At 39.1% G+C, this 72089-nt stretch overlaps 1 protein-coding gene across 1 annotated transcript; it reads right to left on the bottom strand.

Annotated features, from left to right (window-relative positions):
* Nucleotides 1-17162: 17162 nt before the first annotated feature.
* Nucleotides 17163-37376, bottom strand: RND3 (Rho family GTPase 3). Its single transcript, XM_033231544.1, has 5 exons — nt 36941-37376; nt 36374-36461; nt 24225-24334; nt 20947-21081; nt 17163-19232 (listed from the first exon to the last, which is right to left on the bottom strand). Exons 1-5 carry the CDS (start codon nt 37088-37090, stop codon nt 18981-18983), a joined length of 735 nt encoding a protein of 244 aa, XP_033087435.1. The 5' UTR covers nt 37091-37376; the 3' UTR covers nt 17163-18980.
* Between the last annotated feature and the right edge of the window lie 34713 nt (nt 37377-72089).

Raw genomic sequence — 72089 nt, 5'->3', positions numbered from 1 at the left:
CTAGTCAAACTATGGCATTGCCAAGATATGGTGCCAAGAGGCTAGACACTGAACTGAGCATGTGCTATGCTATGTCTGTTAACATTTAGTCATGAATGTATTCATATTCATTCATTCAACCAAAATTTACTGAGCACCTATTAGGTTCCAGGTACTGGGCTGGGACACACATTAATCAAAGAATCACAAATAGGCCTGGCGCAGTGGCTCATGCCTGTAATCCCAGCAGTTTGGGAGACCGAGGCAGGAGGATCAGTTGAGGCCAGGAGTTCGAGACCAGCCTGGCCAACATGTCAAAGCCCTGTCTCTACTGAAAATACCAAAATTAGCCGGGCCTGGTGGTGCACGCCTGTAATCCCAGTTACTTGGGAGGCTGAGGCAGGAGAATAACTTGAAACTGGGAGACAGGGGTTACAGTGAGCCAAATTCACACCTGGGCAACAGAGTGAGACCCTGTCAAAAAAAAAAAAGAATCGCAAATATAAATATAAAGTTACAGCTGTGATAAATACTAAGAAGGAAAGGCACAAGGTGCTCTGAGAGTGTCCGATGGGGAAAGTGACGTTGTCAAACAGGTTAAGAAGAGTTTTTCTGCGATGATGCTAGTCATGCTGAGATTAAAAAGAAGTTACTCTTTCATAGCAAATGTATGTGATGTTATCATATCCACCTCTAGAAGAGAGAAATGCATTTCAGGTATATCTAAGCAATGGAGGAGTGGGTGAGCCACAATTTAAATCTGTCCGTGACTTTTACAATCCAGTGTGTATCCATCACATTGTGTAACTGTGCCTCCTTCAATTATCATGTTCTTGCTCCGTTAGAACTTTGTGTACACATCTGTTCTCCCAATTAGACAGAAATGTCCTAAAGGGCAGGAACTGTAGTTTATATAACACAGTTCCAGATACATAAGTGTAATTCTCTAAAAGTTGACTAGATGATAAATAACTAACATATTCAGAGCAAGCTAGTTTATGTTAAAGATCCTTTTCTAGGGCAAGGTGATTTGAACAATGTTTGTATTGTAAAACAAAATACCCACGAAATTTTGAACTGATACTGTTTCTTTTCTTTTCATTGAATTATAGAAGTATTTATTCAAATTCATTCTATTGAAACTAGAGCTGCATTTAAAGTTGTGTTACTCTTTTAAAATGGCCTCTGTGGCCCATGGTAACATGAAAGCTCCTCTCCTTGTTTGATTTACTAAAAAAATCAAGGCAAAATTGTGATTTATTTCAAAGCAATTATAGATCTGTGTGATATAGGCCTTGATTCCATTTATTTTCCTGTCCCCCCTTGTTTTCATTTATGTATTTTATTATCCTGTTTTGTGTATTTCTTACAAGTCGCCTTTAATTCTTCTTGGAATATGGCAAGACATAAATAAATGCATAATATTTTAGAAGGCCTAGCAGACTAATTCAGATTTAGGGAACTAAACTTCCATAAGACTATTCCCATTATTTTTCTTCTATGGTTTATTTTTATTTTAATCTCTTTATCTGGGAAAAACTTAAGGAAAGCCCTTTAAAAGAAAAGAAAATAGAAAAGAGGATCTGAAAGGGATGTCTGAAGACAGAGATATCGCAGCAGTTAAGTCAGTGTCTTGATGATGGTGATGATGGTGGAGGTGATGGTGATAAAGGGGGTTTATGGGATAATTGTGTGGGTACATTCTGTAGGACCTTTGTACCAACAGTAAATGGTTCTGTCACCTAGTTGATTCACTGCCAAGTGCCAAAATAGAATGGATAAATAAAGGTAATAAAAAATGAAGTATACGAGTAGTAAGGCAGGTGAATGAGCAAAGTAAAATGTGAAAAAAGAGACAAAGCTAAAATCCAGACAGGAAGGAGGAAGAGAGGATGGCCCTTGCATGAGGCTGATGTTTTAAGGGACCTTGTTGTCTATGTCATATTTTCCTAAAAGAAGAATACATTCATTAATCTCCTACATAATTAATTTATTTCTAGAGCAGATGCCTGCAGAGCAAGCTTTGTGGCTAGGCTTTCTATAACTTGAAAGTTCACTGGAATCAGAATCATTCCATAAGTAGCAATTTAATAAGAGGCCAGACCTTATTTTCTCTAAAATCTCTGGGCAATTTTAAATCTTAAACTGAGCATCACGGGTTCTCAAAACTGTTAATCCAGTCTCATAGTAGAGATACATAACTAGGTCTTCTAAAACCAAACAGCACCTAGAAAAAAACATGACGTAAGAGAAGGTTAGTTTCTAAGTCAGATGCAAGATTTTGGCAGAACTCAGCCATTACAGGAAGATTTTAAACACAAAACAATTCATTCAGAATCACCAAACAGAGGAGACAGTCCTACTTGTTTAAATGGAGAAAAGAACTTGAGTTTCCCTCTTGACTAATTTCACCATCTAGTTTTATACATAGCTATATAGAAAAAAAAGAAAGGAAAAATCAGGACTTTCTTCAGTGGTATTTCATATTAATATATGAACAAACAATCCTCATGCCATAGAAGATTTGTCTTGATTCTTTAAAAGCCCTTATCGAACCACTTCCTCAAAGTGGAAATGCCAGCTAATGGTTTCCATCAAATCACATTGTTTGTAAAAGCAGAAAGGACAAGGAGGTAGAAGAGAAAAGATGGGTAAATCAACTCAGGGAAATTCTTCTGCATTATTTATTCATCAACCAATAAACCAATATTTAGCGAACATGCATGAAAGATGCTACTGAGGAATATAAAAAAGAATGTGACCCAGTAACTTGAAGTAAGGGCACAGTTCTCACTAGTGGACACTCTCAATCAATGCTCCATGATTTAGTTTTAGTAATGATCTTAATAACGATTGAAACCCCTTGTAAATTGTCTCATAAATTTCTTATATCCTTGGAGAGGTATGATTTTTGCCTTTCTTTGTTACTCTTTGCTTTGGTGACCATGAAAAGGTAGGGCTGGAAAACTTCAGAATTCCTTTCCATCTCTAAAATATTGTACTATGCTATACTGCAATGTAATATAACTCAATTCCTTTTCTCATACAGCATAAGTGCATGCATCCATTTTTTATTTTATTCAAATGTACTTCTTTGATAAAACATACTTTCTACAAAGAAGACCCATGTTTTCAGTGTATAATAATTTTTGTTGCTTACTTAGCTAATACAGATTGAGTAAGCATTACTCAATACACTTGATTCTGTGGTCAGTGCTGGAATATAACACAGATCTTACAATTCATTGTTTTTGTTGTTGTTGTTTTTGTTTTTATTTTATTTTATTTTATTTTTGAGACAGGGTCTCATTCTGTCACCTAGACTGGTGTGAACATGGTTTACTGCAGCCTCGACCACCTGTGCTCAAGTGATCCTTCCACCTCAGCCTCCCCTGTAGCTGGGACCACAGGCACACGTTGCCATGCCTAACTAATTTTTTAAATTATTCATTTATTTATTTATTTTGAGATGGAGTCTCACTCTGTAACCTAGGCTAGAGGACAGTGGCACAATCTTGGCTCACTGCAACCTCTGCCTCCTGAGTTCAAGTGATTTTCTTGTAACAGCCTTGAGTAACTGGGATTACAGGCACATGCCACCACACCCAGCTAATTTTTTGTATTTTTAGTAGGGATGGGGTTTTACCATGTTGGCCAGGCTTATCTTGAACTCCTGACCTCAAGTGATAATCCCACCCTGGTCTCCCAAAGTTCTGGGATTACAGGTGTGAGCCATTATGCGAGGCCATTTGTTTGTTTGTTTGTTTGTTTTGGTAGAGATCAGGGTCTCACTATGTTGCCCAGACTGGTCTCAAACACCTGAGCTCAAGTGATTCTCCCATCTCAGCCTCCCTAGGTGTTGGGATTACAGGTGTGAGCCACTGTGCCCAGTCGTAGTGGTCTTTTTTGCTTGTTTGTGTTGTTTCATTTTTTGAAACAGTCTCTCTATATCATCAAGACTGGAGTGCAGTGGTGTGATCTCAGCTCACTGCAACCTCCATCTCCCAGGCTCAAACGAGTCTCAAGCCTCAGCCTCCCGAGTAGCTGAAATTACAGGCATGGGCCACCATGCCTGGTTAATTTTTGTATTTTTAGTAGAGATGGGGTTTCACCATGTGGGTCAGGCTAGTCTCAAACTGCTGACCTCATGTGTTCCACCCGCTTCAGCCTTCCAAAATGTTGGGATTACAGGCGTGAACCATCGCACCCGACCACATAGTGGCCTTTATTACAGCAATACACGTGACAAATTTTGCGAGGCCTCACAAAGGAACTCAGATTTTGAGAACCACATTCTCAAGAATGTAGTTCTAACCCTCTTTGAGAAACATTGTTAATTTCTTTATTCTGTAAAAACAACAATTAGAAAAACCATGATCTTCATTTAGACTCAACATTACACTAAGGCACTATGAGAATTATATAAAACAGAGAGTCATAAAACTATGGTGGGTTAAACATAGTAAGAGAAGCAGCTACTTTGGGTTAAAAGAACAATGACCATGAGACAGTGAGAAAAAAGCAGGGTGGATGAAAAATTATAGATATGCTAGCCAGAAAAAAGTCACTACTGTGTAATTATCTGTTACTTAAGGATGTGGGCCCTGTGGTTTCGGGTAGGCTTGTTTGAGGCATGTTTGTCTGTAGGGTTGGCTGAAGTCGTAGGCAGGGATGGAAGGACAAAGAAAGATAAATCTCTTTGGGAGCAAACACAGAAGAAACTATTGTGAAGTCTTCCAGCTTCTAAACACTTGCAGTTTTCTGCTGGACTATCTTGTGGGCAGCTGTAGAAGTTACATACATTTCTGAAGAAGCAAGCAAGCAAACAAACCAAAAAAAAAGTCTCGATGGTATAGTCCCATGAAAAAAAAAAAAAGTGGGAGAATTTGCCTAGCAAAGGATACGGCTTCACCCAAGAGCTGCAAGGAACCTTGCTTTGGGAAAACTTCATCAACCTCACCTCCGGACAGGTGGGAGCCTGTTCTTGAACTCTAACACTTTCGTATACATCCTTGCTGCCATTTAATATTTTCATTGGCAAGCTCTGCTTTGCAGAAAATTGCATTTTAATTGCTTTTCTATTAGCCTCAATTATTTATTTCCTAACCATGCTCTCATAGTGGAATAATGACAATATGGCAATAAAGCAGAATTGCATGAGCCACCTTTGCAAGACGAGTCTTGTTACTGCCCTTTCCCATTCTGAAATCACATGGATTACCTGAAAGCCGTAATGAAGATACTTCTCATTTTTTAGATATTTTCATTTGCCTTGAGCTTGTTCTATAATGAGGTTTACTCTGGGTCTTTCTAATCCCTCTTTTGGTTGAGAGGTCTGATTCCAGTGTTACATGTTTCCCTGAAATGTCCCTCTGAAAATTTAGTGTAAGCTGAGGTGTGGCTTTCCTGAAGGGAGACTTTTTTTTCTTACTGTTACCTCACACCCCAAGATTGAATGTATTTTCTTAGACATAATTGCTTATTTTTTAATGTAGTCACTTGGGATCATATTAAAGATACCCTGGTTTCTTATTTTCTCAAATGTAGTTAATTATTCTATTTTTTATAGTTTTTTTATACTCCCCCCAACCTAACCCCAATCCTATGTTCAACTAGCACTGCGTTTCCGTCTCTTGGCTTTAGATGAGCAATGAGCATAGCCATGGCTTATCTCCTCCATTCTGCTTGAGTGGGCTAGAGGGAAAATGACAGGGTTGTATTAGTTTTGCTGTTTATTTTGAAACACATATTTATTAAAGGCCTAGGATGTGCCAGAAACCAGGCCAGATAGTTGGTTATAATGAGGAATATGGCACATATGTTCCTCTTATGCTGCAGTGTACCCTATGGCATGAAAAGTACCATAGATCTAGATAACAGGAACATCTAACTCAATTTGTAGAGTCAGTGGGAAAATATCTGAATTTATGATATCTGAGTTGAACTACGAAGGATCAGAATGATTTTTCCAGGTAGCCATTGCCAGCCATGAGAAGAGAGAAGAGTGTTTCTGGCAGAAGGAACAGCATGTATGAAGGTCAAAAGTGAGAGGACACAGTGGCTGGGCCCTATTTTGTCTTTACTCTATTGATTTTCATGCAAGCTAAGGAATGTAGAACAGTAAACATTAATACTTTACTGTTTTATTTGGGAGGGAAAAATACTTTTACTTTATGTATTGTATTAGTCTGTTCTCACACTGCTGTGAAGAACTGCCCGAGCCTGGGTAATGTATAAAGGAAAGAGTTTTAATTGACTCACAGTTCCTCGGGGATAGGGAGGCCTCAAGAAACTTGTAATCACAGTGGAAGGGGAAGCAAACCGTCTTCTTCACATGGCAGCAGGAACAAAAAGTGCAAAGCAAAATGGGGAAAAGCCCCTTCTAAAACCATCTCATATTGAGATATTTTACTCACTATCACAAGAATAGCATAAGGGCAACCACCTCCATGATTAAATTACCTCTTACGGGGTCCCTCCCATGACACGTGGGGAATATGGGCACTACAATTCAAGGTGAGATTTGGGTGGGTGCAAAGAGCCAAACCATATTATATGTAGTATAAATGATTTCCTTATCAATTACCTATAAGGTTTGAGATCAGATTATGATTCATTTGTAGGTTCCATTTGGTGGGAGTAGTGGTCTATTGACCATCAATGTTATAGATTTAGGAGAATTTAAAGAAACATTTTAAAGGTTGGAGCAAAGACCACAAGGAGATGAAGGGAAAGGATGAATGTGGTAAGAGATGAGGCTTGGCTGGTGAACAAGGAGCAGCTAGGGCTGAACCTTATAAGCCATGTGAATAGGTTTGAACATGATTATAAGAGTAATGGGAAGCCACAATTTTAAGCCAATTTCTGTTGTTTAATCTGGAAAAATAGCAGGGGTTGTTTTCCTTTCATCCCTTCTTCTCTTATCAAGACCTTTTCTCTAACTTAAACTGTAAATAACAGCAATACAAATGAATTGACATGACATTTTCTCCTATCTCAGTTTTCCAGGGAATAGCCCTGTGATGGTTAATACTGAGTGTCAACTTGGTTGGATTGAAGGATACAAAGTATTGATCCTGAGTATGTCTTTGTGGGTGTTGCCAAAAGAGATTAACATTTGAGACAATGGGCTGGGGAAGGCAGATCCACCCTTAATCTGGGGGGCATAATCTAATCAGCTGCCAGCGATTATAAAGCAGGCAGAAAAAGGTGAAAAGGAGAGAGACCGGCCTAGACTCCCAGCCTACATCTTTCTCCTGTGCTGGATGCTTCCTGCCCTTGAACATAGGACTCCAAGTTCTTCAGTTTGGGGACTCGGACTAGCTCTCCTTGCTCCTCAGCTTTGCAGACAGCCTATTGTGTGTGATCATGTAAGTAAATAAACTCCCATATATATACATATATATGTATATGGATATATATGTATACACACACACACACATATATATCCTATTAGTTCTGTCCCTTTAAGAGAACACTGACTAATATAAGCTCCATTGATTATTCTAGGTTGTTTAATTTAAACAAAACTATATTTAAATTATCATCAAAAAAATTATATCAGTATCTAATTGTGGACAGCACTTAAGGGAATAACACATACAAAAACTATAACTATCTAGGGTCTACTATTTAAAAACTCATCATTTATGGCCAGGTGTGATGGCTCACACCTGTAATCCCAATACTTTGGGAGGCCCAGGCAGGAGGATCATGACGTCAAGAGATCAAGACCATTCTGGACAACATGGTGAAACCCCGTCTCTACTAAAAATACAAAAAAATTAGCTGGGTATGGTGGGGGGTGCCTGTAGTCCCAGCTACTCAGGAGGCTGAGGCAGGAGGATCACTTGAACCCTGGAGGTGGAGGTTGCAATGAGCTGAGATCACACCACTGCACTCCAGCCTGGCAACAGAGTGAGACTCCATAAAAAAAAAAAAAAAAAAAAAAAAAAAAACCTGTAATCCCAGCACTTTGGGAGGCCGAGACTGGCAGATCATGAGGTCAGGAGATCGAGACCATCCTGGCTAACACGGTGAAACCCCGTCTCTACTGAAAAATACAAAAAACTAGCCGGGTGAGGTGGTGGGCTCCTGTAGTCCCAGCTACACGGGAGGCTGAGGTAGGAGAATGGCATAAACCCGGGAGGCAGAGCTTGCAGTGAACTGAGATCCAGCCACTTCACTCCAGCCTGGGCAACAGAGCGAGGCTCCGTCTCAAAAAAAAAACAAAAAAACTTATCACTTACTGTTCTGCCTGTATCTTTCCCAGACTCCAAACTGACATAATTCCTCTGCCTTTCCTCAATCTGTTTTGTCTCATTAGGGAACTGGAAATGCAACCCAATTTTTCTCTTGAGTGATGTCAAGAGATGGCAAGGAAGCTGTTGCAACATTCTAGCCAGAAAGCTATTTTCTTCCCACTTTGGAAGGACCTCAGAGAATGACAGAAGTGGCCATGATATGAAAGGAACAACTGACAGGTTTTGATTTTTCTTGGCTGACAGCTTCATTTTAGGACTTTGTTTGCCAACCACATCAAGACCTTTGCAGCTAGAAGACTGACTTCAACAAATCTGAATGTCTCTTTAAGAGTCAAGGCAATTTATTCCTTTTTTTCCCCAAATAACCATTTATCTATAATTAAGTCAGCATTAAGGGGATTTCCCACCAACTTCTATCTAAAGCTGCAGAAAGGACGAATAGCTACTGCCTGAAGTGGGTTTAACAGATCCTTGGGTGAACATTAGGAAAGCCTTCCACAGAAAAACGGCTGGATATGAAATGGGAAGAAAGACGTCATTCACATGGTCCCTCATTACTGAATTGATGATTTCGATTTGAATTTCTGAATCCTGTTCCTTCAGACAGCTCTGTTCCTTAGGATTCTGTCCCTTAGAATAGCACGTGTTACTGCTATTATGCTCTTGAGGTTAACTGGTCCTATCATATACATACATACGTGTGTGTGTGTGTGTGTGTGTGTGTATCTCCTTCCTTCCTCACCAGTACACGTTCACACTACAGGGTTGATGTCTTTATTGAGAAAACACGTTACTCCTTTTATCACTAATTATGAAAAGTAATACCCTCCTGCTTCTGCACATGACATTAGGAGAACACCTGAACCTTCTCCCTTTGAATCCCAGGCAGAATGAGAGTTTGCACTTGGAGGACAAAGAAACACATTTTTTTTCCATCAGCAGAATTGGACTGTTAATTATTCTCCATAGAATTACAGAGGGAAAAAATCAACTGAGTGCAATCTCATCTCATCTTGTTCTTTAATCCTTCTAAGAATCTGTCTTTGACATTTAGGACATGAGCAGAGAACAGCAACAACAATAAATCAGAGGGAGAAGAGGCTGTCTGTTTATACTCCCCCAACATTTCTTATCACTCCAAATTGTGATTTTATTTGTATTTGTCTTTCTCACCCTAGACAGGCATCCATAGAACAAGGACAGGGTCTAATTCATCTCTCTGTATGCCCAGAACAGAACACAGAATCTGGCACATAGAAAGTACTCAGAGAGTATTTGTTGACTAAGTAAATGACTGGGTCTGCAAAAGCAAAAGGCATCACCCAAACAACTATTTCCATTGTATTATTTTCTAGTCTCAGAAAAATTCCGCTGCACTTGCCAGCAGTGCCACATCTGGATTTGGAGGAAACCACACATTCTAATCCCATCAAATGGCAAATACATAGTGACTGGGCCTCCGCAAGCAACAGCCTCCTCGTTGGCCAGGGCCTGGGAGAACAGAGATTGAGAATCTGAAGGCCTGATTTTAGTCTCTGCCATTAGCTTAGCAACCCTGGGCAAGTCCCTGAATGTAACTAAACTTCCAGGTTCTTCTCTGTAAAATAGAGAAGTTTGACACAGAAATATTTGATCTGGGAACTATAGGTTCATGGATGAATATCAAGGGCAGTCTGTGAACTTCCTGAAATTGTGTGTAAAATGTTACGGCTCTCTGAGTCATATGTATTTTTGCATTTTTAAGGAACAAAGGGTTTATAGCTGTCATTAAGTTTTTAAAGGAAACTAACTTTTAAAAACAAGAGGTTAAGAAACTCCTGAATAGTTAATTTTGATATCTTTTTCTATAAAATGTCTATACTTCTAAGAAAACTTCTAAAACTGCTTTAGCCCACAATATATATTTTTCCTCTATTGTCATTCTCCCCATGATCAGTCACCACCTCAGGATACTTTAAACATTTATGCAAGGCCAGGGTAAAGTTCATCTACCTTAGCTGAAGCTGGAGATAGGTCTTTGACTTTTGCAAATTCCATGAAGGAATTACTGTAGTCATGCCCACAGTAAATATTGGATGAAAATTTTCACAGGTTTATTTTATCCCAGAACACTGACTCTTTTCCCTCCAATATTCTATGCCTTTCAGGACCAGGACCGTAGTTATCATCTATCTCAAAGGTCCTCAGGAAGCAGATATTAGAGGGAATATTTACCATGAATGTTCTCATAAAAGGCCAACAGAGTGAGGTGATTGTCCAGGAGCTTTGAGGACATTAAGTGAAAAGAGAGTAATTTCTGATCTGCCCAGGAATGGCAGGGAGGCCATGCGTGAAGGGAGTTCCCAGGGTCTGTGGTAGCAGCTCCATGAGTAAAAACCATTGCCTCATCATCTAAAGAAGCCAAAAGCAAGGGCTGAAGGAAGAAAATAGTTTTGTTAGTGTACCTGTATTTGTTTCCTGTTGTTTCTGTAACTAATTACTACAAATGTAGTGGATTAAAACAATATAAATTAATTATCTTACAGTTCTTGAGGTCAGAAATCTAAACTAGGTCCGCAGGGCTGCAACTCTTCTGGAGGCTCTGGGGGAGAATTCCTTTCCTTGACCACTCCAGCTTCCAGAGGCCAACTGTATCCTTTGACTCATGGCCCCCTTCTTCTGTCTTCAAAGATAGCAGCATAAGTCAGGCATGGTGACTCACACCTGTAATCCCAGCACTATGAGAGGTGGAGGTAAGAGGATCACTTGAGACCAGGAGTTTGAGACCAGCCTGGATAACACAGCAAGAATTCATCTATACAAAAAAAAAACCTTAAAAATTAGCCAGGTGTGGTGACATATACCTGTAGTCTCAGCTATTCAGAAGGCTGAGGCAGGAGGGTCACTTGAGCTCAGGAGTTCAAGACTGCAGTGAGCTATGATCACACTACTGCACTCCAGCCTGAGTGACAGAGAGTGAGACCCTGACAAAAACAAACAAACAAAAAACAAACAAAAAAAGCCAGCAGCATAGCATCTTCAAATCTTTCTCTGTCCTCCTGCCTGACCCACTGTCATCTTTGTCATCACATTGCCACTGTCTGACTCTGACTCCTCCTACATAATTGTTATAAAGGTCTGTGATCACATGGGCCCTATCTGGATAATCCAGAATAATCTTTCCATCACAAGATCTTTAATTTGATCACATCTGCAAAGTACTTTTTGCTATATAAGGCAATATTCATAGTTTCTGGGATTAGGAGGTAGACATACTTGGGGAGCCATAATGCAGCCTACCACAATACCTTATGTTTGCTTGCATCAATTTATTTATATGCCATAGTTATGTAGAAAGAGTCATATTCATGGAGATTATGTTCATGAAATGAGAAAACAGAAAGGGAATTTATGCAGCCAGTATATGAACAAGTGGTAAGAGGGAAAAACTATGTGCCCAGAGCTGAGAGGAACTTAGAGTTGTAAATAAGTTACCAGTTGCCTCTAGGAGACATAAAGAATGAAGGAGCCTCCTCTCACTAGCAATCGATCATCTTCCACTTCTATACTTATGTGAAAGACTGAAAAAAAATAGGAGCATTTTAAAACAATAGTAATAATGTAATACTATCACGTTATAATATTATAATAATATATTAACTATGCATTGTAGCTAAATGTTTCATAACATTCTCATATGGTAATGTGTTAGTTTGTGCTACTGCAATGTAATACCTGAGACTGGGTAATGTATAAGGAATGGAAATTTATCACAGTTCCCGAGGCTGAGAAGCCCAAGATCAAGACACCAGCATCCAGTGAGTGTCTTCTCACTGTGTCCTCACATGGCAGAAGTCAGATGGGCAGGCAGGGGACAAATGCTGTGTCTTCACATGGCAGAAGAGTAGAGAGAGCAAACCCACTTCCACAAGCCCTTTTCATGATGGTGTTAGTCCAATTCATGAAAGCAGAGCCCTCAACACCTAAACACCTCTCAAAAGGCCCCACTTCCCAACACCACCCCACCATCCCACCACAGGGATCAAGTTTCCAAGACATGAATTTTGGGAGACATATTTAGACCACAGCAGCTCATGTTTTTCTGGGGCAGAGATGTGTTCTGTGCAGAGGGTGCAAAATATAGAGTGGCAGAGAGGACGTGCAAGTACATACCAGAGGAGAGTCACATAAACACAAACCTTTCCTGTGCGCTTGTACCTTCCCCTTAGTGCAATTCCAGGCCTAATAAGCTTCCTGGGGGCTGCTGAAATAGTTCTAAAAGCTCTACTTAATCCAAAGTGTTAGTGGTAATTCAAGTCAGGCTTAGCAATCCTAAGAGCATCTTTGCTTCTAATAGTTCAAGCCATTCATTAACTCACTAATTAACTCATTAATTCCTTAATTAACCTATTATCAACTATAGTAGCTTATGAGTATGTATTGGTAAATTAATTATAGTCCTTTTCTTGTGGAGCTAAGAGTTGGGGTGTTTCAAGACACCCTAGAGATTTCACTGTCTAGGAAGGAGGGGACCTACATGTCCATACTCATAAATTGGGGAAAATGAACAAAAACATCCAAATCTTTTAAGACTTTTGGATAACGTTTAAAAGACCATAAAAGTTACATTTATGTGATTGTTTCTGGCCTTCTTTTCACAGAATATGTTTGAAGAAAGATGAACAAATGATTAGAAATGATCACTTGCCTCAGTTGGAAAATGAGGGGATGAAAGGCAGGGGCTAAACGGAGTAGGCACTGGATAAGCAAAAGCAATGAAACAAATTTCTTTTCCAGCTGTGTACAATGGCACTTCAAGAAAACACCATGCAGTCCTGAACACAGGTTGCATGTAGCACCTCTCTCAGCTCTGGTGACAGTTAAATCACCCTGATGACCATCAGTTGAATGAAAACCACCGCATTGTTTCAACTGAGTCAAGTTTTCCATGTGCTTCCCTGTTCTCTGGGACTGTGTCAGTCCTCTGCAAGGGAAAGTAACTCTTAGCTACTGTATTAGTCTGTTTTCACACTGCTATAAAGAACTTCCCTGAGATTCAGTAATTCACAAAAGAAAGAGGTTTAATTGACTCACAGTTCCCTCTGGTTGGGGAGGCCTCAGAAAACTTAACAACCATGGCAGAAGCACCTTTTTCACAAGGCGGCAGGAGAGAGACGAGCCGGGGAAACCACCACTTATAAAACCATCAGATCTTGTGAGAACTCCCTCAGTATCACAAGAACATCATGGGAGAAATCACCCCCATGATTCAGTCACCTCCCTCCCTCCACACGTGGGGATTACAGGTCCCTCCCTTGACATGTGCAGATTACAAATTGAGATGAGATTTGATTGGGAACACAGAGACAAACCATATCAGCTGCTCTTCAACACTTTAAACAGCAATTTGATGGTACATTTTGGGGAAACTAAGTGTAATGAAGAACCTCCCCTACCCCCTACAACTGGTTTCCTCAAAATAAGGAATCTGCAGTCAGGAGACTGTGGCTAATGTAGCTGCTCATCTTTCATCAGTATTTACACTATCAATTTTACATCTGGCCCACCAAATATAAGACACAACTCAGTAGCTGCTCTACAACCACAATGCCAAATCTCTTTCTCTTCTGCAGCTGACTGCTTTTAATGCGGGCATCTACAGCATCCATTTCAGGCTGAAGGTTCTTAAACTATTGCTGTGGAACCTCTTACTTCTAGCACAATTCAAGAGTCCCTGGATTGTGACAGGTCATGTGTGTCAACCATCATTGGTCCTTTCATTGTCCTCTCACAATGATCTCACCACCCAAGAAGTAGAGCAAACACAGAGGTGAAGGCAGAGGGGAAAAGAGGAGACGGCGGAGTCACAGGATTCAGGAGAAGGTCAGAATCAAAGAAGGACAAGGAAGGTGCAGGGGAGACCAGGGGATGTGGCTACATGGGGGCTCAGACCGTAGGTGTATGGCCATAGAGTTTAGCTCTCATGTGCCTGGGGCACCATGCTACACACGTGAAGTATTTGTGACAAGATGGTGTTGTGGTAGAGAGCTTGAAATTGCACAGCAGACTGCCTTGCTTGAGTTCCAATCTTTGTTCTTCCACATGACCTTAGAGAAAATATCTGTCTTCTCATTTGCAAAATCGGGAACTTAATGATACTTAACTTACTGCATATGTTTGTAGTGGGAAATATGTGAGTTATGTGAACCATTTAATGCAGCCCCTGGTGCATAATTTGTGCAATTTCAGTGTTAGCTCTTACTTTGACGGCAGGATTGACCATATACTGACCCAATTTCCATTTCTTATCATGGAATGTCTTTTTAAAAATTTAGTTGTTTTGTAGAGGCCCACTGTCAGTACGTCAGTGTTCACGGAGGAAAATCACTATTGATCTCTTAAAAAAAAAAAAAAAAAAGTCCAAAAGTAAAGTCCTGAAGAGTGAATTGGCTTTGCCATTTCCGCACATTTTCATTCTGGGGTTCACCAGAATAAAAATTTCCCTGTATTCCCTGTGTTGCCAGTGGGGCAGAGACAAAGAGCCTTAGAATTTATTGCTAGCAAACACTTTTTAAGAGATCTTTTGGACTGCCAAAAATATGTATTTTCAACATTAGATAAATAACGGGTTCTCCATGTTTAACCAGAATGCTTACTTTGTCTTTTTATCATCTCCTAAGAATTAATTGTATTTTTATAATTGAATTTTATATCATTTATTTCAGACATTAGTTTAATTTCTCTTTTTTAATATACTCAGCAATTGAAGATATCACAGCAGAAAGAGAGTACGAATCTATAGTAATGCCAGCATATTTTAAAACAAAGAGATGACTGTTTAAGAGCTGTTCATGCTCAATTGTGGAGGAAAATTTTCTCCTACTGGACTTCTAACCAGCCACAAAAACCTATGCTCATTGTGCAAACACTGCCATGATGACTGGCTACCTTGTCATTCACATTGCCTTGCTACAATCACTATAAATGGGCCACAGGCATTAGGATGCACTAGAAAATTCCTGTTGCAATGATAGCATTACATATGTGGTGTAACATATGTGGCTATTGCATTAACGTGCCTGGCTATGTATTGGAATATTTAGTGCCTACCCATTTTCTATGATTCAGTTAATGTCAATGGAAATGACAACCAGATCTGGTGTACTATAGTTTGGTGGTGGTGACTGTCTTCCCACTACTACATTATAAATTCCCCATGTCAGATATCGAATTTAATTCATGATAATGTGCCAAACGTAGAAAAGTGTCAGGCATGTAGTAAGCACTCAATAAATATTTGGTGAATAGAAAAATGATAAAAATAAAAACTTTGAGATTAGCAGAATGCTGGTGTCAAAATAACCTAGCAGAAAAAGGATAAGCAGTTTTAAGAGTTTCAGGAGGGTTAGAAGATGAGGTCATTTAAAAAAATTCTTTCTAATAAAAATAACTCCCTGAGCTATTTCTAAGTCTGCACCTAAGACAGACTCCCTGCAAGACTAGATTCTGAGAAACTGTTCCTGTAAAAGATTAAAATGAGACACAGTGTAAGTCTTACTCAGAGTTTGAAAACCACCTTTTAGTATTTAAAAAGGCATTAACCAAGATCATTAATCAATAGAAAGGAATGTTCACAGAATGCTTAGAAGAAATGTTTGCTAAGGCAAGAAGTCAGAGAAAAGGAAGGCATCCATGCCCAAGGCTGAAGACAAACGTTTTTCTTTCGCTTCAACAAATTAAAGCTGCTAGGAAAGAACAATTGACCAGAGGGGAACATTACTGTACAGCATATACAATACTGCCAAGGTCAGCAAAACCTCAGCTTTTTACTTTTTTATTTTTCTATGCCAGTGATTGTTGAGAAATGAGTTTCTTGCAAGCCTGACTTAGACATTATGCTCAGAAGTTACTCAACACCAAGGATTTGGAAAGTACTTTTATTTCCTTTACTGTTTGATGACAACAAGAATGAGTTACAGACATTTTCAGTAAATCTCTGTGCTTAAAATTGTTTATAAGGCCATTTCATAATGTCAGTGTGCTTTAATTTGTTCACTCATGCTGGATTCTCTGCTTCCCCCTTTGCTTTGGGCTTCTGAGAATTATTTCCAAGCAAATAACTCTACCTCCAAGATTCCCAAAGCCACTCAGAAAAAAAGAAGCCACAAGGATGCATTTTTTTTTTATATGAAGTGGCTTAGCTGTGTAGAAAGAAGCAGTTTTAAAAATCCCACATAGAGTATCTTTGGACACTTATGTAAAACTTATATGTAAGTATTTTAGCTGAAGACTGAGAATCAACTGGATTTATGGGGAGATAGTCCTCTATTTTACGGTAAGTTCCATGCTTACTGTACATCTCCCAGGTCAGTGGGGAAACTTGTATTATGTTGTACTGTGTTATTTAAAGATGCTACTGCCATATGCAAGACAGTTTCTGTTTTGCTTTTTTTTATCCTTCCAGTTGTTGCAAAAGCTGTGTGCTGGGTCATCCCCACAACCGCTGTGAACAAGGACATGGACATGCCTTGCGAGGTGGCATGGGTTAAAGACCAAGGCTCAGGACCCCACAGGGCAGAGAGGCAAACTAGGCTCGTATTAGCATTAAACCTGTCACTTGAGACTGCATCATATTGCTTCATTCTTAAATACTTGAAGACTTCCATATTTTCTGCAAGTTAATCTTAGGCAGTATCAGGGCTCTTTTTTGTATATGATCAAATCACTTAATCTAATTATGCCCCATTTTTTTTTTCTTGTGATTTGAAAGCATCATGAAAACCTTTCATATATGCAGGTTTATCTGTTACTACTATGAAGAATTAAAAAATTCAAAGCCTTCTCATTCAGAAAATGTTAGGCCAGATTCTGTAATCACCTATGTTAAAGAACAAAGCTAAACAGCGAAATCAGGAAGCAGGTAATAAAAGACAGATCACATTTAGACAAAGACATGGTTACTTTTTTATTTGAAGAAAAAAAAAGTATGTTTTAATAAATACTGCAGAAACATTGACCAAACAAACATACAAAGTGACTTCAACAGTTTAAAAAATGCAACAAAAGTTCTGCTTTATAACAGTTATAACTTATTTTCTTTTTACAATATTTAAATACAGAAAGCACTTGCCAGCTATTTTGTAATACTGCCCAAAGCATAATGCTGCATCAATCAAAGCATATTATGTTGGTAAAATGTCTGTATTTTATGGGAAATGACTGGAATCGTATTTTCTTGCAGAGACAAAACAAAGTGCTTGTAAGACATAGAACTGAGTGTTGTAATTACCTTAATCTCTCCTGCCACAATTTAAGGGGAGCACAGCTTCAACACTTCAAAAACGAAGCATTATCATGGGAAAGAAAGCTCGTTTTCAACAAGCGCCAACAATAAACAGGTCAGATCTGGTTTCTTCTCTGAAATAATCTCTAAAATGAACTGGTCAAAAATATCTGTAAACTATTTTAAATGCTTATTATTTTACGTAACAACAGCGACCAAGTGCTGAACATGGACCTTGGCTGCATCTGTTCAGTGAGGTTTTAGCAATCATGCTCTAGAAATGCCCTGGTGTTGTGTCAGGACTGAAACTCTATTATATAATCTTCCACTAGGGATTCTCTAAACCTTGGGTAAGTGAGTTCTTCTCTCATCAATGTTCATTTAATGAAAGTGAAATAAAACAACAGATCATCAGATGCTGCCAGTTTTGGAGCTCCAACCCAAAATAATAGTCCTTTTGCTTTGTATTTTTGGTAGCTTAATTCCAGACAGCTTTACTCACAAACTGTGCTTTCCGCTACTATTCTTTCCTTCACCCGTTACCTCTTCTGGTGAAAACAGTAACTACCTTTTTTCTCTCCTTGGATCATTCTATGACGTCAAACCAAGACACCTTTTATTTGACTTTGCATTTTTATCAACGATGGCAAAAAAATCACACAACTTCTTTTCTAAACAGCGCACAAAAATAGTACATTGAGCAATTTACCACTTTTTAATGACAATCACAATGAAGAACAGAACCATCAGACTGAATAAAAATCGACACTTTTTTTTTCCTATTTGATCTATGCGATCTTTGTAGTGCTGGTCTACAAATCTTGCAAGATTGCAAAGGCTTTCCTTAGAACCATCCTACTCAGCTATCTTCAGGAAGGCAAGATTTCAACGCCTCATGAAGTTTTCCTCTGGATATATCCCCATGGGTCCTGATACAATTTCCATTTTAATGATGAGCTAGAAAGAAATTAGATCACATCCTCTAGAAAACTAAATGCTAAGGTCACAGTGCCAGTTCCCCAGTGAGGACGGTATATTAACATATACTTTTTGTAAAGGAGATTAAAACATTTAAAAATTAAATCAAAGTAGAGATCCATGAATAGATTGTAACAAAAACAAAAACAAACAAACAAAAAAAACCCAACAAAAATGCAAGCACCATTCAGAGTGTGATTTTTCTTCTTGGAGGTACTCGCATCCCCCCTCATCTTCCTCTAGCTCATTTGTATCTCCATTTTTTGGCATATTTTTCAAGTCACACTTCAAAACTCTTCCATGTATTCACTTCTCACCACTTGGTCTACATGCCGAATCTAAGGACAGGATTCCAAAAAGATGAGTATCCTCTCAAATGTCTCCGAAGCCTCTGGTATACATGACTTTAGCTGTGCACTTCATTTAGACTTCACCTTTTTGTTTGCTGTTGTTTTTTACACTAGATTCCTTTGTCCTCATTAAAGATAATGAAAGATTCACATCACAGTGCAGCTCTTCGCTTTGTCCTTTCGTAAGTCCGTAGCAACTGCCGAGAGTTCTGGTCTGCTAGGCATGTGTGAAATCCGCTTTGTGGCTCTCTGTGATTTGTTCCGCTTAACGTTTTTATTTGTCTTATTTACACATGCCAAGGTGGCGACGTGAAAAATGTCTCTGACACTATTTTCCGACTGTAAAGCTGAGCATTCGATATAAGTAGCTGCTCCAATCTGTTTGGCCATATTTGCCCCCTGAGAAGCAAAAGAAGGGATTTTAATCAGCAGTAAGACTTTGGGGGAAAGTTAGCTAGTGTCTTCTAATACTACAAAATAATAATGCATTGCAAAACGTTTACTGATATGTTAACTGAATTTTCCAAGTGTCACTGCAAAAATAAAAGTTGTTAAAATTTGAACTGCCTTATTTATTACTTCATAAATATTTGCAGTCAAGAGCCAATCGCTAAGATGTCCAACTCTCATGGCTCATTAGAGGTGTTAGAGCTCTGAATAAATGCTAAAGGCTGATCTTAACAAACGAGGACACTCATTATCAAACACTTAATATGAGGTGATTCAAAGAAGTGTAGAGTGGAGCTAACGAGGTGATTCATCTTCACTATCAACTGCAAGCAAGAGTTAACTGGTTACTCAGGCTTTCCAGGGTCACAGCAAGCATGGAATGGCCCAGAGAATCTTACTGGTGAAGTAAGTTAGCTGAAGGTCATGAACATGAACTCCACATTTTCCACACAGCTCTGGCTGTGGCGATGTGGCCTTGAGAACCTGTTCCAGCATCTCCTGGGGGGACTCCATTTCTCTTTTCTTGAGGGTAAATGGCATTCAAGACTAGTGACTAGGTTGTACCAAAAACAGGGGGCAATGAATGAAATTTAAAATCGATTTTGAAATGTACGTGATTGTGTCTTACTTAGGGCCAAAATAAGTTGAGGAAAGGAATAATACTATTGTGACATCTGTTATATCAAACACAAAATACATAATTTCTAAGTGTGAAGCATACCACCAATATACGCAACAATAAACATGTGCACATCAACCAAAACTACTCATTTAAAATACCAAATTTTTGCTAATGAGAAATGGAAGACTAAGAAGACTGCAGTATTTAAAATGATGATTCTTAATACAATTTTGGTATTTCAACATGAACTCTCTTTAGATTCTGGTTGTAGGTTTTACGAGAATGAGCTTTTGAAATTGATTCTCATTTCTAAATACTTGGGGGAAATGCCTATAGAAATGAAGACCCTCTGAAAGATGGTGTTATGGAGTGCTACAGTTTACTGGCAACAGCCTTATTATTGCGCTGCCGACTGTAAAATCAGATTACCTCTCTTAAAGAGTATTACTGATTTTGACCACATTCTCTGTTAAACCTTTTGAACTTTAAACCTACTGGGAGTTGCAGAAATATACAAGGTTAGCATATCAACTGTTTATATACCCAAATATCATGTAATTACACTAATAAATGACAGCATTTTATTTTATTTTATTTTATTTATTTATTTTTTTTTTTGAGACGGAGTCTCGCTCTGCCACCCAGGCTGGAGTGCAGTGGCCAGATCTCAGCTCACTGCAAGCTCCGCCTCCCGGGTTTACGCCATTCTCCTGCCTCAGCCTCCGGAGTAGCTGGGACTACAGGCGCCCGCCACCTCGCCCGGCTAGTTTTTTGTATTTTTTTAGTAGAGACGGGGTTTCACCGTGTTAGCCAGGATGGTCTCGATCTCCTGGCCTCGTGATCCGCCCGCCTCGGCCTCCCAAAGTGCTGGGATTACAGGCTTGAGCCACCGCGCCCGGCAAATGACAGCATTTTAAATTTCACAACTGACCACTGGCTGAGCGTTTAGAAAAGCTACTTTTTATTTTATTTATTTTGAGTGACAGTCCATTTCTTTCACTCTTTCTAAAATTCACGTTTGCACATGGGCAACATATATACCTGGTCATAGGACACTGGCGTCTGCCTGTGATTGGAGAGTTCTACTAATGTACTAACATCTGTCCGCAGATCAGACTTGCAGCCGACCAAGAGCATTTTGGTATTTGGACAAAATTCCTGGATTTCACCTTTCCACTATGACAGAAAAAAAAAAAAAAAAAGATTAAAAATGAACAAAGTAATGGCATCCATATCATAAAAACCATTTCTCCACTGACAGACATTGGAATGAAACTCAAAAAAGATGTTAAAAAAGGAGTGTCCCTTGAGATGAAGAAGCAAACTTTGCATTTATATCCTGAATAGATGTGAAGTTTTATGAGTTTTTAAGCATTAGAGAATGATTATGTATATTATGATCCATTCTCCCTCTCTGTGACTCATCTGTTGCTACTGAAAGAGATTTGGTAGATGTTGTCCAAAGGTAGCTTCAATAATGTCTTAATTATTGGCATATCTCTGAAACATAAATGTGTCTTAAGAATAATTATATATCCTAACAAGTGACCACAACCTTCGATGTGTGGATCTGATCCTCCTTAACTAGAAGGCTGGGGATAAGGCAGAGGCAACACTAGCACAAGTATGCATTACCTGATCCCATCATGAAACACTGAAGCATGCCACCGTGAGCTGAGGCTCTATTTAAGTACCTGAGGTAGTTAATAAAACAGAACATGCTGCCTTGAAGGAGTTTCTGTTCACATGGTTCCATCAACACAGATCATGACATTTGCAAAGGAACATCTCTTGGGTGATTGGGAAGGCAGCCGGTCCTGTAGTTCATATGCCTTCGAATTAGTTTAAAACTATTTCAATCTATTCCAATTTGTCTAGTTGTTTCATGATCTAACAAGAATTATTAGCACCCTCAGCAATGCCTGGCTTGGAATTCCAACTGTCCTCTTTAAGAACAAGCAAGTGGCTTTTTGTGGCTTCATTTCCTCAAGCTTGAGCTCTGCAACAGCATGGGAGTCAAGGGTTCAGGGTGGTCACAGGAGATCTTTGGCCTTTGAGGGCAGGGCCTGGAGAGGCTGAGATGGGGAAGTGGCGCCTGACTCTTCCCACCCACGTTCACAAATATGTAAGTGTTCTACAAAGTACTGTGGCCATGACAATGATGATTAAGACATAGCTGTGTCTTCTGGAAAGAAATTCACAGAATACTGGGGGTGATGAAGTCATGTATTAAGTACAACACAAGATAAGAGGGACATCCTGCAAGAATAACTTAAAAGATCACTAGAGGAGACATCTCCTAGGGGTGTACTTTGGGTAATGAACTCTAGTGCAAAGTACACCAGTGGATTCAAAGGAGTAATATACTTTCCATAAGCGCCCATAGTGTCCACTTCTTCCTTTTGCCTGCCTGTCTGCCTGCCTTCCTTCCTTCCTTCCTTCCTTCCTTCCTTCCTGCCTCCCTCCCTCCCTTCCTCCCTCCTTTCCTCCCTCCCTCCTTCCCTCTCTCCCTCACTTCTTTCAGAATTATGTAGGAACACCTACCATATGCTAGGTGGCACTAGCATTAGAAGTGGAAGGTGAACTGGAAAAAAAAAAAAAAAAAAAGAAATTCTTCCTGCTTCAAGTCATTCTAACCTCCTCTTTGATAGTGAAGGACTTAAAGGCTTCCATTAATCAAGACAAACCACAGGGGTTATCATGAGCCTTAAACCTCACAGGAATGTAAAACATACTCATTAATATCTATAAGGCCAAAGTCACTATTCATTTGGTCTTAGAAGAAAAAAGCAAAATAAAACAGGAGAAAGGCTTTTCATCATAAATTATGCATAGCCTGATACTACATCAAATAAAATCTCCAGTAAATAAGCAACCCCTTTTATCTCCAGACAGAACTAGACATGTTGTTATGTTGCTCTTCAGCTGTGTAATGACTTTGGCCTCCCTCTGCATGTCTAGCAATTGTTTACAAGCATTAAAGACAGGAAAGGTGTATTCCTGCCTGGATTTGACAAGCATTAGCATTATTTGTGTTAGATATGTATTACTCAAAATTGAAAGGAGCTAAAAAGGGAAAAAGAGCCTTTGATCTATTAAGAAAGTCTTATTTTATTGAACTCTGTTTGTAATATTTAGTAGAGACAGAAGGATGATTATACTTCAAATCCTGATTTCACAATGACACACAAGCCAAAAAATCAAATATAATAGAGGAATGTAAACTAATAAAAACACACAAAATACAAACAAATTCCACTAAAAATTAAAACCAAAAAAACAAAACCAACCTAGGCACACCTGCATGTTTGTCTTTCTTAATCCATACCATACTCAGACTGGGCTGCATGGCTCACCCCTCAGCTGACATTGCCTTGCTCTCAGCCACATCCGGTGTCTAAGCCAGTGCGTGGAGGAGAGGGAGTGCTCCACCAAGGGTCTGATCCTGAAGCCCCACAGCACACAGGCCAGGTCTGAGAAAATAGCTAGTGGCTAATAAATGCTGATCCATGGACTTACATGGCACATGCCTTCTACAACTACCTGGAGGCTTAGTCCCTGCTGCTGGAGGTCAAGAAATGCCCCTTCCTCCCACTGGCCTCCCTACTTCCTGTGACCCATCCTGTAATAGGTCCTCTTCCTCTTGATCTCCCTCTGGTTCCTTCCATCCATAGCTTCCTTAGTTAGGTTCCTTCTTCACCCGCAGAACATGACTAACCTTTGCCTCCATAAATCATGTGTACATTATAATATGTAACATGTTTACAAGCACTGCTTCTACATTACTAGAAAGATACCTGATCATAATTACTAGACGGATACCTGATCATCAGACAATTCACATTGGACACATCCCTATTCCTCCTATACTGGTTCCATTTCTGTTTCTAATAATACCATAACTAAAACACAGCTTATTAAAATAGCCATTATTGCATTCCTTTCACTAACTGACTTGAGGTCAAATGTAAATCTGTAAACTAAGGTGCAATCGGTTGAGTCACTGAAAGAAGGAAGGAAGACATGAATATGATAGTAATCAAATATAACTGTTTTCAGCTGTACCATTTTCTCCCGAAGGACAAACACGCAGGTCCTTGAAAGGTATTCTGTTTCAGAGCTTCATGAAATAAAATTTCAAGCATGTTCGTCATCAAAAAGTGGAAACCCCATTTTGGTGTGAAAGGGTTCTTTCTAGTGTTTAATTATAAATCGTAAGGCAGGGAATTGACTAGAGTCTTTGAGTTCCCCAACAATAACCATGTTTCTATTTATATATCACCTAGTACTGAAGTAAGTCATCATTCCCCAGCACTTACCTTTTTGAGGACGCTGTCCAGGGTCTCTGGTCTACTGATGTCAAAGCAAATCAGCACAGCATCCGAATCAGGGTAAGAGAGGGGGCGGACATTGTCATAGTAAGGAGAACCTGAGAAGGAACAAAGATACACAGATTTTCAGATGAGAGTCCCCTTGTCTGTCATGCATTAACTCTACCCTTTCGGGCTAAGTCCTTTGACTGTCGCATCATGACCCGACCCCCACTTCCCCTAATTCTTGGAAAAGAATTCAAACAGACACACAAAAGCCTGCTTAGAAGTATATGATGAATGAAGCCTCACATGTATCTGACATAAATTCAAGAGGAGGGCCTGGATCTTAAGGTGAAATCTGTATGGTTCAAAGACTAGGTCCTGAAGTTACCTGGGTGAAGTAGGGAAGCATCTGGGGCCAGGTGGTCTTGAGTGTAAACCTGCCTCCACCACTAAAGAGGGAGCGGGCAAGGTAGCTTTAGGACTCTGTGCCTCTGATTCTTCACTCATAAAATGAAGACGCTGACAACATACGTATTTGAGATTAAGTAAACCCAGGCAGTGCCTGGCTTTTAGTAAGGGATCAATACGTGTTCACTATGGGTATTATGGTTGTATTACCGCTACTGTTAAAAGCTGAGTGGTAAAAAGAATCAGAAACTGAACTACTTCTTGGGAAGGAGACCTAAACTCAAGATAAATCAGACAGCAGGATGGGGGTGAATGAGGGAGAGTGGAAGAGGGAGGGTTCAACTACGCAAAGAGAAACCACAGTGTTACCCCATCTCCAAGTTGTAAGTTTAGATAGGCTATTGACCTTTGAGCTTGCTTATTTTAACTTATTGCCAAACCCTATACAGATTTTCTTCCTGTTACAACCAAGAATGTAATAAATGTCATATAGGATCATGTCACTTTTTTTACAGAGTCCCATCTCTGAGAGTGACGCTAAGGCATGATCCAAGGATCTTAACCTGAATTAAATCCAGGGTACCCTAAACATTCAAGGCACCAGCCAATTACGTTAACCATAGAACTCTCTAGTCAATCAAGGACGTTTTTCTATTTCTTTAAGAATTCCAAAGGATGGGCAATTACATGAGGCCAATAGTTATGCAGTGATTGACTAGAAAACTAAATACAGCCTGCCAAATGCTGCTTGTTTAAGAAATCGTTTTCCGTATACTGACATTTCACAAGCCTCACATGAAAATGATTTTACTAAGCAAATATATACACACGTATGTATCTGACTCCAGAGTAGAAAAAGAAAATCTAAACCACCAAACTCTTTTTAAAAGTCTATTTCAATTTGACATCACTTTCCATTTTGAGCAGAAAAACAGGACATGTTGTCCCCTGATAAATCAAAACCTCAACAGGCAAAGTCAGGAAGAGAGACTTAAAAAGCAGCTTTAAAAAATATCACTGTTTATATTTCTATCAAAACAACATTTGCTTGGAAGCTGTTCTTGTGATCTAAAAGGCACTGCAGTCAGGGGGCATCACCCTCTATTCACACAGTACACTCTGGGTCCCTGGCATCCGCTGTGGAACCCCAGGCAACAGTGCAGCTTTTTCTCTAGCTGCTTTACCATGGAGAGTGACAACTTCAAGTCACGTGTGTCTGCTAAGCAAGGAAGAAAAGAAAGTTACAAGAATCAGGAAGAAAAGTGTGAATAAATAGAGAATTAAGTCAGAGCTGTTCAAGAGCTGCAGCAGCTGCCTACCCACATCTGGAACCAGAACCCTGGTAGCGCAGAGGCTGACAGCTGAAAGATATTTCTCAAAAGCTTAAAGGGTTTAGAGTTTAAAAAGTCAAGTCATTTTAAGTATGAAGGTATATTAGAATGAGGCTGTCTCTGAAAATGACAAGCTGTGGCTGCCTTTTCAGTCGCTGAAAGAACTCTGAGGTGAAGAGAGTAATTCACAAATAGTTCACTCATTTGAACATTCGAGAGGCATCAGAAACTAGATGGTTGAACACTATTTATGGCTACATTAGTATTTCTGTATTAGCTCTGAGAAGTTCACACTTTTTCAACTAGAACCTTTCCTGTTTCTGTGTCCAAAGTCTAACCCTAGCACAGCACCTGCTGTAAACATTTGAATGACTCTTTCCAAACAGGGAGTCAGAAAATTCTAGATCATAGAGTGGAGCCCCAAATACTGGACACATATATGAGAGTTTCCTCTGCTCCTCAAAGTCAGCAAGAGACGACCTGATCCCAGACCCAGGAAGGCAAAGCTGCCAACAGTTAGGATTGTCAGAAACCTAACGAGGCTTCAGAGATCTCTTTTCGCAGAAGTCACTCACAATAGGAAAAACCACTCTCTCCCTGTGGAGAGCTTCCAGTACAAGCAGACCTGGTATCTTTAGAGGACATTTTCAGGTACCTACCAGCTCCTTTCAGGATACGATTTGTATGATGTGAGAGTACTCACTGCTAATTCCAGATGTAAGACTACTCTATGACAATGGAGACCATCTTTTCCAAATACAAAAATTAGGAAAAGCGATTGAAGAAATACAAAGAGGATGAAAGAGTTTAATTGAAATTGAGACTGCCAGGAAAATCCTGAGGAATGGTTTCAACATTCAGGTCACCAAGTGACTGCTGGGAATACCCCTCCCTTTGTAGACGATGTTTCCCGTCCCCCACCCATTTTATGGCCACAAAGGACATCTGGCTTTGTGCTCAGCCCTGTGTCACCTGCTGGAGACTGCTACCTACTAAAATCCAGTAGGGCTGGCTTCTGTGCTTAGTGCATATATCCAAGTATTTGCAAAATTTAGATCTCTGGCCTGATTTTAAAATGAAACAGAGTTCTCCAGTTAAACCAGATTCTCAGGGAAGTTTGTATCTGCTTTTGTTTTTACCTGGTTAATAGTACGAGTGAAAATACGTATGTAGTGCAAAGGTTTATAAGAAATAAACCACCATGCTTGTGGAGGTAGACAGGCAATTTTTAAGAGCTTTAACATGATCTAATTAGGGATGACACTTTGATCCCGTTCTATTACTTTTGCTAATGAACAGTGCTGCTTTTAGATCAACACGAGTGTCCAAAGGTAAAACTGATTCCCATATTTTTTAGTTATAAGCATAATTTGACTGGCAATGACAAGAGTAATTTATTTAAAATAACAAGACCATTTATTCACTATATTTTCGATAGGTTAAGTTTATCCTGTCATAGAGAGCAGTGTCTATTGTCTCCATTTTTTCATAGTGAAAAATATTTATGGCCGGGCGCGGTGGCTCAAGCCTGTAATCCCAGCACTTTGGGAGGCCGAGACGGGCGGATCACGAGGTCAGGAGATCGAGACCATCCTGGCTAACATAGTGAAACCCCGTCTCTACTAAAAAATACAAAAAACTAGCCGGGCGAGGTGGCAGGCGCCTGTAGTCCCAGCTACTCGGGAGGCTGAGGCAGGAGAATGGCGTAAACCCAGGAGGCGGAGCTTGCAGTGAGCTGAGATCCGGCCACTGCACTCCAGCCTGGGCGACAGAGCCAGACTCTGTCTCAAAAAAAAAAAAAAAAAAAAAAAAAAAAGAAAAAAGAAAAATATTTATATAGAATTATCAAAGAACTGTCCCACCAGGAAAGATGTAATTCATCAGCTCAGCAGGACTTTCAGGATAAAAAAAAACAAAGCAAAACAAAAAACAAACACGCACACGCACACACGTGCACACACACACACACACACACACCCCTCCTATGCAACATTACAGTGTTTACTCTGTGTTTAAGCACTTGGAATTCTTCCTTTTCTTCTCCAGCAAGTCCAAGAAACTGCACAAAGGAAGTAAGGCAAGCAAAGCTGGAGAGGGCATGGTGGAATCACAGGCATGCGTGAGATAACACAAGCCAAAAGAAAAGGAAGAGGAATTCCAGAAATGATTCTGTGACGTGAGAAGCAATATAGAAGGGCAGAAAGGACACCAAAGGAAGCAGCTGAAAGCAAGTGGGTAAAGCAGGAACAATACCTGCCCCTAACTCCTATATCCCTCCAGGAAAGTCTTACAACACCCTGTGAAGCCAAACAGGAAAAAAAAAAAAAAAAAAAAAATTAACTTCTATAGGTGTTTCTTAAAGATGCACATGAAAAACTCCCAAGGTGCTAACTAGAGAACTTAACACAACACAAGCAGGAGGGCTCAACATGTTTTACTAAGTAAAAAGTATGAAAGTATTCAACTTTCAGTGCAGTACATGGTAGGTGCTGCTATATATAGAGTATGTGCTCTAGTACCGAAGAATGGACTAAAGTCCAGCAACATTTAGGAACTGCGTTTTGCGTGTCAAATAAAACTCTTTTTCAGCATATGGAATAGCCTAATGCATGTGGAAATTCTCAGATGTAGCATTTCTCTGGTACTGTATGAAACTTTTCTAAGCTCACAACCCTATTCCAAGGTCCTTTTTAAGTAACCTGCCAGACCTCTGAAGGGAAAACTTTGGGAAACTCTATATTGTAAAGAAACAACTACACGACATATGCAAAATGTGTGCCCCCCTCACCCAGAAAACATAGTTGAAAGGCTTTGCTGGGGATAGACTGGAACAAGTGTACACTTGGGGTTCTGTGAGTTGCTCAAGTTTGGCAAACATCAGCAAAGTTCTAGAGCGCTTTTGAAATTTCAGATCTACCCATCTTTATATTCAAGATCATTAATTCTGGGTGAGAACAAAATTTCCAGCCAAAGAATAGTCACAACGTGCCTCACCCAGAAACTAATTCTTCAGACACATACCTGCCTGCTGAAGTCACCCTTTCGCAAAGATAGAACACACCATATATGTACATACTTAAATGTATATGTAAGAAGATTCATGCCCAAAAGGGAAGCTTTATGGAACCTTTTGCAAAATACCAGTTTAAACACTGTGAGGCTTTAGAGGAGTCAGAGAACTGAAAACTCTTCTTGTTGAATATTTCATAAATATAATTTATTTAACTTGAACCTTCATTTGAAAAGCTTCCCTTTTCCCCTTAAGAAATTTTTACCAAGAACAGTAAGTTAAAGCTATTGCATATTTTTGGCAGAGAAAAGTAGATTAATTTTTGGTATTTTTAGTGACTACCACGAGCACATCTGAACTCAGCAGCAGCTAACATGTGAGAGGGCCTGATCTGCCCAATTATTACAAGATTGCATTTCCTCATGCCATCTCTAATCACAGTAAAAGGTTTAAATTAGCAGCAATCTCAAGAATGTGAATCAAGTCTGGGCAGAACTTTGGTGTCTGACTTGGTATAAGATTGTTTAGTTCTTGTTTCAAGTAGTCTGCACAACAAATACCATGCCTGCAAATATGCAACAAACACTCCCAGGAAGAATATTTTGTTTGTTTCTTCCATGGATTCAGATAATAGGAACTATGAACAGATCTTATAATTTTGTGAGCATTTATGTGTTGCTATTAAGATGGAATAAATATTTTCTATTTCTGGGGGCAATGCAGATACAAAATTGGAAAGTCACACAGATAGACATGTTTGGCCTTTAAATAAAGGTTTAGCTTTAAACTCCTAATCTTATTGAGATACTTAAAAATATGTGAGGATCAAAAAATTTTACTGACAGTGGAACCATGGTTAAGTCAAGAGCTTTAGGGATAAGAGTGTATGTATATGTATATGCCTAAAAGTAAACAGGGATAATGGATTCAAGGTTTTGTTTCATATGATATCTAAGAATCAGATTTCTTGGAGTAGAATCCCATGACTGAATTCATCTTTCCACAAACTATGTCATCAGGCTCATTTTTCAAAACCAAAGTGCACAACACCTGGTCAAACTTCTGAGGCAACTACGTTCCATGTCAATAAAATGTCTGCTTTCCCAAGGGAGACTCTGAGAAAGTGGCCAATATGTAGCAACTGAGAAGTCATTTAAAGGACATCAGAAAATGACTGAGCCACGACTAATTCATTTGGCACAGCCCGCCAGGCACCATGAGCTAACTGGAGAAAGTATTGGTCCTTGGTGTCGTATTTACATGCAAAAGAACTGGATTAATGAGGAAACATCTGGTTATTTCAGGTGGTATCAGAATGACCAATTTGGACGCTTCATTGAAATGTGCAACTTAGCGAGAACCAGATTGGAAAAAAAATAGCACTAAATGGGGCTAAAAAAAAAATCTACAGACAGATTTTTAGACATAGAAAGAGCATTCATACTGCCACCTCCCTTTTTTTAGGAGGTTCCATGGTTTAAATGGAAATTATTGCATGGTGGACAAATCTCCAAATGCAGTTTTATGTACTGCTTATTGGAAACCACCATACAAACTATCTGTTTTACCTTAACCCAAGTCTCTTACAGAGTTTCAGTGTGGAAACTCAAGAACTCAAGTTAAGAATTAAACCTAGTGTTGAAACCCTAAGCTCCAATGGATCATTACTACCTGATGAAATGCCTGGTTTCCTGCAGTTTCACACTTGATATTCAAATCCCAAGCATCCATGCTTCTCTGGCTCCTTCATAAATTCTTAACCTCTTCCTTTCTCCTGGAAGGTTAATTTAAGTTATAATTCTCAGCTTCCAGAATCTTCTTTTCTCTGAGAGCCTCTATATGTAAGCAAGTTTCCATGTGGGAGGGATGTTAGAAATTTCTTAGAACTTAGTCAACTTCTAGAAAGGAAAGGAATTGTGGTGGGCCTCAATGAGCATTAAGTCATGAGTTAGGGAGCCTGGGCTACCCATATGACCTTCAACAACTCTTTGGATCTTGTTGCTCCTGGAAAAATCCAGCTTTAGAACCTCCAGGTTCACCCTCCTATAAACAGGTATTACAGCACTAGACAGGAGGAAGTTTTTCTATGTCCTCTGTTTGTCCTGTGGGTATTCAAAGAAGGTTGCCAGGGAAGAAGGATGTCTTTACCCTGTTCAAATCTCAGTCTACAGGCATCTCCTCTCACCTAAACACCTGACACTTAATCTGGGCTCCTCATTTGATTTCTTTTGTTCATTTGGGAAAGCCTGAGTATTTTAAATGTTATTGTCACTTGTGTTTTCACCATGTCTGTCTTATCACATGGTGAAACTGTGAGTACCTAAGGGCAGAAGCTGCTCTCGCCCAGTTCTGTACCCCTCCCATAGCATCTAGCAGATTGTATGCACACAGAAAGCACTAAACCATGTTTACTGACTTGATAATCATTTTTATGTCTTGTCTAGATGTGTTCATTTATATGCTAAATCACCAAAAAAAGGGGGGAGGGGGAGAGAGAGAGCAGTGATCTCTTTTTAAGCTGCTTTTCTGGATTAATTATATACTAATCTCCAATACTGCTGAACCATTTCCATCCCTATTAAGAAATATTTCATTAGAGAGCTTGTCACCAAGACCATTCTTCATACTTGATGTATAATAAGCTAAATATAACAACTTAGATAGACTTCTGTTTATAGAGAAGTTTGTTCTCATATTAAGGCCATTGGGTAATTAAGATATTTTTCCTCCCTTTTTCTCTAAGAAATAAAGGATACTACCTTAACTGTTAATAATGCTAAAAACTAAAATAGGAAGTACTAACTTTAGCACTCAGGGCTTGAAAGAAACTTGGATCATGACAAGATTCAAAAGAGTGTTCATGAGGCAATAGCATAGTTATTGTGGGGAATTTTAACAGCTGAATTGAATATATTAAAAGTAATAATAAGTCTTAAATAAAATGTGCATTAACTTGCCTTGGTTAAAAGCTGGAATGAATGATTATTACTCCCTAAATCACATGTGCTGAAATTACACTGCAATCAAATCTCTTAGGAAAAGATATGGTGATCCTTAAATGACTATGTTTCTATTATTAGTAGGCATTTGGCTTCATGCTACAAATTACTTCTATGCTTGGCAAATGTGGCCAATTTTGAAGCACAAGATATTAGAATTACTTTGGTCTTACTTATTACTTCACAATTGAAACTATTACCCATTGTTTTGCTGAAACTCATTGGGTTAAATTTGAAAATCAATGGGAGCATTTCTGCAACTATTAAGAATGTTCATTTTATAATGAAAAATATTTTTTAGGAAAATGAAGAAGTTATGGGCCTTAAAAATTCCCTCTCGTAGATGATTCCTACAGCATTTTTACAAAGGTTTTATTTACTTTTGTTGGGGGGCTGGAGTACTGTAGCCCTAGGAATCAACTGGCAAAATGCCTTTTTTAGTTGCTTTAACTGGTGTGTGCAATGGGAAGGGGGGGTAGCAGTTTCCTATCTGAAGAGGATCCAGAGGATCTATAAGCCCTAGAATGTTTGAGAAAGGAAAAGCATTGCAACCAAGTGGAAAAGGGCACTGGGGTTCAAGGACCTGACAAAATTGGGTACATTATGAGTTGTCAGTGAAATACACGCTAAACTGGAAGCGCTTCTTTTTCTCCATTACCCCACCTGAACTGTATGCTTCTTAGGGGCAGGACCATACTTAATCAACACTGTATCTGTAAGGTCTAACAGAGGGCCTATTGATAGTGGATGTGGAAAAAAAGGAAGAGATGGATGGAGAAAGGGAGAAAGGAAGGAAATATTAAGTTACTGTGCCTCAAAAAGCAGGAAATTAACTATTATTATTATTTTTTTGGTGCAAAGCGACTTCACATATCCTACTTTCACTTGATAATCTTCCCCACATCCAAATTGTCAGAGTTTTGCCTATGCATGATCATGACTGCTGGGGGCAAAAGTAGACCCCTTAGGAGAAGCTGTCCAACTAAAGAGGCCAGATAAGAGAAGAACTACTTCTGTCTTTTAAATGGTTGCCCTGCTGCTAGGAGGGTAAACAGGACAGGAAGTATCATTCAAAGGACAATGTTCACCCCATCTCTCTCCCTATGTAAGAGCAGTCAGGCACACCCAATTTTTCCTATATAAGTCTCTTTCACAAAGTTCTAGCAGGGAAATAAAAAGTGCAATTTATCTGACATTTAGAACTTTATAGACTTGGCTTGGATCTTTTCTCCAGAGTTAAATTGATGGCCTTTGGAAAAAATAGATGTATCAAGAAGCATAAAGCATATGCAATTATTTTTACAATCTGAACTAAATAAATATTTTAGTGGGCAAAGAAAATGTCAAACATTTACCAAAATATAATCCTGTCCAGAAATTTGCCATGAAAAGCTTGGAATTAAATGGAAAAATGTTAAAGATCCTTGAAATAATTAGTTGCTGATGCAATGGTTCCTGCTGTATATAAACAACAAATCACCTTTGATGGAAACAGGCTATTCTTAGAATTTAAGTAAGCGGTGCTTGGTGACTATGTTTAACTAACTAACATTTCTCCTTATGAACAACATAATGGAATTCTAAATAATTCCCTTATGCCTCTTTTTTCCATTTGTTTAAATCTAAATTCTAACTAAGATTTCATTACTGGATAATTTTGCAGTACAAAATTTTCTTAATCACATTTTCATTTTAGTTAAACATACATAGGTTTTGGTTTCATTAAATAAAAAGACAAGTGATTATTTCACTACAAACTTCATTTCAGATGATTATCTCTAATTTGGTGAAAGGCAATGTTTATAAAGTTGACATTCTTTGTACACAGGTAATTCAGTGTGAATAAATGTCAGGTAACCTCATCTCCTTGGAAACTATGCATATCATTACTCATTTATTCATTCATCAGATTGTATTGGATAACTACTGTGTGCAAGGCATTGTGCTAAGTGTGCAGAGTCTGTAGAGTTTTGATTAAATGCATGAAGATACCTGAAGTGGTATTTATCTGCACATTCGACGGACAGCTTCCAACTATAAACTGCCCACATTTTGTTTTATTTTCTAACCTTTATCAAACAATGTGCCTTTTCTCCCCTAAAAGAATCAATTTAGCCCTTTAGGCATCGAATTCAAAATATCCATTGGTGGTCCTGTGACTCTTGAAGCTTGAGATAGGAAATGTATAGCCCAGCATTCCTATAATCCCACCCGTTCCCCCTCTCTGTCCAAACGGGTTTCATTCCTAAATCCACCAGGAAGCCTGGCTCTGCCCAGAACCTGGCTTGCTTTGTAGGCTGTAAAAACCCCAGCACGGGATGCCAGATCCCCTAAGACTAAGAGCTGAAGCCAGCCAACATCCTGGGAAACAAAAAGACCTGCCTGTCCAGCATAATAAAGCCAAGAAGTGTACAGTGGGAACGACCCTGCACATCATCTAGCTCAGTGTCTTCTTTTTACAGATGATGAAAATGAGATCCAGGGAGGTAGGGGATTTGCACACAGAAATCCATGGTAACCAGGAGCTAAGATCTAAACACAGCTTTGTATCAACGACTGGATCAGACCCACTGCTGCACCCCGTGCCAAAATAATTTTTATCGTGCATTAGGTCCAAACAGGGCTGCGGGTCGGGGCAGGGAGTACTGGTGCTCATTATTGGTACCACACCAGCTGTGCCATCCAGTAGGCATAACAAATACATACCATGATATGTCTGGGAATCAGAGCCCAGTAAGTATCAGGCTGTATAATAATTCTGATGATGGGAACTACTGAAATAAGGAACCACTTGAATTCTGTCTACCAACACCTTCTCCATAGTTTCGAGTCTGTGTACAATCCCTAACAGAAAACACGGCGGCAAAGTCCTGATTCTGCTGCCCTTGGAACGGCTGGAGAAAGAGCCTGACTCCAGGGGGAAACAAAATCAGCCCTTCTCACTGCAGCAGTCGGAGCATCTGGCATCGACCGTGAGAGGCGCTCGCTCGTGCAAGACTTCTCGCTTGCCTTTGTGCTGGGACTGCCTCTGGCGACCCTGTCAGTCTGGTTCCTTTCTTGCTCTCTGATCTCCCGCGTCCCCTCAGGGGCTCCAGCGGTTCAAGCTTAGGGTTGTGGGAAGCTCACAGGAACACCTCCACGAGGCCACTCCCCGCTGGGCGCGGCTCCACCTCAGGGCCTCCCCGCCTGACAGCAAACCTGCTTGTTCGCACTTGCGCGTTCCTCCTCGCTAGTTTCAACCCGGATTTGGCTCCCTGCTAAATTCCCAGCCCTACGCGCAGGGGCCTTTACCCAGCCTTCCCAGTGGGTCCTGCTTTTGCACAGCCGACACCCTTCTTGGAAACAAACTCGCTGGACACCGCTGGTTAGGGCGGCGGGTGCCTATGTCCCAGTCCAAGACCTCACATGGTGCTCCCCTGCCACTCCCCGGCCTTTGACCTGGCCCAAACCCCTAACTCAGCCAGGGGGCCGGATGCCTTCCCACCGGGAGGGTACCTAGCCCTCCCTACCACCGCGCGGCAGGTAGGTGGGTGGGCGCATGGGAAAGCAATAACCCGGCCTTGAACCTCAGACCAATGAATATAACCCACTGCGGCGCCAATAATTCCAGTAGACTGGAAGGTCAAAGGCGAATAGTGTTGCCTGCGGCCTCGGAGGCAAGCAGAGTGGGGGATGCAATTGAGGTCAGGAGGGACTGGTGTGGTGAAGGGGGAACGGCGTGATCACTGGGATGGAGTGAGGAAAAAGGGGAGGCTTGGTACAGGTGGCCACCGAGGCGCCGCGGGCGGCCGGCGGCGCTAAGAGGAGGCCCAGCGGCTGCCCGGCCCCTGCGCCACCAGCGCATTCCTGGCTGTAGGCGTCACGGGCGCCGCGGCTGCCTGCGCTCAGTTTCTCTCCTCCAAGAGCGGCAATTGCACGTAACCGCGTCGCCTCTGGGATTTTCTCCCGCCTCCCATCACCCCCGCGGCGCTCCCAGCCTCCCTGCCAACCAGCAGGTTAGATCTAGGAGGGGCGCCCGCCTTGAGCCGGGTGGTTCCGCCGAGGCGCACGCAGCGCCGCTGCAACACCAAGGCGACCAAGGCGACCCAAGGCGACTAGACCACGGCTCCGCGGGCAGATTGCTCCCGGCCACCTAGCCACTAGTGGCTCCAACCGCGGGGTCACCCTGCGAGCACACAGCGCCCTCCTCTCCCCACTGCCATCTCCTCGTCCACGCTGTCGTCTGCCGCCCCCGCCCAGAAGGGATACAATTTTCGCCCAACAGGGACCGTGGGAATCCTTTGGGAGAGCCAAAGTTAATGGAGGGGCGCAGACGGCTTGTAGCGCGCGATTTCCGAGACCCGCCGCGCATCCCCCAGCGGCTGGAAACCCGCCCCAAGCGCCACGCGGTCCTCCCACTCTTACCCGAAGTGTCCCACAGGCTCAACTCTATTCTTTGTGTGTCGATTTCAAAACTGGCCGTGTAATTCTCAAACACTGTAGGAACATAATTCTGGATAAACAAAATGGGCGAAAGAGGGCAAAGAGGTTATGTTTAAACGCACGACACCCGTTGAACACCCTTCGCCTCCCGGCTCCCCAATTAAGAAAGAAAACCCTCACACATCAGACCACACACTAAGCACATAGACCCTTTCCGAAACCCCTGTCCTACTCCCCACCCACCCGACCCGGCTCTCACAGACGTGCTGACCCGAATCTCCCAACCCCAGGTTATGCACACAGGAACGAACAAGTTTCAGGAGCTAACCAGCCCATGTGCAGGCGCGTCCCAACCCTAAACGTTTCCAGCGCACTTTCCCTTTCCCCGCAGTCTAACCAGGGGAAAGTAGTAAGGGCAAGAAAGACTTTTTTTTTTATTGTTATTTTATTTTTTAGCAAAAATGGGTGAAAGCGGGGAAGCCCACCTCAGGACTGGGATCCCACTGGCTGGCCGACACCCTCCTGGAAGCCGCGGCCGGCCACACTCACCTCGGGGAAGCAGTCCTTGGCGAAGACATGGAGCAGCGCAGTTTTTCCACACTGACTGTCTCCCACCACAACTATCTTGCATTTCACGTTCTGATTAGGATCCATGATAGATTTGCTGGATAATTTCTGGCTGGCTCTTCTCTCCTTCATTGATGTTGCCTTATTTTCTCTTGGAACAGGAATTTTCTCTTAAGAAGAAAATATATTTCTCTCTTTATAAAAAGCAGATATAAAAATAAATCACAAGGCTGATGGGCAACCCCTGAAACGCGGCGCAGACGAGGAGGAGAGCGAGAGGAGGAGGTTGGTTACTCCCCTCCAACAAGTTTTAAGCCTGACTCCTCACCGCGCCTCCCAAGTCCAATTCCGAGCCGACTGCTTTGTTTCACGCTCTCTGCGCGGCTTTATACGCCCGGCCTTCCAATCCTCTTCTTTCTCAATGAGAGGAGGAAACTGATCTGCCTCCTCCCCTTTTATGGAGCCTGGGAGTGAGCGCTGTTGCCTTGCTTGCCGAAAATGTAAGCAGTGCGCCCTCTAGGGTGCCCGTTCGGGATCTATTTCAGACCAAGGCTCTGGGACAACAGGAAGACCCCAAAGATGCTTTGCTGACAAGTCCACAGGGCAAGGTGGGAAACTGGTATCTGTGCGTATTGATTTGAATTACAATCCCTTTAAATATAGGTTAATATAGGGGCTTATCTGTAGAAGCCTCATGACCTTTTATGAAAACAAACCTTTCCCACCCAAGTTAAAGCACAGTGTAAAACATAGGAAGCAAATCTTGGGTGGAGAATGGTTGAGTGGTTCTATTTTTTTTTTTTTTAATGGTTTTTGTCAGGTACATAGGCCATGGACCAAGAAATTAGCCTCTTTATTCCAAATGCAAGAACTGACTTGGCTGGGTCACAGCAGTACACTGGCTTCTGAAACCTGTCAGGCAGAAAGGTTTTGAGGAGTGGGTACAGGAGGTGGGAGGGGAGAAGAAAGGGAAGTGGAAAATGCCCATCACTGAGTGACAAAGGCCATTGGAAACTCAACCCTAGGGACCCAAACATTTGTCAGCTTAGTTACACCTCCCCACACTTGCAGTGAGGAGACGGGGGTGGGAGCGGGGCAGATTTTGATATTATCTGTTAATTCTTTATAGCCTCCATCTTCCTGGAATCAAAGCACCCTAGGCTGGACTTAGAAGGCACAAATATCTTTAGCTGAAAAATGCAGGTACAACCCTCCACCCTCTCCTCTCCCCTCCTCCACATCCATCTCTCTAGCCCTCCTACTCTTCCCCGCAAGCAAGAGTCTTAGAAAGGACCAGAATAGTCCGCACATTTGTTCTTTTTCTATGAGAATTCTTTTTGTCATCTTCGTCTCCTGCACCCCAAACACTCAGGAGGTTTCAGTTGTTACAATGTAGTGGGACATTGGCCAAAACCAACTTATATGGTCCCCTATGGAGACTCCTAGGCTTATAAATGAGAAGAAGATGAGGTGAAAACAAACAAAGCAGAAAGTTCAACATGGGAAGTGAAAAGGCACAATGAAGAGTGGTCAAAAGCACTGATGTAAGTAGTGGACTGGTAGGGCCCCTGAAGCCTAGGGGATCCAGGAATGATGTCCTATTTGGGGCTGAGAAAATTGGAGGCCCCTCAGAGAGCACTGACTCAGACTCGATCGGTGGGTCTGTGTTTACACAAGTGGAGGACTGACCCACAGACAAGCGGGTTGCTGGTCCTGCTAGGGTTCTTAGAGCAGCCTTTGCCAATGTTTGTTCTTCCGAGCTGTAATTCCCTGCTGACACAAAGGGTGCTGTGGCCCAATTAGTGAGAGTGACACTGTACCCGCATCACCATTGAAGATTCACCAAACACACTGATGTTGCAAACATTTAGAAAACCTAGAGAAAAGCAGACTATGTAACATAGTTTAACCTAGCATTTCCCAAAACTACTTAAACACAGGAAACATTTATTGAATTATTTACATGTTTGTTTGTTTACTTGTTTAAAAAGCAATGGGCATAGTAGTTGGGGCAGATCACAAAGAGGTGTATTTGGGTCTTCAACTTCACATTTTCTGTATGACCTTGGGTGGATTATTTAGCCTCTCTGGGCCTCAATTTCATCATCTGTAAAATAGGAGTCATAATGGTAATTAGGAGGGAATGCAAGTGAAGTTTGTAGAATGGTTTCTGGCACAATAAAGAGTCCTTGACCTACGTTGTAGTTTGCATGTAAAATCTTATTTGCACTTTTCAGAACTGTTGAATGTGTCTTGAGAAATTTTACCTTCATTAGTGGACTCACTAATTGGAGCTGGGGCCATCCCATCTTTTGTCTTATTTTTAACTTCCAGAGATAGGATTTGATCCTCCATATTTCTGAACTGATGTAGCTTATATGGTTAAATCACTTTAACAGAAATAATTAAGAATGTTTACAAACTGGCTGATCAATGAATAGGGTAACCATATAATTTATCATCTAAGCTGGCATACTTTTGAGAGCAGAAGAGGCACTACCAATGATTGTGGCTGGACAACAGGGGTAAACAGGGTCTATCCCAGGCAAAACAAGATGCATAATCACTTCACCATAGAATCATCTGGAATCATAGTGGATGACTATTTTTGGAAATCAGGTGACCTGAATTTCCAGGAATCTGCCAGTTGCTGAGCAAAATTTAATGGATGTATAATAAAGTAGAAAAACCAACTGCCTGAAGTCACCAGGATTTGAATCCCTCTAGGGTAAAAATTCCTCCTTTTTCTTTTTAAAATCTCTAGTGTTCAGTGTGAAGTGGATACTTAATATATTTTAAAATTCATGTAACATTTAGTTTAACAATGATTTATTCAGCATCTGCTGTAAACCAGGCACTGTTCTAGGAGCTGCAGATACAGCAGTAAACAAGACAGACCTGTTTGCTACTCTCAAAAAGCATACATTCCAGGCAGGAGATAGACAATAAATAAAGAAGTAAGACCATCCCATGTTTTCTTCATAGAAAACAGGGCATGGCATGATTAAAACACAGTAGGGTAGGGATCAGACCCGTGGTCCAGAAAAAGGATGCTCACAGGCAGTGGAAAGGTTATAGGCTGGAGGGAAAGGGATTGGTAGGTTTGAGGAACAGAAGAAAGGCCAGAATGACTGGGGCCCACTGAAGGAGGGAGAGCGTAGACTGGGAAGCAAAAGCAAACAGGCAGTGCTGAATAATTGGCTGTAGAATTTGGATTTCCTTCTCAGGGTAATGTGAAGTCAGTCATGGCAGGACTTGGAACAAGGTAGCAGCATGATTACATGAATGAATGAATGAACGAATGACTCCAGTTCTTGGTCTGCACTGTCACTCACTAGCTGTGAAACCTTGATGAAACTGCTCATCTTCAATGAGAATATGGGATCTAAGTATACCTAAATTCCTGGAAAAGACTAAAATTTTAGACTGCAATAAAAGGTTTACCTTTAAGAAACACATTCATTTAGAAAATGTGACGCCTTACCTGAAAGGATAGTATATTACCTAGTGTCCTTCGTTTTGTGATTCTTGTTTGTCTTCTTTTGTCTTCCGGTTACTCTCTCCTTTTTCTGATTTATCCTTAAGACCAAGAGGACAGAAAACCAATAGTAAATAGTTCTCTATGATTTAGTTACTAGAACACATTCAGTTGCCCTAAAAGGTTTGAGTTTAAAAATTATTTTCTTCATGGCTAACCCTTTACTTACCAGAGGAAATCTCCCCTCCCATAGAAACAAATCTCCCCTCCCCTTTGACACAAAAAGCGTTGATTCCAGGCCTGGAGAGAGAACTAACTGAGAGAGAGTCCCCATCTAGGGATAGCACGAGACTGATAAACAATTTTTTCTGAGATTTGAGTGACTACAAGTCAGGGACTTGGGTTTTAATCTAGGCTAAACCAATGAACTATCTGTCCTTGGGCAAGCACTGACTAAATTCTTTTCCGCAGTTTCATCCTTACAGAGGATGATAACATCTGCCTCCTTTAAGTTGCACAATAGCACTGCTTAGAAAATCAAGTGTCCTGCACTTTCCAAAATTCTTCTTTAGAAACACACTACAGGCACCTCCCTTTCCACGTTCAGCGTATTTATGGAGATCTCAGCCCACAGTGGAATATTGTAAGGTGTAATCCTAATTATTTATTCATGGTCACCTGCCTCTCTTCAGACTCCAGCAGAAGTGTTTGAAGGAGCAAGTGCACAATGAGGAGGAAGCACTGGTCTCTTACGGGCAGCATCAGTGGAGCAGAGAGATGGCTGACATCAAAGCAAGAAAACGTGCAGGATGCCTTCATAGACGTTATGTCACAAAATATGGATATGAGTCATGGGCATTCTCTTTGAGAATTTAATAAGATGATGGGTATTAAATAGCTTCAAATATAGGCATTTCAATACAAAATTAAAGACAAGAACGTAAACTTGTAAACTGTTCTGTACTGAAAGGTGGCAATTTCACAATTGTCTCTTTTTGCGGTGGTCAGAAGAGGCTGATCACTGTTAGTCTTATATAGCATCAGCAAAATAGAAGGCATTTATTTTGAAGTGAGGAATTGAGGAAAGAAGATTCATAAAATTTAGTGGATTGAACTGGTTATTTAGGAAGAATTTGTTTTCTTGGAAGAGAATCTTTTCCTTTATTTTCTCTTAAAATTATGCCTATTTGCCCTCTCAAGGACATTGCACTAAGTTCTCTAGGCTGTGTGGTAAGAGCACTCCAGTCTGGGTTGAAACATTCAGCCTTGTTTTTTCTAATGAATGCTGACTGCGAATATGATTTACTGCTGCTGTGTTGACTTAGTCCTCACTCTTTAGCCAACAGGAAATGACACAACCATGTGAGTACTGAAGAAGAAGTCGTTTTGAAATTCATCATCCCTTTCTCTGTTTATGGCTAATTTGACAAATAGTCCATTGCATTCTTTAGAAACCCAGACCACATGATTTTGATTCTGTATATTATAGGGCACAAATAACCCTTTCCACCTGCACCTCTCAAATTTCAGATCTTTGATGCCTGATGCCGTTTGTTTATACTTCAGTATTTCCTAGGTAAAGAAAACAAACAAACAAAAATACAAAACTATCAGACTCATTGGTTACTTTATCTGCTAAACACCCAATTATACTTTATGTCAATTTGTCGATGAGATATGAAAAATATTTAAGGAATTGCCCTAAGAAAACATTTTTAAGGATGAGTTCTTTATACATTATTCTCTTGAAGCATGTAGTATGTTCCAAAGATACACCTTTTCCAGTATTTTAGGAGCAGTCAAAGGGAAACAGAGATTATTACTGAGCACCAATTAGGCCTTCTTTTGGAGATTGCCAGAGCTTCATTGCCAAGCTGATGAGATGTACTGAGCGGAGTTATTTATGGCTATGTGCACAGTCAAGTGGCATTTAATATTTTAATCTAAGGCTTAAAAGAGAGATTTAAAGATGTCCTATCAAGTTTCTAGAAAGATCTTATGTGGAAATTGTTGCTCCCTCTGTTGAAATAATAACAACAATAACAACAAAAAAATGTGAAAACTTAGTTGAGGTCAGTGTTAGTTTAATTTAAAAAAGCAGTAATTGTTAGGTCAAGCTTATATAAAAAATCACTTAGTAGCCGCTATTTTATTATTATTGAACTCAAAGTGAGGAAACAGAAAACAATGGCTAGTATACCTTGAAGAGAGTCATTAGCTCAGGCAAAGGCAAAGGCAGAGAGTAGATTTTAAAGCATTTAACTCAACGTGTTCTGTAGAAGAGTAGTTGTCAAATAGGTTTGGGCCATGGGCTACTACTTTGGCTGGCAAAACTAACCAACCAACAAAGAAAAAATATAGATGATCTATAGGATACTACACCCAGGATGAGAGGGGAGATTGCAAAAATTTTGATGGCAAACCTATAAAGAGATGTCCAAGCTTTGTACTCTGTCATATTTATTTAAAAGTCAAGTGCCATAGATGGGGTTATATTAGAACTTAAATCCTGAGTAACCTGTGAACAAAGGCTATAATAGCTCACTAGTGTTTCCTGGCACTGAATTTGAAAACCACTACTCTAGACAAGTTTATTATTATTATTTATTTATTTATTTATTTTGATACAGAGTCTCTGTCACCCAGGCTGGAGTGCAGTGGCGCAATCTTGGCTCACTGCAAGCTCTGCCTCCCGCGTTCACGCCATTCTCCTGCCTCAACCTCCAGAGTAGCTGGACTACAGGCGCCCACTACCACGCCCAGCTAAATTTTTGTATTTTTAGTAGAGATGGGGTTTCACTGTGTTAGCTAGGATGGTCTTGATCTCCTGACCTCGTGATCTGCCTGCCTCGGCCTCCCAAAGTGCTGGGATTACAGGCGTGAGCCACCGCGTCCGGCCAGTTTATTATACTTTTGGTGGGCAGAGGGTAATGTTTCCTTTTGACACAACTGATTTGACTTCAGCAGAGCGGATTCAGTAATTCAGATCATAGTTTCAACTACATTGGTCACAGCCAACTACACTTACCAATCAGTTTATGACTTACCTGATAAAGACAGTAGAAATATGACAATATTGATTCTTTCTTTTTGTCACAGAAATGGGAACAAAATTATTTTATTCTTTTAATTATTAAAATACTTTGTTTTCATTTTAAATGATCTAGTTATATTTTCTTTATATCCAGGCTATATAATAAAACCCCAAATCTTATTCTTTCCTTTGAAGGACACCAGTTTGGGGGAAGAGGGCATCATGGAAAATATACCCAAATGCTCAAAATAGCACTCAAGAATATCTAAGGTAACGTAGATCCAGATAAGGTCTTGAAACCAGTTATTTTTGTAAAAGTATGTCAGGAAGAAGAAAAGTACTCTTTCATCAGTGACTGACAATAGTCTTGCGTTCTATAAACATCTTCTAGTCCTGGGGGTCTGCTGGGCGCTTTTCCATCACAAGCTCCTAGTAATGCTTTCTGAAAGGCTGTGTTGACTTAGTCCTCACTGCTTTTTACAGTGCTAGCTGAGGTACTACTTATTGATAACTGTTGGATATGATTATGAACTGTTAACACCTTAACACTGGCCACATAAGCAGAGGTCAAATGATTTATCGCAATCTGATTCTGGCTCTTGTCTAAGACATTTCTATAGGTCACATCATTGTTACCAAACCATGGCAAACTGGCCATAGATTAAAGGAGTATGAAAGCATTTTGATGCCATTTCTAGTGACTAGGAAGGTATATAAGTTATATGAGAGAAAAAAAAAAACTACTGTCCTATGCTTTGAAAGCAAAGAGGAGGCCCTAATACATCAATAATATAATTTATCTTAATTCTAACAGAGCAAAAAGCTATCGTCAGCACATCGTATGAAGCCATTGATCTTAATAAATATTTACTGAGGATTTATGCCAGTACATTTTGTTCGGACTTATATAGACTTCATGCTGCCTCTGAAAATGCCCCATAGTGCTTCCACACTGTCACAGGTACACTATGGAATCAATCAAATGACTGCTCTCCCGAGTACCCCATGACATCAAGTCCCACATATAGAAGTCTAAGTTAGTAATAGATGAAGTCATTAATGGCTCTTAACACATTGGCACCAGGGCACATACGCTGGTTCATGTAGAATTAAGACAGACTTATGAAGCTGGGTTTTGTGGTACACCAGAAATCTTGGCATGGTAGGGAAAGGAAAAAACCAAGAAATATGAATGCATTTATTTTTTCATTAGAAAATAAGAATTAAAAAGAATAGCAAATATTAGCCTTCCAAAAGAGACGTTTATTTATTATAAAGTACAACGGAAGTCATTCAACTTGGATGCATTTTCCAAAAAAGCTAACTAGCTGTTGCTCAATTAATATTTCTTGGGAACTTTCCAAGAATGGCACTTTCCAGAAAAGTCTGAAATACATGAATTTGTGGTTTAATTTTCCCCCCAGACTTTTCAGTTTGCATTTTCAATAGTCTTGTTGAATGCTTCCTGGCCTATATTTCTTGGTCCTCCTTCTACTCCCCGGCTATTCCCTGCTAAGCCTCTCTCTGTTTATGTGCCTTCCTCACAACACCTGCTTGCAGAAAATTAACATGGAGGGCCTGGAAAACCCTTCCATGTCAATTAACATGGAAGGCGAGGTCAAAAAGAATTGCAAAAAAAGAGAATCAGAAGACTTTGCAGTTTTCTGGAGCTTACCTACCTGAAGTTGCCTATGGACTGTAAGACACCTTGAGTCCTCCACAACTGACCGATGTGGATAGAATTTTTCACAGGGCTCTCAAACATTCCCTGGTGAATAAATAAACTCTGGAAACTGCAATTCTAACCATAAAAGTCTCTTTCTGTAACAGTCCAGAATGGCTGGGGCATAGGCTAGGGCATGGGTGCAAGAATAACAGAAATCCTTTGGACAGCAAATTATTTGGGTAATTCCAGGTCCCTGATGTTCACTGTTCCCATATACACAACAGCTCTGAAGGCCTTCACTACTGTGGAAAAAAAATTAGTTTGCATTAAAATATAAACAGAGTATTAGACTGCAAATTCAGTCTTCCAAAGGAAATTTGGGATATAAACAAGATCTCTACATTTTCTAAAATTACACAATGACTGCAAAAAATAAGGTTATAATTGGGAGAGTAAAATTTTGCTTGTATCTTGAAAACGTAAATGATCCTTAAATTCCTTCCAGAAAAAGAAAAAGAAAAAGTCAGCCTTATTACAATGAGTACAGTAATTGTAAATGAATTTTTGTGCTCACATCATGGAATAGATGCATACCAGTTGTATTCAGTGATGCAGTGCATTCCACTCTCTAATCTTAAAACCTCTGTAGGGAAGTTGCTGTAAGAAACTGAAATGCAATTTCCTTGCAATAAAATTCTTTCTTAGGCATGACGCAGCCCTAAAGGATTATGGGCTCGGGCAAGTAGTTAGTTAGTCACTCTCTTCTTTCTGGTCTAAATTGGGTTGGAATATATATCAAAGGAAGCCATAAAGTGGTTGGGGAGATTAAAAGAAAACAACAACAATGTTTAGACTGAATGCTTGCTAGTCCATCCATTCCCTTCTGCTTTGAAAATGGTGAGTAATTACAGCTGTAAGAGGCATACAGCTACAGTGACTTCACGTGGTGTTGGGAATAAGGATATTTGGATTTTAGCCTGAGATTTCCACTAACAAGCTGTGTGTTCCTGGGCAAATATTTAACCTCTCTGGGTGTCAAGTTCTCCACCTGTACAGTTAGTGGACTGACCTGGAAGACCTCTGAGACCTTATATGGCTCTCATATGCCATGGGGTATTACTTAGTTTTTAGCTCAGTTGAAGTAATTGTATCCTCTATTGCCTGCCTTCCCAAAGCCTGCAGCATGCAGGCTCCCAAATGCAAGATTTGGGGCACCTGCTTCATTTTCCTAGGCCCCAGATTCTCTGCAAGCAGTTCTGTATTTGGGCTTATGAATTCAACTATATGACATGTTGAGATCATTGATCAAAAGGCATTGGATTTCTGTCTCATCTAGATAATATTTATAAGGCATTGAAAAAATTTATTCAAATCCAATTCAAAAGAGTAGATTTTAACATGAGCAAGCAAACTGGTTTCTTCATATGCGCACACACAAATATATCTGCATAAATATGACATATAATACATGCCAGGTTTGAGGGTTTGAGGAGCTTCTTTTTATGCTTTATGTCATTGAGGTACAGATCTTGAGTGTACCAACGAATGGATTTTGACAAATGTATATGCTCCTGTTATCAATATCCCAAGCAAGATACAAAGCGCTGCCCAGGAAGTTTTCTCATGCTCCTTTCTAATCAAACTGTCTTCTTCCAGAAACAATTATTATCCCCACAAATTAGTTTTGCCTATTCTTTTCCTTTTTTTTTTTTTTTTTTTTGAGACGGAGTCTCGCTCTGTCTCACAGGCTGGAAGGCAGTGGTGTGGTGCGACCTTGGCTCACCGCAAGCTCCGCCTCCTGGGTTCACGTCATTCTTCTGTCTGAGCCCCACGAGTAGCTGGGACTACGGGCGCCCGCCACCACGCCCAGCTAATTTTTTTTTTTTTTTTTGTATTTTTTAGTAGAGATGGGGTTTAACCGTCTTAGCCAGGATGGTCTCAATCTTCTGATCTCGTGATCCACCTGCCTCGGCCTCCCAAAGAGCTGGGATTACAGGCGTGAGCCATCGCGTCCTGCCCAATTTTGCCTATTCTTGAACTGGATGTATTGCATAATATAAATATCTTGTGTAGCTGCATTCATGTGATTGCATGTATTTGTAGTTTGTTCCTTTTTTGCTGAGTAGTATTTCATTGTGTGAACATATCACAATTTGCTTATCTATGCTTCTGTTGAAAGACATTCGGATTAATTCCAAGTTTTTATGTTTATAAATTAAGTGGAGTGACCATTTCTTTTACACAACTTTTTGGACATCTTTTTACCTTTGCATGTAAATACCTAAAATTAGAATTGCTAGGTCAAAGGTTATGTATATGTTTAACTTTAGGAGAAATTGCCGGTTTTCCAAAGTGGTTGTACTATTTTACTTTCCACCAGCAATATGTGAGTAATCCATAGCTCTACCTTCTCTCTGACATTAAGTAGTTTTAATCTTAGGAATTCTAATGGATATATGATTTTTTTTGTACTTTTAATTTGCATTTCCCTAATGTATTCAATATATTTTCATGTGTTTATTGGCTATCACGAATATTTTATCCTGGTATGTTGCTTGACTTTTTTTTTTATTCATGTCTTGAATTTTTTTTTTTTTTTTTTTTTTTTTTTTGAGACAAAGTCTTGCTCTGTTGCCAGTCTGGAGTACAGTAGCATGATCTTGTCTCACTGCAGCCTTCTGCCTCCCGGGTTCCAGCGATTCTCCTGCCTCAGCCTCCTGGGTAGCTGGGATAACAGGTGCATGTCACCATGCCAGGCTAATTTTTGTATTTTTAGGAGAGACAGAGTTTCACCATGTTGGCCAGGCTGGTCTCAAACTCCTGACCTCTGGTGATCCACTCGCCTCGGCCTCCCAAAGTGCTGGGATTACACGCATGAGCCACCGTGTCCGGCCAATGTTTTGAATTTTGATAAGTTCTGTTTATCCACTTTTCCCTTTATAGTCAGTACTCTTTGCATTTTGTCTATAAATTGTTGCCAGATCATAAGTTCACAAAGATAGTCTCCAGTTGTTTATTTTATAGATTTAACTTTTATATTATGTCTGTAATACTTCTCTGCTTAATTTTTGTGTATAATAAGTTAGTCATATCTCTCACTTTTTCTTGATATAGATATCCACTTTATTCACCCTCTTTTGTCGAAAAAAATAATCATTTTACCAAAAAATTGTATTGACAGTTTGTAAAAAAAAAATGTTTTGACTATAAATGGATGGGACTGTTTCTGGGCTTTGTATATTATACCATTAATCTATTATCTAGCCTTCTATGAATACCACATTCTCTTGATTGCTATAGCATTATACTACGTCTTGAAATTATGTAAAGTACTCCAACTTTGTTATTCTTTTGCAAGAGTGTTTTACTGATTCTAGGCCTTTTACATTTCCATTTAAATGTTAGTTTTAAAAAATATTCCTGCTGGGTATGTGATTGGAATTGCATTGAATCTATAGATTAATTTGAGGACAGTTGGGATATTAACAATATTGAGTCTTGTAATCCATTTATATGGTATATCCCTCCATTTATTTACTTTTAATTGAAAAAGTATGTTTGTTTGGGTGAAATCAAAGTATTTATCAGTAACGTCTTCTGAGGTGCTCATATAGAAAGACACTATAGACACATAAAATATCATTATTGTTATTATTATCATTAATAGCTAGCCTGGAACTTTAATGATTTTCTTTTTTTCTCTCTCTTTGTTCTCTCTCTTTTTCTTTTTTTAATTTCCATAGGTTTTTGAGGAACAGGCGGTGTTTGGTTACATGAGTAAGTTCTTTAGTGGTGACTCGTGATATTTTGGTGCACCCATCACCCAAGCAGTATACACTGAACCCAATTTGTAGTCTTTTATCCTTCACCTGCCTCCCACCCTTTCCCCTGAGTCCCCAGAGTCCATTGTATCATTTTTATGCCTTTCCATCTTCTCAGCAATACTGTGTAGTTTCCAATGTACACATCTTGCACATATATTGTTAAACATACCCCTAAAGTATGTTATGTTTTGTGCTATTGTGTTTTAATTTCCAATTGTTGATTGATAACACATAGAAATAGAATTGATATTTGTATATTTGTCTTGAATTCCTAAACTTTAATCAAATCATGTCATCACTTCTTATCTAGTAGATCTAGTAGATATTATCGGGTTTTTTTGGCTTTTTTTATGGGGGTAGATTCCTTAGGATTTTCTTCATATACAATCATGTCAAAAATGAAAGCAATTTTAATTCCTCTTTTCTAACTTTTATGTCTTGCAATGATTAAGGCAAGTACAATGTTGAATCAAATTAGTGAAATAAACATACTTTTTATTTGACTTAGTGGAAAATGTTTAGTATTTCACCATTAAGTATAATGTTAGATGGAGATCTTTCATAGATTCCTTTTATTGTATTGAGGAAATTATCCTTTATCCCAAGTTCACTGAGACTTTGTTTAATTTTGTTAAATGTTCTTTCTATGTCTATTGAAATGACCATGGGATTTTTTCCTTTTTGATTTACATGCAAAAATCAACAAAAATGTTTTTACAAAAAGTTAATGAAATTGGCTCACGCCTGTAATCCCAGAACTTTGGGAAGCCGAGGCGGACAGATCATGAGGTTAGGAGATCAAGACCATCCTGGCTAGCACGGTGAAACCCAATCTCTACTAAAAATACAAAAAAAAAAAAGGTAGCCAGGTGTGGTGGCGGGTGCCTGTAGTTCCAGCTACCTGGGAGGCTGAGGCAGGAGAATGACATGAACCCAGGAGGCAGAGCTTTCAGTGGGGTGAGATTGCACCACTGCACTCCAGTCTGGGTGACAGAGTGAGATTTTGTCTCAAAAAAAAAAAAAAAAGAAAAGTTAATGAAATTAATAAACCTCTAGCAAGATTAAGAAAAAACAAAGAAATCACAAAATATCAAAGTCAAGAATACAACAGGAACTACCACCACAGATCCTACAGACATTATTAGAAGGATAATTTAAAAATATATTATGAACAGGTCTGTGCCAACAATTTTGACAACATAGATGATTTACATTGATTGATGTTTGAATGTAAACCAATATTGTACTTTTTTTTCTTGACACAGTCTTGCTCCAGGTTGAAGTACAGTAGCATGATCTCAGCTCACTGCAACCTCTGCCTCCTGGGTTCAAGTGATTCTCCTGCCTCAGCCTCCTGAGTAGCTGGGATTACAGGTGTGCACCACCACACCCAGTTAATTTTTGTATTTTTAGTAAAGACGAGGTTTCACCATGTTGGCCAGACTGGTCTTGAACTCCTTACTTTAGATGGTCCGCCCACCTCGGCTTCTCAAAGTGCTGGGATTACCAGCATGAGCCACCATACCCAGCCCTATATTGTATTAAGATAAGCATTATTGGCCGGGCGCGGTGGCTCAAGCCTGTAATCCCAGCACTTTGGGAGGCCGAGACGGGCGGATCATGAGGTCAGGAGATCGAGACCATCCTGGCTAATACGGTGAAACCCCGTCTCTACTAAAAATTACAAAAAAAAAAACTAGCCGGGCGACGAGGCGGGCGCCTGTAGTCCCAGCTACTCGGGAGGCTGAGACAGGAGAATGGCGTGAACCCGGGAGGCGGAGCTTGCAGTGAGCTGAGAGCTGGCCACTGCACTCCAGCCTGGGCGGCAGAGCCAGACTCCGTCTCAAAAAAAAAAAAAAGATAAGCATTATTTGGTCATGATGTAAGTCTTTTGTAAGAATTTACAAAAGAATCCCGTTTCAGATTTTGGTATTAGGGTTACATGGCCTCATAAAACTAATTGATATGTGTGCACTGCCTGTCACCACCACCGCCGACCCCTTCCCACCGTCTATTTTCTAGAAAAGTTTGTGTAAGGTTGATTTTTGTTTCTTTTTTCTTAAATGTTTGGTAGAATTCACTCCCAAAGGCATCTGGCCCAGGAGTATTTTTTGGGGGGGAAGGTTATAAATTACAAGTTCAATTTTTAAAATATGTACACTATTATATAGATTGTATATTCCTTCTGTTATCACTTTGGAAATTTTATATATATATATATAATATATATATATAATATATATTTTGAGACGGAGTCTTGCTCTGTCGCCTAGTCTGGAGTGCAGTTGCACAGTCTGGGCTCACTGCAAGCTCCGCCTCCCGGGTTCACGCCATTCTCCTGCCCAGCCTCCCTAGTAGCTGGGACTACAGGCGCCGGCCATCATGCCCGGCTAATTTTTTGTATTTTTAGTAGAGACGGGGTTTCTCCGTGTTAGCCAGGATGGTCTCCATCTCCTGACCTTGTGATCTGCCCGCCTTGGTCTCCCAAAGTGCTGGGATTACAGGCGTGAGCAATGGCACCCGACCGGAAGTCTTGCTTCCTCTCCCAGGTTTGAGTGCAATGGCGCCATCTCGGTTCACTGCTACCTTGGCTTCCCCGGTCAAGCGACTCTCCTGCTTCAGCCTCCTGAGTAGCTGGGATTACAGGCCTGTGCTGCCACACCTGGCTAAGTTTTGTATTTTTAGTAGAGACGGGGTTTCACTATGTTGGCCAGGCTGGTCTAGAACTCCTGACCTCGTGATCCACCTGCCTTAGCCTCCCAAAGTGCTGGGATTACAGGTGTGAGCCACTACACCCAGCCGGAAATTATATTTTTCAAGGTATCTGTCCTTTTCATCTATATAGTCAAAATTGTTGACATAGAGCTGTTCATATTTTTTAATTATCCTTCTAATGTCCGTAGGATCTATGGTGATAGTTCCTCTTTTATTCTTGACTTTGATATTTTGTGATTTCTTTATTTTTTCTAAGCCTGGCTAGAGGTTTATTACTTTTATTAACTTTTTGAAAAAACTTAATTTGTTGATTTTTGTATTATTTGAGATTAATTTATTTATGTTCTTGTCTTTAGTTCCTTTCAATTACTTAAAACAACTTGCATTTATTTTTATGGATTTTTAAGGTGGAAGAAATTATTGATTTTGGAACTTACTGTATGCTAATATAAGCATTAAAAGCTATGAATTTCCTTTTAAGTTCTGTTTTAGCTGCGTCTTACAAATTCTAATTTGTTGTATTTTTTATTGCTCAAGGTCAAACTATTTTCTAATTTCTTTTGTGATTTCCTGTTTGACCAATGGATTGTTTAGAAATATGTTGCTTAGTTTCCAAATATTTGGAAATTTATTGATATCTTTTTATTACTAATTTTTACTTTAATTCTGTTGGGGGTCAGATAAAATATTCTGTGATTTCAATACATTTGAATTTATTGAAAGTTTTTAATATTGTCTTTTTTGTTAATATTATATGCATGCTTGAAAAGAAAGTATATTCTGCATTTCTTGGATAACAGACTAGACAAAAGTCCATTAGATCACGTGTTGATGGTGCTGTTCAAATGTAATATAATGCTATTGGCTTTAAAAAAAGTACTTGTTTTATCATTTGCTACAAATAATCTGTTGAAGTCTCCAATAATGATTGTGAATTTGTCTATTTCTCACTTCAGTTTTGTCAATTTTGTTTTATGTATTTTGAGGCTCTGTTATCAGATGAAAATTTAAATTTACACATTTAAATTCTTTTTGAATAAATTCAACCTTTTATTATCACAAAATATGTCTCTTTATCTTGGATATTGACTCTTGTTTGAAGACTATTTTCTCTGATATAAATGAAGTCACAATGGCTTTCTTGTGATTAGTATTCACATGATGTGTATTTTTTTCTTTTTACTTTTATACTGTTTGTGTCTTTATAGTTAAAGTGGTTTTCTTATTGACCGCATATAGTTGTCTTGTGTTGTTATGCATTCTGATAATCTCTGTTTATAATTGGAGTTTTTGATCTTTCTATATTTAATGTGGATTGACAGAGTTTAGCTGGCTATAGTTTTTATTGCCTTTTTTTTTCCTCTTCCATGGGAAGATTTCTTTTGTCATATATTGTCTAAATAGATTCCTAGGTGTCATACTCTCAGCTTGAGTTGCTTTCTATCTCTCAAGGAAAGGAGATCAATGGAACATATTGCTCTAAATAGAAGCAAATAAACTGGGAAGTGGAAAATAAGTCAGTTGGGTACATAGGTTCTAGGGTGGATCACACAATTCATGGTCATTTTAAAGAGAGGACTTATCAGAGGATCAGTGTCAACACTGGTGGTTCTTTTCCAGGGCCGGCACCACCCCTGACAATGCTAAATATTTTCTTTGGTGATTTGTGGGAATAATAATTAAGGGAGTAAATGATGCATTGTCAGATGGAAAGGTTAGCCAATTGTTGTCCAGATCATGTATATAATTATATGTTGGAGGAATAACCATTAGTAAACAAAAGGCATGCCAATACATATATCTTCAGCTGATACATTGAAAAACAAAGTTAAACATTTCAGAACTCATAAAGATGAGCAAGATTAGCAGAAACAAAACATCTTGAAGTCAACATGGATAATAAAATTATTATTTCACTGCAGGAGTCCAATAATTTGAAAACATTATTTTGAGACTACGATTCAGATATAGTAGTAAAATATGTCAGAATAATGACATTACTTATATACTTAGCACCAGCATACTGTGTCCAGTTCTGGATTCCCTGATTAATGTGGGGGAACTACACGAATTTCAGAGAAGAATTAGAACTTTGATTTTAGATGCACAAGAATAATTATAGATAACTGTCAAAACTTCACATTTAACTGATATTAAGCCTCAGAAAGCTTGAAGCAAGTTATTGGAAGCCACCTAGTTAATATATGGCAGAATTGTGACTACAGCCTTGACTCTTAATCTCTTGTCTATTGATCCTTCCAGTTCTCAATGTCAACTACTAATTCTGAAATTAAAGGAGATGAGAAAGTATGCACAGTAGTGAGATCATTTATATTAGAAAGAAAATGACAGTTCAAATACTATCATTGTATCTATCATTGTATTAGTTTGTTCTCATGCTGCTATTAAGAAGTACCCGAAGCAGTGTAATTTATAAAGGAAAGATGTTTAATTGATTCACAATTCCACAAGGCTAGAGAGGCCTCAGGAAACTTACAATCATGGTGGAAGGGGAAGCAAACACGTCCTTCTTCACATGACAGTAGGAGAGAGAAGTGCCAAGCAAAGGGGGAAGAGCTCCTTATAATACCATCAGATCTCATGAGAACTCACTGTCATGAGAACAGCATTGAGGTAACCACTCCCATGATTAAATTTCTTCCAATTGAATCCCTGCCATGACATGTGGGGATTATGGGAACTACAATTCAAGATGAGATTTGGATGGGGACACAACTAAACATTATCAATTATCAAGCCTATGAAATATTCTAATTTGAAAGATAGTGACTAGACATTCTTCATCTTCTTTAACAAAGAACTTCATTTCCACTGAGGACTAAACAAGAGGAAATGCACAAAAATGTGCAAGAGGCAGAATTTAGGAAACACATGAAAGAACTATTCCAAATAGGAATTATTACTAATTAGTATGGTAGGGTATAATATCTGGCCCTCAGAGGTTTGATTCTTTTAAAAATTAGGATATAATTTCACCTATCTAAGATGGTAAAACTTACAGATGAGAGAAGTAAACAAAATATTTGTTAAAGATCCCTAAAATTTCATACTAGATATTTTTATTTGCTCTTATTTTTTGCTTGTTTCTATTTTTCTTGCAAGATCATTCCAAGAAAGAGAAACAAAACTTGAGGTCAATTGAATGTTCTTGGTCTTAGTACTATCTAATGCCATTCCTAGAGTGAGCTGATTTCCTGCTAAGCCTTTATTGTGATATTACTGCTTCTATCTTTTATTGTAAACTATAGAGTTGTGGTGTTAGGTGGGACAATTTACTTAAGCACTCATCCTGGCTGACCAAAATGTCACAAGATTTATTAGACAGTATGCTATTGCTTGTCAATGGCAAATGGAATTTTTGATAAATACTGTAGCAAAATTTTAAATTGTCAGATTGTTAATTGTTCAAAACAATAATGTATTATTAGTTTATGGGAGAAATAAGATCCTCATGCCACAAACTACATAAAAAACTAAAGCCAAATTACTTGTAGTGACTTTTGCTTACGTGACAGTTTTAAAATGAAAAGCAAATTCAAGTAACATTAAAATTTGTATTACATAATTTAAAAGATATATAAACTGGAACAACTTCAATGATCTTAGAAATTAAATATTTCTTTTTGTTATTTATTTTTTCCCAGAAAGAGCCCTTAGCATGAATAAAACAATATAGCATTTTTGATAATTAAAAGTAAATTTAAGTTCTTTTGTTTTGTTTTGTTTTTTGAGATGGAGTCTCCCTTGGTCACCCAGGCTGGAGTGCAGTGGTGCGATCTTGGCTCACTGCAACCTCCACCTCCCAGGTTCAAGTGATTCTCCTGCCTCAGCCTCCCGAGTAGCTCGGACTACAGGCACATGCCACCATGCCTGGCTAATTTTTTTGTATTTTTAGTAGAGACGGGGTTTCACTATGTTGGCCAGGCTGGTCTTAAACTCCTGACCTCATGATCCGCCTGCCTTGGCCTCCCAAAGTGCTGGGATTTCAGGAGTGAGCCACCGTGCCTGCCTGAAGTTCTTTTTTAGACAAATACTTTCAACCAAGAAAAGTAACTATGTTTTAGTTCATTTCAAGGTTGATTCTTTTCTATCAGAGTGTTTACAGATGATTCTGACAAAGGTCACACAACAAAAGCATTATTTTTCTTCCAAGAATGCACCTCTGTAAGAGATAATAACAAAATGAGTATCAACCAAGGGAAAAAAAAGTTTGTTTTCTTGAATATATGTGGGGTCCATATGTTACCAAATTTATAAAGAAAGAAAAACATTCACTCTATAACATCTGGTTGTTTGGAGTGGCATAAGTGTTTTTAAAAATATCTAATATTTTAATTTTTTTCCATTGAGGAAATGTGCGTCCATTATAGTATTTTCTAAAATATTTTGCTATGTCATAGAATCTGTGGCATTCATGTTTTAGGCCTCTCCATATCAAGAGAGGAATTATGTATAGTTGACTGGACAAAAGCTTGAACAATGGAGTGAATATTTAATGGAGAGCTGGTTTCAGATTTTGACTCTTTCTGTGAATGAGCACTGTGGGCGAGTCATTTCACCTTTCTCTTCTTTGTGCTTGTGGACAATGGCTCAATGACATTATTTTGATTCTAGTAACAAAGAAAGTAACATTCATCTCTGACTTACCTGATATCTTTGCTTGTCCCTATGGTTACTCACTGTGAGAGAGGGCAGAACACCCTGGCAAATGCAGGAAAGCTTGGAGTGACCACATGGCAGCCCTGTAGGATGTCCACAGTAGTCTTCCATCCTACAGGGGACACTTACACCCCTCTCTATTTTGGACAAAATGAATCTTAAGAGATCATCTTTAATGGTTGTAAATAGATGAATATTGCCATTGTTCAGTTTAAAACTACACATGTGGTAAACATTATCTGAATATTAATTCCACAATGTCTTACGATAATTAGAACTACACCAGAGTAAGATCTTACCTCCTGAAACCTAATAGAGTAAATTTTTTAAGAGGGTACTATTTCCAGACAAACATTTCAGACAGAATAGCACCGGACCTATTTTGAGGACTCCTGTGAACTTCCACAGCATAATATTTTATTTACTTCTGATACTTTTAATAAATATGGAGAATGTCTTAGCTCAGACTGCCATAATAAAATACCATAGACTGCATGGTTTAAATGACAGAAATTAATCTCACAGTTCTAGAGGTTGGAAATTCAAAAATTGAGATCTGGCAAGCTCTCAGTTTTTGGTAAGGTCTATTTTCCTGGCTTGTAGTTGGCCACCTTGTTAACGTGTCCTCACATGGCCTGTCCTCTGTCCATGTGCTAGAAGATATTTCTTTCTCTCTTCCTCTTCTTAGAAGGCCACCAGTTTTATTGGATTAGGGCCCCACCCTCGTAACCTCATTTAACCTTAATTACCTCCTAAAGACATTATCTCTAAATATGGTCACATTAGGGGTTAGAGCTTCATTCAACATATGAACTTGGGATAGAGGAGGGCACAGTTCAGTCTATAACAGAAAATAAATATGGAGATTTATTGGCAGTGTCTCAACTGCTGTTTTGTTTTTTTTTTTGAGATAGAAAATTACTTAAATGTGTAACTAAATGTGACTTGATTTTTAAATTTTGGTAGTATTTTTAAAGATAAAATACTTTTGTGTCTTTGCCCAGCTTTGACAGACTTTTATATTTATAAAATACATTCAGACATTTCATAGCTTAGAAAACAACCTTTGTTACATTACTAGCTTTTGGGTTCAGAAAATCACCATAGCATTAGAGTGCCTTTATAAGAACTATGTGAGGTGCGTGAAACATCAATATGATATAAAGCTGGAGAGATTGAGTTCTGTACCTTCACTATAAAAATTATAAAACCAAGGTGTAAAGAAAGCCACAGGCAAATTAGCAACTAAGGCACTTATGCAACCTTGACCAGCCTTCTGACACTCAACTTCACCTTGCTTTCCTCAGTACTCCATCCAGCAATCTTTCTTGCTTCTATCCAGGGTTTTTTAAAGTCCAGAATTAAATTTAAAACTCTGCTGCAGGGTGCATGCTAGCGTAACCTGAGTCTACAGCTGAGCAGATTTTTATGTCTGTGAAGTGGTGGCACAACTTTGACCTTATATATTGATCCAATAAATCTGAATTTCAAAGTAAATAGAGATTCTTAGGAATTAAAAAGGTCATAAGATGACCTTATTCAGAAGAATTATGTAATAAATATGACATTATTGTTGGCAGGTTTAATGCTCATCAGATGGACTAGAATATTGATAAAATATTGTATAGGTTATTTTATGAAATACATTGATAGAAGTTAAGTAATCAACAATGATTGTCATTTATTCAGTACCTATCAGGAACACAGCATTAAATAGAAAAATGACACAATGACTCTGCTTCCCAAATTGCAAACAACCTTTCAATGGCACTTAAAGTATTTTAAACTAATATGAAATATATTCATTGTCTCATAAACAAAGGATGTTTATAACAAGAACATAATTAAAATTGAAAATAAAATCACAAATATTGTAAAACTAGTGAATATTTTATTATATCCCAAACCATTGTAGTGAAAACTGCCAATTTACTACTCAGTACAAGTCAGACATAGGGGTAAGGTGGAACCAAAGGGAAGGGAAAGAGGGATGCTAAATAAATGCTTATCCTTTGGGATGCTAAAATCCACCTGATGTTAGCCTATTAATTTGCTTAACCACTACTGGTCTCTTGCCCCAGCCTGAGTGCCTCAGTGAGATAGTAGAGAAAGGTAACTCTCTGCTTTCACAGTGAGTTGTAAAATACTTTTGCTAATAATAGTGTAGGTAAGTGCCTGGTTCAGATGGGATTAGAGCAAGGGCATGGAACATTCCTGCTTTGGGTGGAAAAAAAATCTCAGTGGTGTTACTGAGCCCAAGTGTCACATAAACTGCTGAAAAGCAATAATTAAACTTACACCTTTAACTTTGTTAAATCAATTATCTAAAAAGCTCCACCCCTGTGGAAAAAAATAAACCAGTGTGAGTCTGCTGTTGACAACTACAGTGATTACATGGGACATGTGGTTTGAGATTATTTGGATTAAGAACAAATTGTATGTATGCAGTGTTCAACTACTCAGGAAATATTGTGATTCTTCTAGACATGTTCACTATTATATGATATCAACATATCTCAGATAAAGCCAAAGGTGTCCCCAGAAGGGCATCAAATCATAGTTTATAGGTCTATGTGTTTATAGGTCTATGTGTGTGTTTTTTTTTAATTAAGGTGCTTTATTTTAGATCTTTTAAAAATTATTTAATTTTTATTTTATTTTATGATGATGATTATTTTTCAGAGACCGTGTCTCACTCTGTTACCCAATCTGGAGTACAATGGCACCACTATAGCTGACTACAGCCTCAAACTTCTAGGCTCAAGCAATCCTCCCACTTCAGCATCCCAACCAGGTGGGTAGATGTTAAAATAAAAAGTTCTGAATTATAAAACTTTCCTAAATGCTACTTATAAGGAAAATATTGTCATATAGGGCAAGTGGAGGATAGAATGGACTATATTGAAAACATGAAGATTTTCATAGTCCACGGGAACAAACCTCAATATAGCAACTATTTAAGAAACCAGAGACCTCATTCAGTCTTGAAGAAAGAAGACTAATGGATAAAACAGCCAGGTGTTAAATTCAGCACCTCCTGTTGAGGTTATGGAGATTGTAAAGAAGAATCTATGTCCCTGTGCTTTTCTTTGATTTGTCTAATATATGTGCGTGTATGTATGCACATGTTTGAAGTCTTCCTTTTTCTTATACCTCAGAGTCAGCACCTGCCTCTTTTCTCTATATGGGTTTGTCTTTTAATGTGGATTTTAAGATTCTCTAAGGCATACGCCTGCTGTGATATAAACCTATGATGAGTGCTCAACATATTAGAACAGCCTATCAATTATTAGCCTCCTCTCTGGAAGCAAGAGTGGCATTTACCAACTGATTTTTACCGGACAGCTGAAGAGTCATCTTCCTAGGAAAACTGATGATTTTTATCTAGAAGAGAATATTTTTCTAAAGAAGAGTTCACTCTGCATTTGCTCTGCTGAATTGGCACTAAGAATTATTTAAGTCCAAAACATAACTAGTCTCCGGTCACCTCAAGTTCTGTAGATATACCACACAATTACCTAGAGGCATCTCAATTAAGTGAGCATGACTGTCCCAATTAGGCAAGAGTCCTAACTATTAAATATCATTAGACTTAATTCGATGCCCTGGGAAAACTCTTGATGAAACCCATCCCACTAAGGGCAGAGCACTGTCTGCTTAAATCCAAAGCAACATGCTCAGAACACACTTCTACAGTGAGGTTTATCAAGCCTCAGATAATATCATTGAGGATCACATTCTCTAGGTTTATAGAAATATAAAACGTGAATGCTGAAAAGAAATTTGAAAATATTATTGCATTTGACTGTCTTATTTTAAGATGAGGAAATAAAAGCCTGTGAAGTTGTGGTTAATTAGTTCAGAGGAATGAGACTAGATTTTAAGGCTCCTGACTCCTCCAGACAAGGGCTCTTTATGTGATACTATCGTTCATCCTAAACAATGTCAGCAACTGAGGCACATCTCTAAAGTGATGACCTCTTAACATAGTTATGTTGTTGGCCATGGTACCAAAATCATAAAATTACAATACTTTGAGTTCTAATTAATGTTTTAACCTTAAGGAAGCCAGTCTTACTGCACCTGATTTTTATTATTTGTAAATTAGAGATAATTTTGTCTATCTCATGAGGTTGTGAAGATTAAAGAAAATGTTGCTTGACAAGGTGCTTGTAAAAGGTAAAGATTTCTGTAACTATAATGCTAAACCGGAGGTGAAAATTTGTCTTTAGAAGCTTATCTGTGATTTTTGGTTCCAAATGGGAGATCACGTACACGTGTTTATCTCCTATCACTCTCCCTCACCACATGAAACCTCACTAAAATAGTAGTAGAGAATAAAGAAGATAAAATCCCGAACAGTAAAATACAATACAATACAATACAATAAAATAGTAGTAGAAAATAAAGAAGATAAAATCTGAAACAGTAAAAAAAAAACACAATAAAAAGGTAGGGGTAGATATCAACAGATAAGAACTTGTAACAGATTTCTGAAGACAAACAGGAAATGAAGGACTGGTGATGCAGTTGGCCAGTGGACAACACAGTCATGAGTTCACATGGAGAGATCCATGACTCTGGCTGGAGTTTATCCTCACTTAAGAACTCTGAAAAAGATTAGGCCTCAGAAATAGAAGACACTATTAAAGGTAAAGAAAAAGCTGTGGAACGCCGGGCGCGGTGGCTCAAGCCTGTAATCCCAGCACTTTGGGAGGCCGAGACGGGCGGATCACGAGGTCAGGAGATCGAGACCATCCTGGCTAACATGGTGAAACCCCGTCTCTACTAAAAAATACAAAAAACTAGCCGGGCGAGGTGGCGGGCGCCTGTAGTCCCAGCTACCTGGAAGGCTGAGGCAGGAGAATGGCGTAAACCCGGGAGGTGGAGCTTGCAGTGAGCTGAGATCCAGCCACTGCACTCCAGCCTGGGCGACAGAGCCAGACTCCCTCTCAAAAAAAAAAAGAAAAAGAAAAAGCTGTGGAAATAGCAAAAGAAAAATTAAATTCTGAGCATAACCCAGTTGAACTCCAGTAACAAAATGCCTGGCATCAAGGTATCTATCCACTGTCATTACCACTGCCACTGCAACCACAGCAACCAAAAGACATTTTTCTAAAGAAGCTGAAGTAACTATTTGGGAGAAATTAGGGTAGATGGTGTGGGAGTTGGAAATCCATATCAAAACTCTCTGTATTCTGACATTTAGGGACACCAACGCATGATAGCTCATTCCTTGTTAGTTCTTCCTGGAGAGAAGATTGTTGGTTACGGAGATTGTAAAGAAGATCCCTGCTTCTATACTACCACCCAGAGTGAAATTTTATGTTGCCTTATTCATTGGTATAATAATAATAATATTCATTAATATAATAATAATGTATATTATTAATATAATAGATAACAAAGAAAGAAAGTTTTTGTGGAAATCTTATAGCATGAAAGGGAAATAAATAAAAATATTAACCTCAGAGAAAATAAAATAATCCAGGAAACTGAAGAGGATAAAACATATATCTCTAAATAGTATTCTTAGATAGATTTAAGAAGATGATATTATGTCCATCAAAAAACACAAGGATAAGAAAATGGACAGAGAAAAAGAGCTTCTGGAATATAAAAATTAGTGCTGAAAGGAAAAGAAAAAACAAAGTAAAATTTATAAAAGAAGTATTTAAGTAGATAAAATCTTTTAGAAAATAGTCAAATGACTATAGATGAAAAAGAAAGAAGATATGTGAAAAGATTTAAAAAAGATAACTAATCCAGCAGATATATTATCCAAATAATGAGTTTCAGAAAGAAAGAATAATAAAATCAGATGAGAAGATATATTTTCAAAAAAATTAAAAACATTTCTTGTAGAGGAGGACATAGACATTCATATTGAAGGAACTCAACATCTACACAAAATCAGTGAAAACCACATATGTAGGAACATCTGCTGGAAATTTCAGAACACTTAAGATTAAAAAGAAGTATCTAAAAGATTCCAGAGAAAAAATATATAAATTTAAGTATATATTTTATATATACATTCATACACACACACACACACACACACACACACACACACACACGGTTGACTCTGAAACATAAGGGTTAGGAGCACTGGCCTGCATGCAGTTAAAAATCGGCATATAATTTTTGACTCCCCCAAAACTTAACTGCCCATACCCTACTGTTGACTCTGCAGAAGCCTTACTTATAAACAGTTGATTAACACATATTGTGTATATTATATGTATTATATACTGTATTCTTACAATAAAGTAAGCTATAGAAAAGAAAATATTAAGAATATCATAAGGAAAATATGATTCATGTATTCACTATTCATTAAGTGGAAGTGGATCATCATAGAGATCTTCATCCTTATTATTTTCATGTAGAGTAGGCTGAGGAGGAAGAGGAGGTTTTGGTCTTGTCTGAGGGATGGCAAAGTTAGAAGAAAATCCACATGTAAGTGGACTCATGCAATTCAAAATCATGTTGTTCAAGGGTCAATAGCACATACATATATATACATATACATATATCTAGATAGATAGATAGATGATAAATAGATAGATAGATCACTCTGGATATGGTAAGCCAACAAAACAATGCCTTGCAAGCTGGAAATGTGATATACAAACCAGCCAAACTAGCAAACATGGTATCAGAATAAACCTCTGAAGAGAGTCAACCTTCCAAGCAAACTTTCCTAGGAGGTTTTTGTTGTTGTTGTTGTTGTTTGTTTGTTTTTTGAGACGGAGTCTCGCTCTGTCGCCCAGAGCGACAGAGTGCAGTGGCTGGAGTGCAATGGTGAGATCTCGGCTCACTGCAGCCTCCGCCTCCCGGGCTCAAGTAATTCTCCTGCCTCAGCCTCCTGAGTAGCTGGGACTACAGGCACGTGCTGCCATGCCCAGCTAATTTTTGTATTTTTAGTAGAGACAGGGTTTCACTATGTTGGCCAGGATGGTCTTGATCTCCTGACCTCACAATCCACCCGCCTCAGCCTCCCAAAGTGCTAGGATTACATCCGTGAGCCACTGTGCCCAGCCTTTTCTAGGAGGTTTTGAGGATATTCTTCAGCAAAAGGAGGGAATGGACAGAGAAAAAGAGGTGGGAACTCAAGTAAATTATCTATCCAAAGCAAGGAAACAGTTGAAGGAAGTCAAAGAAGGACAGCTGCCCAGCAGCCCCACAGGGCAACCAGGACAGACGGAAGGAGGAAAGAACTCTTATTAGGATCACTCTGACAAGGGCAGACATGAAACTACAGCGAATAAATGATAAAGGGAGAGTCTGATAACAACTGAAAATATGATAAAAGCAAATGGTTCAAGAACAAAAAAAGCAAAAGTATCAATAGAAAAGCTTACGCAAAAGGAAATTCCAATGAAACATGTGTAATTGTGCTAATAGAAATAACTATGACTGATTTTCAACCCTTAGAGAAAACCTAGAGTCACAGCACAGAAAACTGAACTATGCTTATAGAATATAAATTTCCCTGTGCTTATAGGATATTATGGGCATGTCAATGTAAGAATAAAATTATAAATGATAGAAACTGGAAAGTTTGTAGCCAGGGAAAAAAGCTATAGGAGATGGTGGAAATGAGTAATGCCTCAGCTGAGAAAGTGTGGAGTCATAAGATACTTACTGTCTTTGGTTGAATAAGAAATAAAAAATGTAAATATAATCTTTCTTAGAGTTGCAAAGTACTGTTTAGAGGAAGCAAAATTAATGATGTAATTACATTTGGGAGAAGATCAACAGTGGTGGTGGAGAATGTAAATAAACTAAATTATTTTTAAATTCTGCAGATAAACCCTAAACTTAATAAATCAAGTTATAACACTATAAGCATATTGCTTAGAAATACAAGGTTAATTAGCTAAGGAATACAGGAGTTAAAAGTTGTTCCTTCATGAGAGATTAGAGAAGGAAGTGATGAAGCAAAAAAAGGCTGTTCCTTTTCATAATGTACTTTAATGGACATTGTTGGTTGACTATCTAGCATCTATCCACCCCTTCTTCCCTCCTAAGAGAACCCTGATTTTGTTTTTATTCATGGAGCTCAAGGGAGGCCAGTTCTACCTAAAACTCAAAGGATGATCCTACTTCTTTTGACTAGGATGCTGGTTTGCCCAGTGGAATGCAAAAGGAAGGGTTCTGGGGTATGGAAGGGGATGTTTTTGAGAAAGGTGCCCCTCGCTACTGAGAGAGAACTATAGGGAGATATATATGTTCTACTCTCTTCTTGATGGTGTTGCCATATCCAGATAGGACACCGAGAGCCACTGCAGCCATTTAAGGGTGAGATTCACACTGAGAATAACAAAACAGAGAACTGGAAAGAACTCAGGCTTCCCGACATCTGTGAGCTGCTGAATCAACCAACCCTGCCCTCCCTTTGGCATACTGTAAACTGAGATCATAATTGCCTTTTTTTTTTCTCTGTTGATCAAGCCTTTTGTTCCTTATAGCCAAAACCATCCAAACCTATATGTAAAGTCCTCCTGTATGGCTTGATTTTCTAAAGTACATGCAAGTATTATATTCATTAAAAACACTTAAGATAAAAACATCATATTTAATGTTACAAATTTTACTCCAGGCATACAAAGTCCTAGCTCTGCATATCACATCTTTAAAACATTGTGTTTTAAATGATTATCAAGTGGCAACTAAAGTCATTGCAAAAATTTGTAAAAGTAAAATGAACGTCTCTGGTTGTCTCTTGTCTCTGTTACAGGAGTCGATAGCCATTGACATTATGCACCTTTCCAGATAACTAGCATGCATAGTTTTGTGATTATGTATTTTACTAAAAAATTAGAGCATACTATAGATACTCATCTACAACTTTCTTTTTCATACATTATGTCATATACACACTTTCTTGTCTATTAACCCATAGTCAACTTACTCTTTTTTGTGACTGTGCAGAATTCGGCAGATAGGCCACAATTTATTACAGCTGCATCTTATTAATGGATATTTAGCTTGCCTCCAACTTTTCACTAATACAACAGCAAAAATGCTACCAGAAGCATTCAGGCACATGCTTTTTTGTGCAAATATTTTTCTAACATTGATTCCAAGATGTCAAATTGCTGATTCAAAGGATATATGTGTTTTCAGTTTTAATAGATAGAATGGAAAACCTCAACCCCTGAAATGGGTGTTACCATTTTACATGCCCACTAACAATGTATGAGTAGCTATTTCCCTGTATCTTTACCAACCACTGATCTTATCGATCTTTTAAAATTTTACTTGATGAAATGGGCAAACATGCTAGTTCACTGGTGTTTTAATTTGACTTTCTCTAATAATTCCCTCTTCTTTTCATATGTTTGTTAGTCGTTTATATATTTTATTTGTACCTCTCCATTACTATGACTTTTCTATTTAGCTATTAGTCCTTTTCTTGTTATTGTGTAGTTACCTGTCTCTTTGGGATATTCCTTTCATTATATATGATGCAAGTATTTTCTCCCAGGCTATTGTTTGTTTTAGGTTTTTAATTTGTAAGTGTTTCAATATTACCCTCCAGGGCCTTAAACACTTGGGTAAGATTATTTATTTGTATGACCTTTCTCTTTACATTAAAAATAAAGCAATACCAAGCTACTGAGCCAATTCATATTGAATGCTCACTCTGTCCAGTAATCACAGAAGACACTAAGGTGAAAAGACAATCCTCATTGCAAATGGCATCTAGTACAAGAAGCAGACAGACCCATAAAGAAACAGTTCTACTCCAGTAAGTTTATAACATAATGTACGTTGGGGATAGGACAGAAAGAACACCTAAAACTACCTATGGATTATCAGGGAAGAACTCACAGAGAAAAAAATAATTTTTATTTCTATGAGTTCTTAACTTTTTAAACACATTGATTTGACTGTTGCATTCTTAGTGTATACCTGTATTGTGTGAATCAAATATAATTCACAACTCCTTCGTAGACTTTTCTTTTAAAAAAATTTATTCTCAAAATTTTTAATAAATTCTTTAAAATCTGTGTATCTTATTGCCATTAAATTATATATTTTTAAGGAGCAATTGAAGGATGAATGTTACGAATATGAGAAAGATAGTTCCTTTGTTTGCTTTTCTTTTCTTTTTGTTTGTTTGTTTTCTGTTTTTTTTTTAATTTTTTTTATTATACTTTAAGTTCTAGGGTACATGTGCATAACGTGCAGGTTTGTTACATATGTATACTTATGCCGTGTTGGTGTGCTGCACCCATCAACTCGTCAGCACCCATCAATTCATCATTTATATCATGTATAACCCCCAATGCAATCCCTCCCTCCTCCCTCCTCCCCATGATAGGCCCCAGTGTGTGATGTTCCCCTTCCCGAGTCCAAGTGATCTCATTGTTCAGTTCCCACCTATGAGTGAGAACATGCGGTGTTTGGTTTTCTCTTCTTGTGATAGTTTGCTAAGAATGATGGTTTCCAGCTGCACCCATGTCCCTACAAAGGACGCAAACTCATCCTTTTTTATGGCTGCATAGTATTCCATGGTGTATATATGCCACATTTTCTTAATCCAGTCTGTCACAGATGGACATTTGGGTTGATTCCAAGTCTTCGCTATTGTGAATAGTGCCGCAATAAACATACGTGTGCATGTGTCTTTGTAGTAGAATAATTTATAATCCTTTGGGTATATACCCAGTAGTGGGATGGCTGGGTCATATGGTACATTTAGTTCTAGATCCTTGAGGAATTGCCATACTGTTTTGCATAATGGTTGAACTAGTTTACAATCCCACCAACAGTGTAAAAGTGTTCCTATTTCTCCACATCCTCTCCAACACCTGTGGTTTCCTGACTTCTTAATGATTGCCATTCTAACTGGTGTGAGATGGTATCTCATTGTGGTTTTGATTTGCATTTCTCTGATGGCGAGTGATGATGAGCATTTTTTCATGAGTCTGTTGGCTGTATGAATGTCTTCTATTGAGAAATGTCTGTTCATATCCTTTCCCCACTTTTTGATGGGGTTGTTTTTTTCTTGTATATTTGTTTGAGTTCTTTGTAGATTCTGGATATTAGCCCTTTGTCAGATGAGTAGGTTGCAAAAATTTTCTCCCATTCTGTAGGTTGCCTGTTCACTCTGATGGTAGTTTCTTTTGCTGTGCAAAAGCTCTTTAGTTTAATGAGATCCCATTTGTCAATTTTGGCTTTTGCTGCCGTTGCTTTTGGTGTTTTAGACATGAAGTCCTTGCCCATGCCTATGTCCTGAATGGTACTACCTAGATTTTCTTCTAGGGTTTTTATGGTATTAGGTCTAACATTTAAGTCTCTAATCGATCTTGAATTAATCTTCGTATAAAGGGGTAAGGAAAGGATCCTGTTTCAACTTTCTACATATGGCTAGCCAATTTTCCCAGCACCATTTATTAAATAGGGAATCCTTTCCCCATTTCTTGTTTCTCTCAGGTTTGTCAAAGATCAGATGGCTGTAGATGTGTGGTATTATTTCTGAGGACTCTGTTCTGTTCCATTGGTCTATAGCTCTGTTTTGGTACCAGTGCCATGCTGTTTTGGTTACTGTAGCCTTGTAGTATAGTTTGAAGTCAGGTAGCATGATGCCTCCAGCTTTGTCCTTTTGACTTAGGATTGTGTTGGAAATGCGGGCTCTTTTTTGGTTCCATATGAACTTTAAAGCAGTTTTTTCCAATTCTGTGAAGAAACTCATTGGTAGCTTGATGGGGATGGCATTGAATCTATAAATAACCTTGGTCAGTATGGCCATTTTCACGATATTGATTTTTCCTATCCATGAGCATGGTATGTTCTTCCATTTGTTTGTGTCCTCTTTGATTTCACTGAGCAGTGGTTTGTAGTTCTCCTTGAAGTGGTCCTTTACATCCCTTTTAAGTTGGATTTCTAGGTATTTTATTCTCTTTGAAGCAATTGTGAATGGAAGTTCATTCCTGATTTGGCTCTCTGCTTGTCTGTTACTGGTGTATAAGAATGCTTGTGATTTTTGCACATTAATTTTGTATCCTGAGACTTTGCTGAAGTTGCTTATCAGCTTAAGGAGATTTTGGGCTGAGACGATGGGTTTTCTAAATATACAATCATGTCATCTGCAAACAGGGACAATTTGACTTCTTCTATTCCTAACTGGATACCCTTGATTTCTTTCTCTTGCCTGATTGCCCTAGCCAGAACTTCCAACACTATGTTGAATAGGAGTGGTGAGAGAGGGCATCCCTGTCTTGTGCCAGTTTTCAAAGGGAATTTTTCCAGTTTTTGCCCATTCAGTATGATATTGGCTGTGGGTTTGTCATAAATAGCTCTTATTATTTTGAGGTACGTTCCATCAATACTGAATTTATTGAGCGTTTTTAGCATGAAGGGCTGTTGAATTTTGTCAAAATCCTTTTCTGCATCTATTGAGATAATCATGTGGTTCTTGTCTTTGGTTCTGTTTATATGCTGGATTACATTTATTGATTTGCGAATGTTAAACCAGCCTTGCATTCCAGGGATGAAGCCCACTTGATCATGGTGGATAAGCTTTTTGATGTGCTGCTGAATCCGGTTTGCCAGTATTTTATTGAGAATTTTTGCATCGATGTTCATCAGGGATATTGGTCTAAAATTCTCTTTTTTTGTTGTGTCTCTGCCAGGCTTTGGTATCAGGATGATGTTGGCCTCATAAAATGAGTTAGGGAGGATTCCCTCTTTTTCTATTGATTGGAATAGTTTCAGAAGGAATGGTACCAGCTCCTCCTTGTACCTCTGGTAGAATTCAGCTGTGAATCCATCTGGTCCCGGACTTTTTTTGGTTGGTAGGCTATTAATTGTTGCCTCAATTTCAGAGCCTGCTATTGGTCTATTCAGGGATTCAACTTCTTCCTGGTTTAGTCTTGGGAGAGTGTAAGTGTCCAGGAAATTATCCATTTCTTCTAGATTTTCTAGTTGATTTGCATAGAGGCATTTATAGTATTCTCTGATGGTTGTTTGCATTTCTGTGGGGTCGGTGGTGATATCCCCTTTATCATTTTTTATTGCGTCTATTTGATTCCTCTCTCTTTTCTTCTTTATTAGTCTTGCTAGTGGTCTGTCAATTTTGTTGATCTTTTCAAAAAACTAACTCCTGGATTCATTGATTTTTTGGAGGGTTTTTTGTGTCTCTATCTCCTTCAGTTCTGCTCTGATCTTAGTTATTTCTTGCCTTCTGCTAGCTTTTGAATGTGTTTGCTCTTGCCTCTCTAGTTCTTTTAATTGTGATGTTAGAGTGTCAGTTTTAGATCTTTCCAGCTTTCTCTTGTGGGCATTTAGTGCTATAAATTTCCCTCTACACACTGCTTTAAATGTGTCCCAGAGATTCCGGTATGTTGTATCTTTGTTCTCATCGGTTTCAAAGAACATCTTTATTTCTGCTTTCATTTCGTTATGTACCCAGTAGTCATTCAGGAGCAGGTTGTTCAGTTTCCATGTAGTTGAGCGGTTTTGATTGAGTTTCTTAGTCCTGAGTTCTAGTTTGATTGCACTGTGGTCTGAGAGACAGTTTGTTATAATTTCTGTTCTTGTACATTTGCTGAGGAGTGCTCAATTCTTCCAATTATGTGGTCAATTTTGGAATAAGTGTGATGTGGTGCTGAGAAGAATGTATATTCTGTTGATTTGGGGTGGAGAGTTCTATAGATGTCTATTAGGTCCGCTTGGTGCTGAGATGAGTTCAATTCCTGGATATCCTTGTTAACTTTCTGTCTCGTTGATCTGTCTAATGTTGACAGTGGAGTGTTGAAGTCTCCCATTATTATTGTATGGGAGTCTAAGTCTCTTTGTAAGTCTCTAAGGACTTGCTTTATGAATCTGGGTGCTCCTGTATTGGGTGCATATATATTTAGGAGAGTTAGCTCTTCCTGTTGAATTGATCCCTTTATCATTATGTAATGGCCTTCTTTGTCTCTTTTGATCTTTGATGGTTTAAAGTCTGTTTTATCAGAGACTAGGATTGCAACCCCTGCTTTTTTTTGTTCTCCATTTGCTTGGTAGATCTTCCTCTATCCCTTTATTTTGAGCCTATGTATGTCTCTGCATGTGAGATGGGGCTCCTGAATACAGCAGACTGATGGGTCTTGACTCTTTATCCAGTTTGCCAGTCTGTGTCTTTTAATTGGAGCATTTAGTCCATTGACATTTAAGGTTAATATTGTTATGTGTGAACTTGATCCTGTCATTATGATATTAACTGGTTATTTTGCTCGTTAGTTGATGCAGTTTCTTCCTAGCCTCGATGGTCTTTACATTTTGGCATGTTTTTGCAATGGCTGGTACCGGTTGTTCCTTTCCATGTTTAGGGCTTCCTTCAGGGTCTCTTGTAAGGCAGGCCTGGTGGTGACAAAATCTCTAAGCATTTGCTTATCTGTAAAGGATTTTATTTCTCCTTCACTGATGAAACTTAGTTTGGCTGGATATGAAATTCTGGGTTGAAAATTCTTTTCTTTAAGAATGTTGAATATTGGCCCCCACTGTCTTCTGGCTTGTAGAGTTTCTGCCGAGAGGTCTGCTGTTAGTCTGATGGCCTTCCCTTTGTGGGTAACCCGACCTTTCTCTCTGGCTGCCCTTAAGATTTTTCCTTCATTTCACTTTGGTGAATCTGGCAATTATGTGTCTTGGAGTTGCTCTTCTGGAGGAGTATCTTTGTGGCGTTCTCTGTATTTCCTGAATTTGAATGTTGGCCTGCCCTACTAGGTTGGGGAAGTTCTCCTGGATGATATCCTGAAGAGTGTTTTCCAACTTGGTTCCATTTTCCCCCTCACTTTCAGGCACCCCAATCAGACGTAGATTGGTCTTTTTACATAATCCCATACTTCTTGCAGGCTTTGTTCATTTCTTTTTCTTCTTTTTTCTTTTGGTTTCTCTTCTCGCTTCATTTCATTCATTGATCCTCAATCACTGATACTTTCTTCCAGTTGATCGAGCCGGTTACTGAAGCTTGTGCATTTGTCACGTATTTCTCGTGTCATGGTTTTCATCTCTGTCATTTCATTTATGATCTTCTCTGCATTAATTAGTCTAGCTGTCAATTCTTCCACTCTTTTTTCAAGATTTTTAGTTTCTTTGCGCTGGGTACGTAATTCCTCCTTTAGTTCTGAGAAGTTTGATGGACTGAAGACTTCTTCTCTCATCTCGTCAAAGTCATTCTCTGACCAGCTTCGATCCGTTGCTGGCGATGGGCTGCGCTCCTTTGCAGGGGGAGATGCACTCTTATTTTTTGAATTTCCAGCTTTTCTGCCCTGCTTCTTCCCCATCTTTGTGGTTTTATCTGTCTCTGGTCTTTAATGATGGTGACGTACTGATGGGGTTTTGGTGTAGGTGTCCTTCCTGTTTGATAGTTTTCCTTCTGACAGTCAGGACCCTCAGCTACAGGTCTGTTGGAGATTGCTTGAGGTCCACTCCAGACCCTGTTTGCCTGGGTATCAGCAGCAGAGGTTGCCAAAGATAGAATATTGCTGAACAGCGAGTGTACCTGTCTGATTCTTCCTTTGGAAGCTTCCTCTCAGGGGTCTACTCCCCCCTGTGAGGTGTGGGGTGTCAGACTGCCCCTAGTGGGGGATGTCTCCCAGCTAGGCTACTCAGGGGTCAGGGACCCACCTGAGCAGGCAGTCTGTCCGTTCTCAGATCTCAACCTCCGCGTTGGGAGATCCACGGCTCCCCCCAAAGCTGTCAGACGGAGTCATTCGCGTCTCCACCGGCCCCCG

Source organism: Trachypithecus francoisi, unplaced genomic scaffold (assembly GCF_009764315.1).
Source record: "Trachypithecus francoisi isolate TF-2019V2 unplaced genomic scaffold, Tfra_2.0 Lachesis_group13, whole genome shotgun sequence".
Classification (NCBI taxonomy): domain Eukaryota; kingdom Metazoa; phylum Chordata; class Mammalia; order Primates; family Cercopithecidae; genus Trachypithecus; species Trachypithecus francoisi.
Note: the sequence above shows the minus strand (reverse complement) of the source record. Positions and strands in the feature narration are given on the sequence as shown.

Bases quoted from the DNA above. Each gene is read 5' to 3' on its own strand.
- RND3 (XM_033231544.1), bottom strand. From the start codon at position 37,090: ATGAAGGAGAGAAGAGCCAGCCAGAAATTATCCAGCAAATCTATCATG. The intron at 36,462-36,940 runs GTGAGTGTGGCC...TTGTTTATCCAG, and splicing joins CCAAGGACTGCTTCCCCGAG to AATTATGTTCCTACAGTGTT. The intron at 19,233-20,946 runs GTATATATGTTG...TTTGCTTCTCAG, and splicing joins CGCCAGTGTCCTATGACCAG to GGGGCAAATATGGCCAAACA.